This window comes from Oryza brachyantha, chromosome 6, assembly GCF_000231095.2.
Source record: "Oryza brachyantha chromosome 6, ObraRS2, whole genome shotgun sequence".
Taxonomy (NCBI): Eukaryota; Viridiplantae; Streptophyta; class Magnoliopsida; order Poales; family Poaceae; genus Oryza; species Oryza brachyantha.
Genome location: NC_023168.2, coordinates 17,778,753 through 17,842,297, shown reverse-complemented (window position 1 = coordinate 17,842,297; position 63,545 = coordinate 17,778,753). Strand labels below are relative to the sequence as shown.

The 63,545-nt window shown below is 40.9% G+C and overlaps 7 protein-coding genes across 10 annotated transcripts; 6 read left to right on the top strand and 1 right to left on the bottom strand.

The window, feature by feature from the left end:
• Positions 1-12,091: 12,091 nt before the first annotated feature.
• On the top strand, positions 12,092-14,992 carry LOC102707972 (triacylglycerol lipase 2-like). Of its 2 annotated transcripts, XM_006656217.3 has the most exons (9): positions 12,092-12,548; positions 12,626-12,742; positions 12,819-12,959; positions 13,038-13,148; positions 13,246-13,389; positions 13,474-13,514; positions 13,822-13,901; positions 14,001-14,096; positions 14,376-14,992. In XM_006656217.3, exons 1-9 carry the CDS (start codon positions 12,360-12,362, stop codon positions 14,696-14,698), a joined length of 1,242 nt encoding a protein of 413 aa, XP_006656280.2. In that variant the 5' UTR covers positions 12,092-12,359; the 3' UTR covers positions 14,699-14,992. The 2 variants fall into 2 exon arrangements, with proteins under 2 accessions (XP_006656280.2, XP_015694260.1); XM_015838774.2 differs by having other exon boundaries at positions 12,094-12,548; positions 12,819-13,148.
• A 6,563-nt stretch (positions 14,993-21,555) lies between these two features.
• On the top strand, positions 21,556-24,541 carry LOC102707685. Its single transcript, XM_006656216.3, has 3 exons — positions 21,556-22,761; positions 23,197-23,488; positions 23,981-24,541. Exons 1-3 carry the CDS (start codon positions 21,850-21,852, stop codon positions 24,115-24,117), a joined length of 1,341 nt encoding a protein of 446 aa, XP_006656279.1. The 5' UTR covers positions 21,556-21,849; the 3' UTR covers positions 24,118-24,541.
• Positions 24,542-25,334: 793 nt separating this feature from the next.
• LOC102705927 (plant UBX domain-containing protein 4-like) lies at positions 25,335-29,317 on the top strand. The gene is made up of 4 exons (XM_006657101.2): positions 25,335-25,982; positions 27,576-27,855; positions 28,524-28,619; positions 28,704-29,317. Exons 1-4 carry the CDS (start codon positions 25,414-25,416, stop codon positions 29,085-29,087), a joined length of 1,329 nt encoding a protein of 442 aa, XP_006657164.2. The 5' UTR covers positions 25,335-25,413; the 3' UTR covers positions 29,088-29,317.
• Positions 29,318-33,090: 3,773 nt separating this feature from the next.
• Positions 33,091-38,582, top strand: LOC102705643 (protein STRUBBELIG-RECEPTOR FAMILY 8-like). The gene is made up of 16 exons (XM_006657100.3): positions 33,091-33,575; positions 33,678-33,810; positions 34,564-34,635; positions 34,714-34,779; positions 34,856-34,927; positions 35,027-35,098; positions 35,209-35,280; positions 35,367-35,432; positions 35,519-35,584; positions 35,681-36,000; positions 36,541-36,800; positions 37,004-37,275; positions 37,368-37,503; positions 37,608-37,747; positions 38,017-38,173; positions 38,384-38,582. Exons 1-16 carry the CDS (start codon positions 33,494-33,496, stop codon positions 38,540-38,542), a joined length of 2,145 nt encoding a protein of 714 aa, XP_006657163.3. The 5' UTR covers positions 33,091-33,493; the 3' UTR covers positions 38,543-38,582.
• A 7,396-nt stretch (positions 38,583-45,978) lies between these two features.
• LOC102707407 (nudix hydrolase 2) lies at positions 45,979-50,467 on the top strand. 3 transcript variants are annotated; one of them, XM_040525596.1, is made up of 9 exons: positions 45,979-46,420; positions 47,156-47,376; positions 48,230-48,295; positions 48,624-48,761; positions 48,928-49,005; positions 49,104-49,154; positions 49,253-49,287; positions 49,777-49,885; positions 50,020-50,467. In XM_040525596.1, the coding sequence occupies exons 1-9, from the start codon at positions 46,267-46,269 to the stop codon at positions 50,236-50,238; spliced, it is 1,071 nt and encodes a 356-aa protein (XP_040381530.1). In that variant the 5' UTR covers positions 45,979-46,266; the 3' UTR covers positions 50,239-50,467. The 3 variants fall into 3 exon arrangements, with proteins under 3 accessions (XP_040381530.1, XP_040381529.1, XP_015694454.1); XM_040525595.1 differs by having other exon boundaries at positions 47,150-47,376; XM_015838968.2 differs by having other exon boundaries at positions 46,354-46,562; positions 47,150-47,376.
• A 918-nt stretch (positions 50,468-51,385) lies between these two features.
• LOC102707127 (nuclear intron maturase 4, mitochondrial) lies at positions 51,386-54,079 on the top strand. Its single transcript, XM_040525189.1, has 2 exons — positions 51,386-51,461; positions 51,560-54,079. Exons 1-2 carry the CDS (start codon positions 51,386-51,388, stop codon positions 53,926-53,928), a joined length of 2,445 nt encoding a protein of 814 aa, XP_040381123.1. The 3' UTR covers positions 53,929-54,079.
• A 1,535-nt stretch (positions 54,080-55,614) lies between these two features.
• LOC102706851 lies at positions 55,615-57,617 on the bottom strand. Its single transcript, XM_006656213.3, has 5 exons — positions 57,437-57,617; positions 57,296-57,342; positions 57,059-57,188; positions 56,486-56,535; positions 55,615-56,017 (listed from the first exon to the last, which is right to left on the bottom strand). Exons 1-5 carry the CDS (start codon positions 57,561-57,563, stop codon positions 55,748-55,750), a joined length of 624 nt encoding a protein of 207 aa, XP_006656276.1. The 5' UTR covers positions 57,564-57,617; the 3' UTR covers positions 55,615-55,747.
• Positions 57,618-63,545: the final 5,928 nt, after the last annotated feature.

Sequence of the window (63,545 nt, the reverse complement as noted above, 5' to 3'; positions counted from 1 at the left end):
ATATTTATAATAGCTAGCTAGAAATCAATATTGTGTGTGCAAGTATTTTGAAAAATTAATGTAATGGTATACCTTTTATAGTCTAAATATACTTTCGTGTTAACTGATATTGTTCAAAATCTTTCAAGTTTGATTTTCTGAAACCATAATATGCGCCCTATAAAAGTGAATATGGACAGAATACTAAATACGGAAGGACACATTATGATGCATTTTTAGCTCTCAGTTGAATTTTCTTGATGATCTCAAGAGCTAATAAACATAAATAATCAACATAATTCATAGCAACAAGATGTGTAAGTAACATAATGATATAGTTAACATATAAACCCAACATGATTGGTATAAGCTACACATTAATGCAACATGATGGATAAAAACACGATTAATTCGATCATGGTATGCAATATAATTAACTAGATAGATAAACCAAAGTCTAAATTATGACCAGAACACAACTTCAGTTTGCTTACCGATAGTTCTTTAATCATAAGAAAACCAGATAAATTAACTTGCTGGCTGGCTACATTACATGTCAACATAAGTAAACCGGCATCACTACAAGAGGCAATTAAAAGACAATTAATTTGAATTGAAAGATACTTATAGAAGATCAACATGATCTTGTATTGCAAAAAAAAAGCCAGTTAATTTAAATTGAAAGATACATAGAGCAGATCAATATGATCTTGCATTGCAAAGGGCCAGGAATTTCTGACACTTATTCTGATAAAAGCATTTTTCCCATACTTAAGTAGGTAACATGAGGTATCACTGTTTTTTATATAAAATTTAGTACCTTTTAGTATCTAAGATACTAAGAGATATCAAATTTTATATAGAAAATAGTGGTAACTATGATACCTTCTCGAGGATTGGTAAAAATGCTCTTATAATCTCGTCTCACAGCATCAGATCATCCAGCATCGTCCCCGATGCGCTGCAGCTTACTCATCGTCGTCGTCATCGAGTGCTGGTTCGTTGAGGTCGAAGTTGAGCAATGCCCTCACGTTGCTAGTACCCTGCGACGACGAGGAGGGGGCGGCGCCGGCACCCTGAGACGACGAGGGGACGACGTCGACATGCATCAGATCGTCTTCTTCAGTGATCACCTCCATGGATCGCTGAGGTCTGTCAGGCGAGGTGTGGACGCCGAGGAGCTCGGTCTTCTTGCGAAGGAGAAGGACGGGCTCGTCGTCGTCGTCGTCTTCGAGCTCGTCGTAGAAGGTGTCCGGGTCGAAGTCGGGAGCCTCGTGGACGGCGTAGTTTGTGATCACCCCGCCGGGAGGGATGACCGGCTGGTAGAAGGAATGGCTGGCCGCCGGCGCCGTCGGCGGCGGCGGTGGCGGCGGTGCTGCAAGTGAAGATTCTGGGCTGGAGGAGAAGCCACCATGTGCGTAGAGGGTGGAGAAGCGAGGATCATTGGCTGCGAGGCGCGGCTTTTTGCGTGAAGGTAGAACCACCGATGCGGTTGCGAGCATAGGGCCGGCAGGCCGCGGGAGGAGAGCTTCATGCGCCGCCGGTGCAGCGGCGGCGGCGGCGGGTGCGAGTGTGTGTGACACAAGCGAGATCCGAGCATTCGGCTCCAGCGACGGTGCAGGTGCCCGCACCACCGGAGAAGACGCAGGCGTTGGCGCCGGCGGAGACGGAGCGTTCTCGGTCACCGTCGTTGGAGTGCGTCCGCCTCCACGCCCACGCCCGCGACTGGCACCGCCACCGCCACCGCGACCGCGACCGCCGCCACCACTGCGTCCGCGTCCTGGTCCACGCCCGCCACCGCGTACGCGTCCCGGTGCACGTCCGCGACCTCCACCGCGTCCGCGTCCGCGTCCGCGCCCTCCACCTCCTTGTGGTTCAAATCCAGGTGGAGGCAGCAACAGCAGAGCCTCGGTAGCCAGGGCCGACGGCAACGCCGGCACCATGACTGCTGCAGGATCGGGAACTGCAGCAGGTATGAGGGCCAACGACGACGCAGACGGGGCGTTCTCGGTCCCCGTCGTTGGAGTGCGTCCGCCTCCACGCCCACGCCCACGCCCGCGACCGGCACCGCCACCGCGACCGCGACCGCGACCGCCACCACCACCACTGCGTCCGCGTCCTGGCCCACGTCCGCCACCGCCGCCGCGTAGGCTTCCCGGTGCACGTCCGCGACCTCCACCGCGTCCGCGTCCGCGTCCGCGCTCTCCACCTCCTTGTTGAAATGCAGCTCCCGCAACCAGCGCCGGCGCCGGTGGAGGCAGCAAGAGCAGAGGAGCCTCGGTAGCCACGGCCGACGGCAACGCCCGCGCCATCACCGGTGCTACATCAGATGTTAGTGCACGATCGGGAACTGCAGCAGGTACGAGTACGAGGGCCGACGACGACGCAGACGGATCATTTTCTGTCACCGTCTTTGGACTTGGAGTTCGTCCGCGCTGTCCACCTCGTTGTACCCGAACGCCTGGTTCAAGATCCGGCGGCGGCGGCGGCGGCGCCTCCAGCAACAACAGAGGAGACCCGTTAGCCGGGGCCTCGATCGCCCGGGCCGACGTCGACAAGGCTAGGCTGCATGGAACCTGTCCCCCCTCGCCGCGCTCGGAGCAAGCATTGGCGAAGAACTCCAGCATCGCCCTCATCTCCGGCGTCAGCCCCGGCGTGGGCGGGGCGTCGGAGAAGTTGGTCGTGGCCTTGCTCCCGCGAAGCACCCTCGCCGCCGTGTCGTACGCCCACGCGGCCTCCTCCCCCGAATCAAACGTCCCCAGCCACACCCGATCCGTCGCCGACAAGGGGTTGTTCGTCTCGGCAATAAACCTCGTCCCCGACTTGGACCACCGTACACCACGATAGCAGCTGCCATTGCCATCCTTCCTCCTCCGCCCCGACCCCGAACCCTCCACCGTCACCGCCGGCGCCACAAAGGCCTTCCCCTGCGTCAACGGCGCAAGCTCCAAAACCACCCCCTGCTCCCCTCCCAGCTCCACCACCCGCCTCTTCCCCGCCACCACCGGCACAACCACAACCTCGCCCGCCCCCGCCCCCTCCGCCGGCGCCACCCCTTTCCCTTTGTCGTCCGCCCTCTTCTCCACCCTCCACACGGCCAGCTCCGCCACCTGCTGAGCGTAATCCACGAGCACCTCCGTGAACTTCCTCACCGTCACCTCCCTCGGCTCCATCGCTAGGCTAGTCTAGTCTGCTACTCCTCCGACCTCGATCTCTTGCCGGATCTCACCAAGAAGACGATACGGAGGAAGATTGATGCTGAAATGGGGGAAGATTTAACGTGGTGTCACGCGGCGCGGCGCGGCTCAGGCAGGCTAGTGCAGTGATCACTTACCTTTCGTGGCCATGGGTGACCAAGATTCAAGAGCTTCCTCGTTTGCACGCGGCTGCGTCATCTTATCTCGGCGGGCGAGCGAGCGAGCGAGCTTGTACTCACGCGGGTGAGCCGGCCTGCCTCGTTTGACGCACGCAAGCACGCAGCGCGCGTCGGAGCGGCGCGCGCGGCGCGGCGCGTGACGACGGCTCGACGGTGGGACGCATGGCTGGCCTTGGCCTTGGCCTTGGACGGGGAGGCCGAGGCGGAGGGAGCCGCGTGTGCATGCGTTACCTAGCTAGCTCGCCAGTACGTCCGTCGGGCTGGCTCCTTTCGGAAGGAAACGCGAGTGTGTGTGTGACAGTACTGGACGGCGTGCGGTTCGTTCGATCGGAGTCGTCCGTGGAGAGAAGCGAACGGCGGAGTGGGCAGCAGCCAACGGTACGCGTGGTTTTTGCATGGTGGCGTGTCGTGTGGGCCCTGACCACCCTGACGGCTTTACTGCGTGCTCGGCTGTTTCGCCGTTTTCCGTTTTTTGTTTTTTCCCCCTCTTCTCCGGGCGGCGGAGGCCGCACATTGTGCTCGCCGGAAGCGAGCTCTTATAAAAGTTTGAATTTTCAATTTTGGTGTTTTAATTGTTAAGAATGCATATATAAAAATTTTATTTATAAATTATTTCTATGTGTTTTATACCTCGTTTGGTTTTTTTTACGATTACCCATTTATATGTGACGAACATCACCCTCATGCAAATCCCACTTGACGGATAGGAAACTATGAGCAAGATAATAAATATAGTGGAGGTGAAGATATCAGATATGAATATGTTGTTTTGATGTATATCGATCGTATCTATAGAAATGGATTAACCATCTGCCTAGATCAGCCAGGGTTGAAATTTGGATGGTGCACAATGGAGTTGGTTTTGATGGACCGGAGAAATGTGGGTTGGATTGGGAGTATGGACATATTTTGTTTTAGTTTTGTCATATGTTTTTTATTTTCAATTTCTTTTATTTTTCTATAAAAGACAGTAGAAACACAAGCTTCTTGCTCGCATGTAATAGAACTAATAAGTATACATACGCAACGTGAGACGAGAAATGTGTAGATCACTAATTAAGTCAATCTATGGTAATGGGAGTGTCATTATCGTGTTATAACTATGTGCTTACGTGGTCCAACGCTTTGCATTTTTTTTAGTTTAGCTCATGTGTTTAACACTATATATCAAATTATATCTGTATATGTTCTAAAAAAAATTATGTCGGTATACGATATGGACTCTATAAATACCGCTCTAGGCTCTAAACACATCATTCTACGTCCTTGCCCTTTGCTCCCATCTCAAAATCCTTCATTGCGCCCTCTTGTTCCTTACCACTATATATTCGCACATGATCCATTCAATTTTTTTCAGCACCATAATAATATCTTTATTGTTCATAGAGAAGCTAGCGGTGCATGGTTTATATATTGTCCATCTAGAGGCACTTGCAGGTGTAAAAAAATTGAAATGGATATGACAGGATGCAAAGAGGTCATGCAGGATAGCTCCCAATCGATGACGGCATGTGCACAGGATATATATATATATAGGATATATGGATCTACATAACCAGTAAGAAAATTTTCTATGATCTGCTCCGTCCGTCCTATAAAAGAATGAACTTTTGCAGATAAATTTGTGTAACTGAGTATTCAAGTCCATTAACTAGAAATTGTTTTTTCTCCTATGATATCAGTTTTTGCTAATCCCAATTCATGAGATAAAATGTTTTAAAAATAGTGTTCCAACTATGTTACACCAACCAACAAAATAGTAATGGAGCACACCACGGTATTTGGTATGGCCGGTACTGTTATTTATATTTATATATATATATATATATATATATATATATATATATATATATATATATATCTTATTATCTTGTAAATTAAGTGCGTTACCTTATCAAATAGATTCGATAGCAGTACAGTCTATCCTATGATTTTCTATATACTTATATTGCTATACTTATTTCAGACAAATGGTGATGACAGACAGCCTTGTCATGTATATCTATTTGGATTAACCCTTGATAGAAAGTATACACTACTAACAAACAAACAATAAATATTATCATGTTTCATATTGTAAGTCTGTGTAGGCATTGTCTAGAATATTCATCCATTAATGAATACATATAATTTATATATATATCTAGATTTATTAGTATTTATATAAATCTAGATAAGATTAGAAAGTCTTAATTTATGAAACAGAGGAAGTTGTATTTTTTTCTCACATACACGCACCAAACTATAGGTGCCAGCAGCAATGTATATAGCTGTTTTTCCCCCTCAGCAGCGAGCATTATATTGTTTTTTGTTTGTATCCTCCTCTTTTTTACATAACTCCTTTTACTAGTCCTTTTTGAATGGATTATCGTCCCTTTTTTGCTTAAATTAAGTACAAACAGCCGATAGTACCACACATTTAATTTTGATGTTTTGTGGGGAAGATTGGGCACATCAGATCAAGATGTGCACAAACCTTAGTATGTAACACGGGCAATAATGATTGTAACAGAAGGCATCTTATTGGTCATTAAAACACTAGGTAGCCAGTCATTTATATACATCACCTGTTATTTGATCACTAGTGCATATCCTTTCAATTATGACGGGTTATTCGTGATGGAGCCCGATATCTCTTTGACAAGTCATAACAAAGCCCGTTATGAATGGACTATATAGATATCTAGACATGAATTAATCAAGACACTTAGCTCGACGCATTTGCATGGACTTGTTAACTGAATCATTTTTAACCCGGGTTCTTAATTCATATATACGCGTGTAGAAAATTTGTTTTACTCTAAATGCATGCTTTATTGTAGTATCTGACAATGATATTATAGTTCACAATAGAAACTCCATGTATAATACTCTATTGTAATATGCATGTACATGGAATTGAATTCTATGCGAACCATCAATTTACATTATATTATTTGAAATAGTGCAAAAGAGGTCATGCAGATTTAGCTAGCTCCCAATTAATTAATTGATGATGGCATGTGCATAGTATATACAGATATAAATAACCGGTAAGAACGCATTTCTGTTTTGATTTACTTTTGTATAGGGAAATTATGGAAATCTATCATTGGCTTTTGTTTGGCTTCAATTTAATTTGTTCCTACTCACGAGATAAAATCTTTAGAAAAAATGTTCCAATTTTTTTGTCAGTATATCAATCTCCAGATTTTTAATGATTTTAATGATTTTTACCATCTAAATATGCTCCAAACTTTGTTTAATCACATCGTACTTATGCAACATGGAAAAATACGGCCATTAGTACTTATGTTAATTAGCTAGGTATGATGTTTCGTAACTTAAATAAAATGATTGGATACCTGCATTGATTCATGTCATCTTGACCAAAACAAGGTTGCATATACTAATTAATTTCACATACCAAGATATGACGACAAATCAATTTTAAAGGATACCACGCGTATCTGAATTATTTTAGTTTCATTATGAACATAAAAAATTGAAATAATATTGAGTTTTAAAAGTGAAATATTAGATTTGGTAATTAAGGAATGGATGGTTGATTTTAAATTAGTATATTGAAAAGTAAATTAAAATTTATCTCTTTAAATGGCCATTTAATACCATAGATGACTTACCGGTTACTGTATGAGGCATAAGTATAATGCATGCATGGCCAATTTTACCCCTAACCAATGAATGGCTCAGATTCAATTCTCATCTTACACCCTAAGTGGAAAGTGGAGCCCTGTAAAAGACTCTTATAATTCACAATAAAAGTTCTATGTATAACAATATTTAAAAGTAAATTTGATATTCTATAACATGCATCTACATGGAGTACAATTAAATGCAAACCATTAGTATCTCACTTATTTTATTGATCTTCATCACTAATTAACGTCCCCCAATGCCTGCCCTGACACCACGGTACTTCATTGCCTTAGTCACTACTATTACCTTCTCTTCCATGTACACCGGCATTGATTCTATTGTTGTCACCCTCTTGATCTTATGCTTGCACAGTTGTACCTTAGCAGAGCCCCCTCCCTTTAGCGTCATTATCCTCATTACATGTTTTGTTGACACGTCAATTCTTGGAGTAGTGTCCTTAATCCATTTTTTCTTCGTTTTACGTGCTTTGAGTAGACTAGCTGCTACTGCTAACTTTGAATGCGCCCTTAGAGTATAACAACATCAATAGTCATATATCTATCATGTTTTGTTGTCTAGGGAATAGAGATAGTAAGTGCTTCAAGTTAGCAGTGCAATTAAGTATTTCCAATGAGCAATGCAAGCACTAGTCATGGAGGCAGTGGCATAGGGGAAGGGACGAGTGTGAAGGTGGTGGGAGAGCTTGGTACCTAGTGACCAAGGCAATGGGGTGTCAATGGTGAAGATGAAAGAGAGGTGGCTAGAAAAGAAAGGAAGTACAATGGGCCAAAAGAAGGCATCATAAAAAGTACGTGCCAGGATTTCGGAATCGAGTGAAATTTGGAACAAAAATTAACAAAACTAGTGGTTAGGATATGAATAAATTCCATTGTACATGAAAAATCAAACCAAGAATAAAAATATTATGGGCAATTTATGAAGTCACATCATATTACCAATTATAATGATGACACATACCCAAATTTTGCACATATTGAAATTAATTAATACCACTAGAACAAGTAGTTATAAACTAGGTAGTGCGAAAAACATTGTGTTCACACATGAAATGATTCCAAGTGAGCTTACAATCATCACAGAACATGAATATTGTGTGCTCGTTCCGATCCATCTCATATTATCAAATGTTTTGAGTTTGTCCTAAATCAAACCTTTTCAAGTTTACCAAGTTTATTGAAACCTTACGCAACCTCTGTAGTGCCAAATTAATTCCATTGAATATAATTTTATACAATATTTATTTTATGTTCAAAATATTGTTATATTTTTTTCTATAAGGTTTGTCAAACTTTGGAAAGCCCGTATCGTCAAACAAGTAGACTAGATAATTTCTTCTGAAAAACTAAGTTCAAGTGCTCCAACATTTTTCATGGGATATTATTGCATGAGTAGAGTTTTGCAACACATACCAAGTTTACTATAGTCTAATTCTATGTCATTCAATTTACACATGGGCATTGATGATAGTCCTTCGGAGAGCACTTTCCACTTTCCTTTCACCGTAGTAAAATCCCTAGAGATTTCCCCTTCGATTCGAGCAATTCACCACTAGTGAGAACTAAAGGAGGGGTCCGGGAACCTCCCCTTACTTTAATATTTTAGCTAGGTTCTTCACCTTATGTTAGGCCCTCCTATAGTTTGAGTTATTTCTGCTTTTGCATCACCGGTGAAGCTTGATGATTGCCAAAGTAGTTTATGACAGTGGAGGTGGTTGGTAGTGGTGGAGACAAAGTTTTGTGGTGGAATCTATCAGTGGAGGCTTCTCTTTAAGGATGAGAATTATCCCTATGGTGGATGTGGTCCATCCCCTTAGCGGTCTAAGAGGCAGCGACAAACTAGGAGTAGTAGCTAGGGAGGAGGTTCAGACACTTGTCTGGCTGCCGTCGAGTTCATATGCTCATCTGGCTGCCATGGAGTCGGCATTCTTATGTGGGTTTGCACATGACCAGCGAACTCTTATTAACACACATTGCAATTTGGTTGTGTTGCATACCCGACCTTTAGCAGTGGTAGCGCCAGCAATATCGCTCTTTCGTTGGCAACGCTAGTCGTCTCTACTTCATTAGTAGAGGAGGTTGGCGATGGTGCCTAACCCTTAGCCTGTTCAAGGGTTAAGTCCTCCACATCAGTGGAGATGGCATCTCAATGAGTCAGATTGGATGATTTCAGTAGATGGGATCTTCCATTAGACAAATATCCACAATTTGTAGGCCTTTACTCTCCCAACCTTCCTAGTTGATATAAGAAGACAATAATTCTCTCCTATTTTTTGAGCTCATCAAAGCTTAACGTTGGTGGACTTGGGTAACTTCTTTTTTATCCTAATGGTAAGTAGGGTTTGTTGTTCAGATTGAGATTAAGCTCCCTAGATTGAATACAAAATTTTGTGGAAATCCATTCTATTCCAGTGAAGCAGACATCAAAATCTATGTCTCTACAACAAACCTCTAACTTTTGTTGTTCCCATAGAGGTGACCAAAGGAAATTACCCGTTCATCAAGCGGTATGCATGCCAAAGGAGGCTCATTGATGCAATCGTAGTGGCAACGCCATGACTCCCTATCAATTTGTTCATCTACTATCATTTGGTTTCATTATGTTTGTAGCATGTGTGTACGTGGATGGTTCTTTGCTTTCAAGTATTCTATTTGGCAATGTACTGGAGTTTATCACCTCGAACTCTATAGTTGAAATGGAAAATGGTCCATTTTCCTTCCTCATCGATGGTCTTGGTCTGATTTGATCCCTCAACTACAAAACCAGACACTAAGCCTCCATAACCAATTCATTGTCACAAATGTCAGCTATGGAGACCAAACCCTATCACTGCTCTTTTTTCCATCAAGACTTTGTCAAGTGCCTATCGTCGTGCCACCTTAGACTTTGTCTTCGCTGATGAAGGACACTACTCTCCCTCGCCGTCTATTTGTACACCAAGCTAGGGAGAGAAGATGGGTGGCAGGATACTAGAGTGAGAAGAGGGTCCCTAACATGTGGGTCCCATATAGGGCCCACTAATTTTTTAATTTTTTTGGTGATTGCAATGCGATGTATACATCACATCGAAGTGAAGACTAGGTTAATATGGCATGTAGGGCCACATAGGATAAAGTTACCGTACAAACCACTTAGGGAAGTAAAAAAATCTAGTTTTAATGTTAGAGAAAATCTCTATATTTGTTTTTGTGGTTAGAGAGATGCAAATCAGACTTGGTCATTCATGAAGGAGAAATGAAGTTTTTACATGTGAAATTTAACCCATAAACATAGAAAAAACTAGACCAGACTGAAATAGCAGTTGAATCAGAAAAACCTAAACCAGTGACCTTGGTGGTTTGGTTCTGCTCACGGACTGTCCCTGCAATCAAACAGGTAAAGCCGGTGAACCGGACCATTTTTTTAACCGACGAACATGTGTCACCTTTTAAAGAGGTTTTTAATTTGTGTTATGGCATCATGACATTATGAATTTATTATGCTACCACACTACTTTTATTTTATGTTATGACATTGTAATAATGGATATACTGGTTTATTTATGCATATTTTTATCAATTTATAATGGCATATATTAAAGAATATTAATAAATAAAAAGACGGTGTTACGACGGGTGATGAACCCATGGACTGGACTGGGCTGTACCGGGCTGTACCACTTTATTTGGGTCTAGGTAATTTTACATTTAGGTCCCTTTTCTTTCAATAGCTCCGAATGGTACTAGCGGTCATGATATTTTAATTTAAGACCCTTTTGTTTCTAGGATACTTCATTTAGGTCCTTTATTTCAGTCGATAGGATCGCTACATGTGATAGCGATCAGAAATATTTTTACTTAGGTCCCTATTTTGAATGCTCTCAGGAAATTTTCACCTGGGTCCCTATATTATTTTGAGTTTAACGATCCAAATTTTTTGCAGCGAGATCCTTCCGTCTCCGTCGTCGGCTCTCGCTCTTCCCCTTCTCCCGCAAGCCAACGCCGGCGGCCGGCCGCCGTCGAAGGCGGCGCTCGCCATGGATCGCTACCGGAACGGAGCATCCGCGTCGCGCCCCCACCTGCGAGAAGCGCGCGGAGCACGGGTAGCCTTGCAGCCCTTGCCCCCGCCCGCCACCTTCTAGTATCGGTCCGAGGAAGTCATCGCCGGGCCGGGCGCCAGCCATGGCCACCACCCCAGGCGCACAGCCACCATCCCGGCGGGCGGTCAGCAGCATCCCCGCGCCGCGCGCGGCCCGGCGCCGGTCCGACCCAACTCGATCCGGCTGAAGGCTCCTTAGTCCGCACTGCCGACGAGGTCAGGGTAATAAATTCTTCTCGCTGTCATGTCATCTCTGATCTCACAACAAATCTGAGTGACTATTTATCATAAAGTGTGCAAATCTGTAGAAGAAAACAATACGAGTTTGCAGAAACCAACAATTACTCCACCTCGATGGGAATATTTTCGCTTTATTTTGTTCATCCTGTGGCTTAATTCAACTGCCTATTTGTGCACAGTATCAAATGTATATCTTTGCGAAACATGAAGCCTATTATCATTGAATTTCCAGTTGCGCAACATATTTTAGCAGAATGATGGTGTGGTGGTGTGGTTAATTTGACTTCAGTAGGAGTTGAGCTCAAGCTGATCCAGACTTTGCTGGATAAATATCAAATAGGAAGAATGGCAGACCATGGCATTTGTCCATTTTCAGATATGTTTACCATTTGATAGAAAGTAAATATCATGGCATAGCATCCTATTATTTTTCCAGAATGAACTGATTAATGCAGAATGCCGCTGTGTTTGAATGACATAGTTGTGCAACTGACGCAAGCCAGGTGTTTCGCATCTTCTAAGCTTTTGTGCATTCTGCTAGTACATCAAAGAAGTTTGTGTTTCCCTCTCAAACATTGTTAGTGATCTAAAACAGACTTTGAGTTCACACAATAGGGATGAAGTGTTCATACAGGAGCATCATTTCAGATCATCAATATGGCATGATTCATTTTGCACAAGTCTCTTTCTTCCATTTTACTCGATTAGTTTTAGAAAGTACTAGTGCAGCATTTTATCCTGTTGCATGCTCTTGATTCTCTCAACAAAATAAAAAAGTGGCTGTAAGTAGTCGAGGAACTCCTGTACACATTACCTGCCTAACTGATTCACATGTAAATGCTATCCTAGAAGTTGGCTAAAGTGGATTTTGTCAGTCATGGGCCTCACTTTTTAAGCACTTCATGACAAGAGACCAGATGCCCCAAATAGGCATTGCCCGCTTTCTTTCTGTGCTCCTTGGATAGCTGTTCAATTCGTGGAAATCCTTAGGCTACCCCTCTACTAGTAATATAAAATCCTACATAATTTTATGGCTAGGATTCTTTATCTAATAAAGTTGGTGGTTCTTTTCCTTGGCTTTAATCTGCACAAAGCTCTCTCATGGAGGAACCAAAGTTCCATGTATGGTACTGATGATCGGTGTAATCCTTCACCCCATCCGCTTGGTATGTGCCAGTCACAAGCAGCAGCTTTTGGCTATCCATGTGAAGAATACAAGGTATGTTTACGAATAGTTCTGTATTTGCTTATGCAAGAAGGCATACCATTTTCTAAAGTATACGGACTGACTTGCAGGTCACAACGGAAGATGGCTACATTCTTAGCTTAAAGAGGATTCCCTATGGTCGTGCTGACTCCAACACCTCGACTGAGGCAAGACAACCAATACTGCTTTTCCATGGACTTATGGTGGTAAGGACTTTGTTTGTGCCAATCTTGTGCCATCTGAATTCTCACCATACCTGAATCGAGTGTGTGGTTTGGACAGGATGGTGTTAGTTGGGTCATGAGTACACCACAACAATCTCTTGGATTTATTTTGGCAGACAATGGGTTTGATGTTTGGATCGCCAATAGCCGTGGAACAAATTCCAGCCGTAACCATACCTCACTCTCGACAAAAGATCCGGTTGTCATCTCAGGCTTGATCAACAACAAATTTCCCATAGAATTGCACCGAAACCATGTTGATTACTCTTTTTTTCAGGCTTACTGGGATTGGTCATTCGACGAACTTGCTTCCTATGATCTTCCAGCAGTGGCACAGTTTGCCTATGATAAAACAGGCAAGAAACTCCACTATGTCGGTCACTCCCTGGTGAGCTCATATGCCCCCACTTGAAGATGTCAATCAGTAGACACTTCAGACTTTTGAGTGATGCTGTAAAAATGTTTTTTACTTGCATTTTTCCTAGGGAACACTGATGATTCTTGCAGCCTTCTCTGAGCACAAGTTACTAGATGTACTGCGATCAGCTGTTTTGCTCTGCCCAATTGCTTATCTGAGCAGGATGAAATCCAAACTCACTCTGCTTGCTGCTCGCATCTTCCTTGCTGAAGTAAAAGGCTGTAAATTTTCTTTTTCTATTTATTGATGACCGATCATGATCAACTTTATTCATCTCTTTGTTTGTCTTGTGCAGACGGTTTACTGGCTAGGTTTTCATGAGTTCAACCCTGTTGGGTAGGCATTTTCACAAAACTTCTAATGTACATTACATGTACTTCAGTGCCAAATTCTTGCTTGTAGTTGTTTCATATCACAGCAATCTATTAATTATGAGTATAGATGCCCATATTTAAATCATAAAATGGTTATCATGTCATGGAACTCGACATGTCACCAAAGTAGCTACATAGGGGTCGTTCTTTGTAAAATTTACCATTCATCTATTAGAAAACAAGAGATGTTTTGAGTAACTAGGCCCAAATGTGATTGTTCTTAATTAAAGCCGCAAGCATTGACTGCTATCAGTGTCCCCACTACACAGGCCAGTTGCACATACAGTTCTAAGCCAGATATGTGACAATCCTGAAATCAATTGCTATGATCTATTTTCGGCGGTAGCAGGTATATTCCTTTCCTCCAATTTACAATGCCCTAAACAAGATGTGATATTAATCTCATCCTACTAACACCAATTGCATGGATCTGATTTTGTGACTGAAGGACCAGATTGCTGCCTCAATACCTCTACGTTTTGTGCCTTTCTAGAGCACGCTCCACAGTCTACCTCCGTCAAAAACCTCGTTCACTTGTCACAGTGTAAGAAATCAGAGGAGATTTGCTCTGGTCCCACAAAAAGTACCTCGAGGTACTAGTACCTCGAGATACCAAATCGTTTTCCACCGTTAAATCTAGCTGAGTAGGATGTGCACTGTGAAGATCCAACGATCAGAAATAATTTGGTATCACGAGATACTGGTACCTTAAGATATTTTCTGTTGGACTAAAATAAATCTCAGAAACATTAACAATGTTGTCTGCTTCAAACTCTGCAGCATAACTCACTTTTTTTTTCTTCCTGACTCGCCTGCCAAACAGTGATCAGAAACGGAGGCGTCAGCAGGTACGACTACGGCAACACCAGGGATAACATGAAGCACTACAACCAGCCACGGCCACCGGTGTACAACCTCTCCTCCATTCCGAACCATGTCCCTATCTTCCTCACCCATGGCGGCGAGGACTTCCTCGGCGACGTCCCTGACACCAGGCACCTCCTGAGGACGCTGGTCAGGAAGCACGACAGCGACAACATCGAGGTGCTCTATGTGCCGGATTACGCGCACGCTGACTTCGTCATGGCCTACAATGCACCCCAGCTCATATATGGACCGATGGTCGAGTTCTTCGAGCGCCACTGAGGGCAGCTCCATCGGGCTTCTTTGCAGTTAGTTTGGCTGCAGCATTACTGCGGTAGCCAGTTCAGTTGTATGACAGGTTACAGCATCGGAGATTTGAGTTGCACTGGGTTTGCATCCATCAGGACATCTTGTCAGGTCCGGCTATATATTTCGTCAGTACCAGTATGCTAGACAACAAAAGAATAAAGGATCACTATTAAGTATTTGATCAATTCTCTGGTCTCATTGTAATCACATTGTTCTTGATGCATCGGTCTCCTGCAAAAATGAATACGTCCAGTCGTGTGCCATGAATTCTTAATTTTATTCTCGCTCTACATATTTGCTAGCAACACATTAGGTGAGGCCAAGCTGGGCCAAAAGTTTAACCTTAATATGCTAGTCTAGCTCAGTTCAGACAATCCAGTCGGAGATGTTCTGATGTTGAGAGTTTAGATGCTGCGGTCAAAAAGGAGATGAAGTATCTGAGGTGGTGTTTAGTTTGCAAAAAAAAAATTGCAAAAACATCACATTAAGTTTTCGAATACATATTTGAAGTATTAAACGTAGTCTAATTATAAAACAAATTTCAGATTTCGACTAGAGCCCGTTTGAAGAATTTTTTGAGCCTAATTAATCCGTCATTAGCACATGTTGGTTACTGTAGCACTTATGGCTAATCACTTTCTAATTAGGCTCAAAAGATTCGTCTCAAGATTTCTTCCGTAACTGTACAATTAGTTTTTTGATTTATCTATATTTAATGCTTTATTTATATGTCTAAATATTTGAAGTGATGTTTTTGGAAAAAAAAAATTTAAGAACTAAACGAGGCCTGAATTGGGCGCTACTGCCGCCAGAAGAACTTACAGGTCCCAGGTGTCCCAACTGCCAACTGTCGGTGGAATTTTTCTGCTACCAACTTCGGCCAGCCCTCTTGAGCTGAATACCTGAACTTTTTGTCAGAAAAATCACATGATTGATAAATGGTCATTGGATGGTTTTCCCCTTCATTTCTAGCCACTGAGCTGGAAGTAATTTGCTTGACTAACACGCGAGATATTTGGCAGTTTTTGAGATGCCCTGGCCTTCTGCTTAGCTATCTGCCGTTTCATACCTAAGGTTGTGTTCTTCCACGATGAAAGTTGATTATCTTTTATTTTGCTAGTTATTTAATGATATAGTTATTTAATGATATAAATGAGGAATTAGCTACTGTAAAATTAAAAATCTACTTTAAAGTGTAAGACGGTAAACTTATACATATAAACTTTTTGCAAAAAAAAAATTGTTTTGCAGTTTAAGAAGCACGAAGCTAAGAAAAAATAGGCAAAAGAACACGGAAAACATATTTACAATATTGCTACAAATAACAATCTATAACTTCAGCAAGGTAATGGTCACGGTAATGTATGGTAAATTATTTAGTAATTCCTAATAAAAAATCAAGATAAATTTATTAATAGTATAGCTGCATGTCCTGCAAATTATGTGCTACAAACAATTATTACACTATTAGTTGTTATTAAAAATTTAAGCTAAGCAATATATATATATATATATATATATATATATATATATATATATATATATATTTACTCTTATAAAGTACTACCTCCATTTCATAATGTGAGATGTTTGACTTTTTTAGTTGCAACGTTTGACTATTCGTCTTATTTAAAAATTTAGTACAAATATAAAAAATGACAAGTCGTGCTTAAAGTTCTTTTGATAATAAAATAATTCACAAGCAAAATAAATAATATTTTTCATATTTTTTAAATAAAAAATATTATAACAAAAAAGTAAAACATCTCACGTTATAAAGTGGAGGAAGTAGAGTAGAAATATATGTAATAGGAAGGAAGGTTATAGTCGTGCCAATGTGATATGCTAGTCTATCTAGATGAAAAGCCAACCCCAAAATAAGTCAAATGACAGAGGGGTGATCTGCGTAAGCAATCAAACTTCAACCATCAGATACAGAAAAAGAGAAAATAAAGATGAAGAATCATATTTAAGAGAAAATAGCTTTCCACGTGGAAACGAGAGAGAAACAAGTCCGTGAAACTTGTGGCTGTTTATTTGATTTTTCCTCTTCTGATGCATGATAAAGCTCTCACCGCTTCTTTAAAAACAAAAATAAAACAGAGCAACACAAATTAATTGAACTTTTCTTAATCCTCTAAAAAAAGATGACAACTTTGTTCTCAGGTTTAATTAGTAATCATTTCATGTCCTCCTTTTCTGTTTGCCAAGGGGTGCCAAAAGAACTTGGTGGCAAACTGAGCCAGATATTCATGTGGCTCTCCCTATTTGCCTCCGGGGAAATTATGTGTGATACCTGGCAGCAAAGAATGGGCCAGGTTAAGGTGTTGATAGTTGTTTGGCATTGGCATTATTATCTTTTGCAATAATGCTCTAGTCAAATAATTTTAGACTGATTAATTTGGATATGTTATATCAATTGTTGAGAAGAACCCCAGCCTCATGCACCTGTTGAGAGTCTCTTCCCTTGAAAAGAGCCATCCTGACATTTTCTCCTCGATTAGTACAGTACCCTCTCTCACTTAGCTGTGCAAAAATAGTCACGTTTTTTCGTCTATCTTATAAGCCGAAATTTAAATTTTTAACTTAATTCTAAAGTTGATTTTTATGTTTTTTTTAATTTTTTTATCATACTTGTTTTTAAATCGCTAAGTACACGTATATACATATTTTACCTATAAATTATTTTTAAAGTTACTAATTATAGATAAATATAAGTATAAATGAAACGGTACGAGCACGATGAATCATATTGAATGGTTCTTATCTGATAAGCAGACACGGGCTCTAGTCATGTTACTTGCATAACCTATAGGAGAACCAAGGGTCCAAACAAAACAAAACAAAAACAAAACAGAAAGGTCAAGTGATCAAGGTGACTTGGCTTCCATGTCTCATCATCGATCAAGCAGCACAAAAGCAAAGGAAAAGAACTTGCCAATTCTTTACTTTTGGACCATGTGTGACTCAGCATCTGTTCTTGTCCCTTCAGGAACCAAAGAACTACAGTATGTCCTAGCCCTACTATCACTGGAAACTTGGAATGAGAGCAACAGTTCTCTGAGTTTAATTAGGATTACTTAATCACAATGATGAATGATTAAAGAATATTTTCTCTAAGCAAACTTGATTAATTAAAGAATCTGGAGTCGCACGACTACCTGGATCAACCGCGGTTTCTGACGACACGTCGGGCCGGATCCAGAACCTTGTACCTGTGGTTGTGCTGATGCAGTAGTTGGAAGCAGCAAGCTAGAAAAAGCTGTTCATTTTTAATTAGTTGTCTTATTCATAAATACTGTATAATTTTTATATCGAGAGATATCAGGTATCAAATTTTATACTAAAATTTTGGTACCTTGGTATATTCTCGAGAACTGTAAAATTGTTCTTATATAATAGTATAATATATAAACCATATTTAAAATAAGTTTAATTAAAACAGCTCATAACAAATAAAATAATACTTACATGACCTTTTAGCAAGACAAATAATCAAAATATATATCAAAAATCAATGACTTTATTTATTAAAAGTTACGTGGGAGTGTTGTCAGGTCGCTTTCTGATTATCTAGCTAGATTATATCACAGGCAGGAGGGGATGGCTGGGTAATGGCCAGCTAGCCAAGCAGCAGAGTGTGATTATGTGAGAGGAGTCAGGCTGGATCACATGGATGATTGGTCGTAATCACGGTGATTATCTGCTAATCTATCACTGGCTGGTCGGCCCGCGTTCTTCGCCGCACCGTCTGCTGATCACTTTGGTTTTGCTTGCAAATCATTTGCATCTGGAGATTATAAAAATTTATAACTCATCACCTCGTCAAGCTTCTTGTCTGGAACTTGTTGGAACAGTCATGTACTAGGCATTTAACTTTTTCCACTGTTACGAATATTCATAACAGATTTGTCACTGGATCCATGTGTCATAGACTTATAAGAACTTACGTGTCATAGACAGTGGATGAAAAATTTATTTTGACCACTCCTAATAGTCGCAAAAGTTAAATTTCCCTCTTGGCTTGCCCATCACTGTAACAACCAGTTTCTGATATATCTTCTCTGTATCTTTGAGGATATTAAATCACAATATATATACCTGGTGATCGATGATTACCGCGCATACATGCTAGTTCAAAAGAAAAACCCAATTTGCACATTTGTGATTACCTCAAATGTTTTGACAGATTCTTTGAACATTTCTGAAAACGAAAGGAACTGTATAATTGCTCCAAGTTATCATCACCATCTGGAGTTCTGGCCGGACTAATACAACCTACAGCTATCATTCCACTTCTTTGTGCTAATGTCCTCACAAAACATCGATATTTGGGGAATGTCCATATTGAAAATAGGAAAAACGCAGAAATATGATCAGCACAAGAAATAAATCCATGTTAGAACGTGGCATCGAAATTGTTTATGCTTATAAGCCAAGATTTAAATTTTAACCTTAAATTTAGAGTTGTTTTATTTTTGTGTTTTCATCAAATTTTATTTTTCAGCCTTTATTTTTATATTGCAAAAAATATGTGTATAATTTTTTGTTAATAAATTATTTTTTGTTTGTAAATATGCCATTTGAAAAAAAAAAGCCAAAGGCATGTCTGTTTAGAAGTCAGTCACTTTTGACCGTTTGCCAATTGCAGATGTTGCTGCAGTTTTGGCCGCCAGAAAGATCAAAATTCAAAGGGATGCCGACGAACTTAATGCGGCCGCTGTCGTAGTAGGTCCGGCGGCGGATGGGCGCCGGCGCCGGCGAACCACTTGCTGGGTTGCATTGCCCTCCGCCCTCTCCGGGATGCCGTTGATGAGGTGACGCTCTTTGGTTGCCCTTGCCCCTTGTGTTGGGCACAATAATTCCCCGGGTGAAAGCGATTTTCCCATGCTTGGTTCACCTTCACTTTCACCCCCTTGCCTTCTAAACAAAAAAACCTTTCACCCCCTATTTCGAGATTAGTATTTTTTTTCGCACACGCCATTTTTCCATTACATGAAAAACACTGCATAAGCACGCATCTCATAAGTGTAGCTACGAAAGGTCACCTAGCATTATAGCCTAGTAGTTGTAGGTCAATTTTTTATTAGATTATTTGAACGGCCAAATCCTTATAACATGCTAAGTTCCTAATTAAAAAGGCCATGTATATCTGGTTAGAACAGAGACCGGGTAAAAAAATATCGTAATATCATAAGTGTAGCTATTTTTAAGACACATTTAATGGATGAAGGTCATATTACCTAGGGCGTAGGTCGGGTAAAAGTTATATTTCTTTAAAAAATAATCCCATAAGTGTATAGGTCGGGTAAAAATATCTTTCTACAAAAATTAATCCCATACACGCATAGGTCAGGTAATTATCTTTCTCCAAAAAAATAATCTGATAAGTGTAGCTTTAACACACATTTAATAGATGAAGGACATATTACCCAGGGCATGTAAAAAACGTTTATTAGCTGATTCTCCCTCCTTATGCAAACAAGTATGATGACATGGGTAAGATATAGGAGAGCAAGGAGAAAATCTGTTGTGCCGCATGATAACAACTTAGATTCGACTTTTAGCATTTATGGAAGAAAATTTTATTACATGCGATAAATAAAAAGAAAATGAGAGTTATAAAATATTATTACAGAAAGTCTACTGAACGTATTCTTGTTGAATGGGATTGGCTATGAAGCAGTAACTGTTATCCTCCGGTTCCTTCCCTTCTGTCCACTGTTGCTCCGCTTGCTTCTTGTGTTCCAGGGTGTTGCTTCTCAAGTGATACCATTTTAGATTTGACTTTGTAGCGTTACGTATATTTATATAAATGATAATATATATAGATTATTTTATTAATTTACACGATGCTAGAAAATCTTGTCATCTAAAGCAGAGAGAGTAAATAATATCACTTTGTTTCGCAAGATTTTATAGCATTGCCTAGATTCATATGTATACTAATGAATCTAAACATATAACTTATATACCTTAATCAATAAATGAATTTAGATAAGATTAGAAAGTCTTATAATATGAAACGGAGGCATTACATAGATGTATGGATCGATCGACCTTTTCCGGTTTTCACAGGATAAATAGACTCGATATCACCCATATAATTAAATTCTAGCTTTCCAAACATCAACTTAATTCTACAGTACTGATTAAAAAAGATCTCCCCTCTGGTCCAATACATCGGCAGAAAACGAGGTATGACATAAAACATATGGCGACTGTACAAGGTAACGTCAAATTCCTCCTAGCAACTGCTAAATCAAATTAAAACATGTCACTTTCGCGCCATGCTAATCCCTATCAACCGGTAAGAAATTGCAATTTGCCCCTCCTTATAATGGTATTTCATGATAATCATGATAATCGGTCACACTGACAGAGCACGATATCGATAAAAAACGGTTTGATTCGGTAAATATTATGAGAATTCAAAAATTTTGAAAAAATGGAAAGAAAAACTAAAAAATTATCGTGTGATAATTTGTGATAACCGTGACATATATTGCGACTTATTGTATAGTTTAAAAAAAAAACATGATTATCGTATGATGAAAACCGCCATAATTATCGGCCTAGATACCACGATTATCGTTTCTACTAAAATCGTGACGGCCTACCATATGATTTGACGTCAAAACCACAGCGATTTTATTCAAAATAATTTGGATTCAAATTCCTATAACATTTGCATAATTATTATTTATCGATAATCGTGATATCACTGGTGTGCAATTTTATCGTGCGAGACAAATAAGTAAAAGCTCACTCCATCTCTTCCGGTTCTTCCGCGGTTCACACTCCCACCCCATGGAATGGATGGAAGTATCCGAATCATATTACACTCCCGTTGCCGGCTCCCCCCCACCACACACCTGTGCACGCACGCCACCACACCCAGATACCCTGATCCCAGGCACACGCAATCCCATTCCGATCCCACCCCCGGATTCCCCCCATTCCCATTCCCACCTCCTTTATTTATAAATAAGCAAACCCTTTTTGGCTTTCTCTCTCCTCCACCTGGACGGCCGGACTCACACCGCCACCACGCACCGGCACCGGCGACGGCGAGAGCGAGCTAGCTGTTCGATCGGTTGGTTGATTCGATCGGATTGGATCCGATGGGGAGGCGGTCGAGCGGGTCGGCGGGGGCGGAGCCGCTGCTGCCGGCGGCGCTGAAGGGGGGAGCGGGAGCGGGAGCGGGGAGGAGGGCGGCGATGATGCAGCGGTGCGTGTCGCGGGAGGACGACGAGCTGCAGTGGTTCAGGTCGTGCCTGCGGTGGGTGTGCATGGACCACTCGGGCCCCGGCGGCGCCGCGCTGTCGTGGCTGCTCTTCCTCCTCCTCGCCGTGGCCGTGCCGGCGGCGGCGCACTTGCTCCTCACGTTCCGCGCGTCCAGGAGGCCCTTCTCCGCCGTCGTCCAGGTGTCGCTCTCGGCGGCCTCCGCGGCGGGGTTCCTCTGCCTCTCCTCCTGCTTCCGCCGCATCGGCCTCCGCCGCCTGCTCTACCTCGACAAGCTCCGCGGCAAGAGCGACCGCGTCAGGCTCAACTACACCGCGCGCCTCTCCTTCTCCTTCCGCCTCCTCGCCTCCCTCGTCGCGCCGTGCTTCGCCGCCGAGGCCGCCTACAAGGTGTGGTGGTACGCCACCTCCGGCGACCGCGTCCCCTTCTTCGGCAACGACGTGCTCAGCAACGTGCTCGCCTGCTCCGTCGAGATGGCCTCCTGGATGTACCGCAGCGCCATCTACCTCCTCACCTGCGTCCTCTTCCGCCTCATCTGCCACCTCCAGGGCCTCCGCCTCGAGGACTTCGCCGGCACGCTGCTCGTCGAGGTGGAGGAGGGGAGGGCCGGCGTCGAGCGCGTGCTCCGCGAGCACCTCGACATCCGCAAGCAGCTCAAGGTCATCAGCCACCGCTTCCGCAAGTTCATCGTCGCCTCGCTCCTCATCGCCACCGCCAGCCAGTTCGCCTCCCTGCTCCTCACCACGCGCCACGACTCCGTCGACGATTTCCTCAACACCAGCGAGCTCGCGGTAGGTTCCAATTCGCTTCATTTTGCTCAACCCTATTGCCCAAATCATTCATCTGATCTGCTGCACCCAATTTTTCATCCTAAATTCGGTTCCTGGTAATCATAGACAGAGACTTGTAGACGTCTTGTCTTGATTTACACGGAACCAACCATTCTCGATGATTAAATTAAGCGCAATTGGGCTGTAAACCCCCCTTGTTTAGCCTCTACCTTATTAAGGCATAAGCGAAAATTTTAAACTTTGAAGCTAAATTTCAAACTTTATTTAAGGGGTTTTTTAACGTGTACATAAAAATTATACATTTACGTTTTCGCAGAGTGAGTTTACAATTCTTATGACTGGGTTTACAGCATTCTGCCATTCGTTGCAGAGCTCACCACCATTCCCAAATCCAGCTCTAATTCTTCTTCCTCCTCTTCTTGTTCAATTCTGCAGCTATGTTCGGTCGTGCTCATGTCAGGGCTGATCATAATCCTGAGCAGCGCCGCCAAGATCACTCACCAGGCTCAGGCGCTGACAGGGCAGACCACCAAGTGGCACGCCTGCTGCACCATCGAGCCGGTGGAGGAGGAGGCGGAGCTCGGGTCGAACCAGAGCTCCATGGTCGAGGCCGACCCCGTCAGCGACAGCGAGTGCGAGGAGACCGGCGACGAGGACCTGCTCGAGAACACCAAGATCCTGCTGCCCCAGGCCACCGTCATCTCCTTCCAGAAAAGACAGGCACTAGGTACGGTAATAATACTCCTACAGTACAACCCCCACAGTAACATTTCTTCACCATCCATCCATCAACCATTTCCTTCCAAAATGATTTGTTAAGTAGTGACTTTTTTAAATGGCATACTTCTATTTACAAACAAACGAAAGATAATTTGTAAATAAAAGTTTTATTTACGTGTTCTAGCGATCTAAATAAGACTAAAAAATAAACTACGATAAAACACCACAAAATCAACTTCAAATTTAATGTTTTTATTAGAAAAAACCGAAGCCCTGCTTTTCATTAAAGCAAGTTCAGGAAACAAAAGGAATATACCGGGGTTTCCGGTTTTACAAAACAAATTTCAAATTTAAAGTTGAAAATTTAAATTTTAGCATATAAGTATAAAGAATGAATTGTTCATCGTTGCATCAGCTCAAAGTCTCAAACTGTTACGTGAACTGGACGGTGCATGCAACTCGGTAATAACAACATATGATGTTCTTCTATCTGGTGCAGTGACCTACCTGGAGAACAACAGAGCGGGCATCACGGTGTTCGGGTTCACGCTGGACAGGTCGTACCTGCACACGATATTCATGCTCGAGTGGACGCTCTTCCTGTGGCTGCTGGGCAAGACGATCGGTTTCTCGTGAAGCCCTGGAAGCGTTTTCTTGCTTGGTTGGTTGCAATTTTGCGGATGCGTTTGGCTGTGCAGGTGAAATGTTGAACAAATCGAGTCATTTTTGCAAGTTTGCACCTCTGTATGTATGAATGTATGTACCAATGTTTTGTATTCGATGTGTAGAATATGTATGTATAGATTATTTTGAGTTGATTGCGTCGTGGCAATCCCAACCTTGTACATGAGCGATGTCGAGTTTTTGTATTTTGTTGCCTCGGTTTGCAGTTGCACGCCTGCGGCTTTAGTGCAGGCTTTTGTATATCATCCGGTTTTGTAATTTGTAAGCCGATGAAAGTTGCAGAAAGTTTTACATTTCCCTTGTTTCTGGAGAAGACTTATGTCGTTTTGTACTATTTTTTCCTTTGATATTTCTTCTTGAAACCGGGATGCCTGAATCTGGCAGATGTTTATAGGTACAAAATGCAATTCATATTTACTTTTATCTGAGTGAACCCAGGTTTAAAAACAAAGGAAATGTCTTTTATATGTTTTTTTTTCTCTTTGAAATTTGGGCTTATATGCGGTTTCAATTTTCAACCCTTTCAAGGCCATGGTCGGATGCCCCAGATTCGACACATCAAATTAAGGCCCTATTTAGTTCCTAAAAACTTTTTTAAAAACATCACATTGAATCTTTGGACATCTAAATAAAATATTAAATATACATGAACATTAAAACTAATTATATAGTTATAGAGAAAATCGCGAGACGAATCTTTTGAACCTAATTAATACATGATTAGCCATAAATGCTATGGTAACCAGCATGTGCTAATGAAGGATTAATTAGACTCAAAAGATTCGTCTCGCAGTTTTCAAGCGAAATCTAAAATTTGTTTTATAATTAGGCTACGCTTAATACTTCAAATGGCGTTGATGTGGCCCCCCCCCCCTAAAAATTTCTAGGAACTGAACGGGCCCTAAATGGGCTGGTAGTTTACCCCAAAAATCTTCCACATCGAGCCCATATTTAAAACGGGCCGAATTATTCCACATGGGCTGCATTCCGACCCATTACATTTCATACACCCGAAATGTGGCCCATGTAAGACAAGGCCCATAGAGTACGGGCCTGCAAATCACTGGGCCAAATATTCTCGAGTAAAAGCCGAAACATCTCAAGTCTCGGCCCAAATCCTCTTCTTCTTCTCCACATATCTGACGTCACGGCCCAAACGCCGAGGCGGTGGTGAAGTCCAGTGACAAGGGGGAGAGGAGGGATCCAAACCCCAAACCCCCCCGATCCCTCGACGCGCGGCCGCCGGAGATGGCCGCCGGAGACGCCGGGAGGGCGCCGCCGGCCGCGGAGGCGCAGGCGCTGGTGGACTCCTTCCGCGCCGTCACCTCCGCGACCGCCGACGAGGCCGCCTTCTTCCTCGAGAGCCACAACTGGGCCCTCGACTCCGCCGTCCGCTCCTTCTACGACTCCGCGGACGGCGACGCCGGCGCCGGCGCGCCCGATCCGGCGCCCCGCCTGCCTCCGCGGCCTCCCTCACCCGCTGACGACGGCGCCGACTCCGTGGGCGAGGACGAGGACGAGGACTACGTCGTCGGTGGCGGCGACGAGGATCAGGACGACGACGACTACGAGGGGGAGGATGATGACGACGACGAGGACGCCGACCTCGCCGCGGAGACCGCGTCGGCGGACGAGAGGAGGAGGCCGGTGAAGAGGCTGAAGAAGGGTCACAACGCGCGGGGTGGGGGAGGCAGCGGGAGCGGGAATGTGAGGACGCTCTCCGATCTCGGCGGTGGCAGGGGCGTCGCGGGGTCCGAGGATTCCGAGGACGACGAGTGGGCGCCGCCGCCCGACTTATACACCGGAGGCGAAAAGAGGTGAGCTCTACTTGGATGCTAGGGTTCTGCGGTGTTCATCTCTCATTTCGAGCAGATTCTTCTTTCGGATGAACGCATTTGTAGGGTTTTAGGTGGTTCTGTTTAGGGTTTGGCTAGATTTTGTAAGACACTATTTTGCTTGCATCCTGAACGAGATCAGGGTTGCTGAAATGGATGCAACAATTATCAAATGTGGTCGAAATGATGGGAGTTTTCATTCTTCGGAGTACTAGTTACTATGGACCATGCTAAGCCCACATTATATGCCTAGATGTTGGTCCTTAAGAGTACCTGATTTTTCCCTCTTAGTAATAGTAGCCACAGATTGTTGATCATGTTGCAATCCTTGTGACAATGATATGATGTCCTTGTGTACACCAGAATTTATGATGTTGTGTTACAAGTTATGCTTGGCAAGTTGGCATTTCTTGAGATACATGAGTTCGTCGTGAAGTTTAACCATGTGTAGGGTTCTGCGATGTTCATTTCATTTATAGCTAGATTATTTTGGGTGAACAAATTTGTGGGGGTTTACGTTGTTTTGGTTAGGCGTTGGTAAGTATTGTAAGATAGTAGGCTTGCTGCTTGCACGCTGAAGGAACACAGGGGTGCTGGATTGGATGCAACAATTATCAAATGTGTTAAAAATGATTGAAGCTTTCACTATGGACAGTGTTAAGCCTGCATTAGATGCCTAGATGTTTACCCTTATCGTGCCTGATTTTCCCCTTAATTGTAGTAGCCACAATTGTTGATCCATGTTGCAATCCTTGCGATAATGATATGGTGTACAAACCCGGACAAGTTATACTTTTCAAGTTGGCATTTCTGGACACATGAGTTAAGTAGTTAACTGTGATCCATGAGAAAAGTGGTATGTATCTTCGTTTGTAGTTTGTCTCACAGTATGTTAAAATTTTTTAGACCAATTCAATGCAGCAGCATCAAAATGCAATGTTTCACCTTATCTACAAATATAAGATATTTACGTATCAAAGGATTAGTCAAGCCTGATGGCATCCAACTTAAATGTGACAATTGCAGTTTTTCTGGTTCCTCGTTGTAGTTCCAAATCAATTCATGTCTTCTCCCGTTACTCTTTCCGTTTAAAATGTTTCCCTGTTTCATTGAGTACATTGTTTGACAAAAAAATTGCATGTAGAGGGAACCAAAATTATTGTAACTATAATGTTTTCACATGTAGAAGAGTCAGTAGTTGAACAGTATCAATAACTTAGGTATGGTTCCTCATATTGGTATGTGCACATGTTTGAACTAACATGTTTTGCAAAATAGATAGAGAATTGTCGAAAACTAATGCCATAGAATTTTCATGTGAAACACATATAGACAAGGAGCAATGTTTGTAGTAAGGAAAATATCTCCTGGAGAGTTTGAAAGTCTTGCCTTGTCAATGCCATGATCACGACCTGATATCTTGAAATTGTTAGGGTGACTATTACCTGCTAGTCACTGTTGTTAGATAGCAAAACACATGAGCCCTTGTTTGGTAAACTTTTGGTTAGCTAGCTGTTTGTTTGAGATATGGACGAGCCTTCAAACTATATTTACAATTTTTATTTTTGTGTGCAGTGGAATGGTTGTTAGAGATCGACCTAAGCGTAAAAACCGTGTGGATGAGATCTTTAAGGAAGCTAAGAGGAAGGGAGCAAAGCAAGGTCCATTTGAGGCTCGCCGGAAATCAAGGAGCTTTGCTGGGACAGGCAGACGAACAGGTGAATCCTCAGAGCCTGATGCGCCTCAGCCACCAGAAAATATTGTCCACAACATCTATTTCTGGACCAATGGGTTCACAGTAAATGATGGTCCACTCAGAAGTTTTGATGATCCAGCAAATGCATCTTTTTTAAAGGTAAATACTTTGTTTGGTGCAATGTGTACCTGTTTTATCTGCTTATTATGTTTGTCTCATGTGCTGTTATGTACTCATCATTTGTTCGTTTTGGAATATCTTAATTCACATTCGTGTTTCCAACCTAAACCTAGAGCGGTAGCTGTTGCAAAAAAATTTTCATCATGATGCACAATGCTGTGCTTAACGTAATGGCTAGTTGAAATAAATTCCTCATGATGAAACAGATCACTGGAATGATCTTTCTTTCATTGACAATAAGTATTGATGTCCTTCAGCTGGCTTCCATCATAGTGTCTCACAGCCTTGTCTCTTTTTGGTCTGGTCTCATCAATTGATGTAGAGCAAGATCTGTTTTTGGTAGGAAGCGCCCCCCCCCCCCCCCCCAACCAAAAAATTTTGCCATTGGAAAATATAAATCTTTCTGAAAATTTATTGACCAACTAAAAAGAGTCGGATTTCACATTTCACTGGCAGCTTGTTCAGTACCTAATCCCAACATAAAAAAATGCACTGACCTTTTCATTTATTTGGTACACTTCAGTTTATTGTTACAATTTATGTTGACCTCATTCTTAGCACATTCTGTCCAAGTCTTCTGTAACTTGCTATACATGCCATTTGTTTCTTGTGTAATCATTTTCTTTTTCGGTTTTCATTTTCACTAGAGCATCAAGAATTCTGATTGTCCATCTGAGCTTGAGCCAGTTGATAAAAGGTCCAAAGTGAATGTGAATCTTATTCGGAAAGAGGAAAATTGTCCTGTAAGTTTTGTTAGCCTTGCTGTACTGATTCAATTGTTTTAGAGGGACCTGGCTTTGACAATGTCCATTGCTCCACTGACATAGAAACCTGCCAAGCCCGTAGCTCCATTCCAGGGAGGGGGAAAAACTCTGGGGAAGCCTTCTGATAACTCCACACCTCCGGATGCTACTTCTGCAGCCGCTGCTTCCAGTACAGAGAATGTCTCGAAGACTGTGACGCTCACAGTGGATGATTCTTTGCCATCAACCTCTCTACAGATCAGATTTGTGGATGGAAGCCGCATGGTTGCGCGTTTCAACACAAGCCACACAATTGCTGATGTGCGGGCGTTCATCGACACAACAAGGCCAGGAGAAGCCAGCGATTACACACTGCAGGCCGGGTTCCCCCCTAAGCCACTCGATGACATGACCAAGACTATCGAGGAAGCTGGTGTTGCCAACTCGGTAATCATTCAGAAAGTGTAGCTCAACAGAAACAATTCTTGACCCTCTTCAACAAGCACACTGTTCCATCTGAAGCGTGCAAATTTCCCCCCTATCTTTTCTTCCCAAGTTTTTCATTGAATCTACCTTTTCTGCCTTCCATGGCTTCGACCAATAGCTGCCAGCCTGCTCCAGATATGAATCGTGTAAAACAGTGAGATCTGGGTCTCTCCTCCTTATTCATCTATAGTGAATACTTTTGCTTGCATGCCTACTTCCTGTCCACATCACGTTTGGTGCGTTAAACTGTTTCCATTTGTTCTTATATCTAACGCCCTCTTTGTTCTTATATCTAATGCCTGCTTCCTCTTGGTACTTATGGGCAAAGTTAGTTGCAACTGATGCTCATTGTTGCATGCAAATTAACAAGCGATTAACATTCAACAAGGTGAGTTGTTTCGAGCATTCTTGTTTGGACAAAGGTTCACTTTTTTTAGGCAATCTTTTCCAGCTTTTCATGATGCATTTACAGTGCTAAAAAGCCTAAAGTTCTGCTAGCGGATCAGCCATAGACGTCAAGAATGTCTTTAGTTGGTAGATAAAACAAAAACTTCATGTACTGGACTGGGTTTCTGTCCACGGTTGATGTGCCCACCGTCACAGGGTGCGTGTGTACAGTGTGCTGTATGCAGTGACAAATCCTAACTTGGTGTCAGAAAAACGACACGGTTTCGGCTCTGCGCCAAGCAGTACGAGGACAAGAGGACGTTTCCTTTCTGTAGCTACGTGTTGCTTTCCAAGATGAATGCCGAGTGCGGCGTCTGGTTGGAAATGTTTCGTCGTCGTCGTCATCATCATCACCACGGCCTCCTCATTCCTCGCTTCTTGTCTTTCTCTTCTCTAGAGAGAGAGAGAGAGAGCGAGGCTGTTGCAAGCCTAAACAAATGGATCTCGTCTCCTTGCTCACTTAATTGTGTTTTTTTACAGACGTAAGATAGATGAGTGATGACAGGTTAGGCTGGCAACACGATATGTGAATCACCTCTCCGATGCTGGTCGACCCATCCACATCCAACCAACCAGCATCTGCGACAGGTAGGTGAGACCGATCAGAGAAGAAGAAGAAAGAAGAAAACCCAAAAACCCAATGATTTTGGTCGTCCTCACCACCACCACCTGTGCTCTGGACCGTGGTGGTCTCACGCACTTTACTCACGGTCCATCCGCCTCACGCCACGAGGAAGACGCAGGAGCCGTGGGGAGGGCTGGCTAGGTGACAAAACTTTATCATTTTGTTTCTGGTTATAAGCTAAATTTTAAATTTTAAATCTTAATTTTTTAAAAATTTTTATCCTAATTTATTTTTTAGCATTGATTTTTATATCGCTAAATATATATATATATAAGTAAATATATTATTTGGCTTTTTTTTTCTACTAACAAGCTAACACAGTCACCCCATGGCTAGCGGACGCACGGTTTGGAGCTGTGAAAGGACACGCGATATGACGCCAAAAAGAGGGATCCCCGGACCCGGTGGCGCGACGCCGACGCGGGGCGGATGCGTGCGCTGCTGTTTGCGTTGGCGTTTTGGCGATCTGAAGCTGATCGTCATGGTCATGGCCTACTTGGCCACGACCACGAGCGCTGCCTCTCTGAGTCACAGGTCACGGGGTGCTGCGGCTTGCGACCACGTACCATTCCTATTTTCCTAATTTCCTATTGGCGTCTCGGTGAGATCGATCGGTGATATATGCCGTGTGGCCTGGTGGGATTGGTTTAGGCGCCGGATCGATCTGCAGTGAGTGAGTGAGCATCAGAGTGGGAGCTTCCAACTTGGTTGTTGTTTAAGAAAGCATGGGTACCGTGCAACCGGTTTCAACGCTTGCTCAGCTTCGACAACAGGAAACAGTTTTTTACCACATGGGCTGTGGATGTTCACCCGTTGCCTGTATATCATCTAAATAGTCATTAAAAAATATAAAAATGTTTTAACAGATAGATAAATATGAGTTATATCACTTTACAAATTCAACTTTTACCAGTTATAGTAAAAATAACAAAAACAATTATGAATATGTGTATATTTAGTCTCAGTTTTGTGTTTCTTTACACGGTTTTGTCCTCAGGTTTTACGTGCGCTTATCGAAGTGTTAAACGGTGTATATTTTTGTAAAAAGAATTTATGTAGCAAAAAGAACATAACATTGTGTGGCTTATGTGATCGTCTGGAAAACAAAATTCTAAGTTACATGAAAAACACACTTAAAATATCGAAGGCCACAACAAGTTTCTAATCTTGATGGATTTCTATTAAAACACACCTGCATGTACGTTGTATCTGCGGTTATAAACATTTATTGGAAACTTATTTATTCATATACATGGTTAAGTTCACCTGAAAAAAAGTCTAAGTTGTTCCATTTGTTTCATATTATAAGTCGCTTTCAAGTTTACCCCAATTCAAACCTCTTTTAATTTAACTAAATTTATAGAAAAACGTAGCAATATTTTTTTTAAAAAAAATAAATATGATACATAGAATATAATCAATGGTGAATTTAATGAGTACCGTAAATGTTAGTATTTTTTTTAAAACTTGGTCGAACTTAAATATATTGAACTTAGGACAGAAAAAATAACTTATAATATAAATTGAAGGGGCTAGCCAAGAATGAACGATAATTCATTAACACTCTGACAAAGACTATTAAAATCATCATTCGAGTGCTTCTGCCAACTAGCTATTGTTTATTGAGTGGGAATGGGACCTTCCATGTGTACTGGTTTCCACCTAATGATTTGTTATGTCTCTTGGTTTTGATTTAATGATGTGTTGTTTATTCCATTGTCATAAGTATATGTACTTGTTATAAGAAAAACCTTTGGCTCCGGCTTAATTCAATAAATGCTGTAGGGTATTGAAATACAAATATTAATTTCTCTATCTGTATCCCCAGTGAGTTATCTTCTCCTGCCAATGCAATGCAACATTCTGATTAGCAAGGCTGATTAGTGGCCTGTCAAACACATGTAGCCATCCATGATCCACCAAACGGCTCCCCTGTCCTCTCTGCTGTTTAATCAGCTAACAAAACAGTACTCAAGTTTGGTCACACGTCACAAAAATTCAGGCTGTGGTAGATCTGATATGTTTGACAAATGGTTCCCCAATGGCTAATTGCTGCTAACTAATCAGCTACCTACATTTTGCTGCCGTAATCCTATTAAAAACCAACATCTAACTTGTACAGTTGTACCAAGATGTGAAAACTACAATATGTTCTTTGTTTACAAACCATTGATTCACACTACCGGATTTCGATTTCTCTTGTGATTTGTTTAATTGAAGCCAAGTTTGTCACTAGTAGAAGATCATGCCAAGTTGCCACTGACTGTGATAAATATGGACAATGTACGTACTGACCACCTTAAGATAACGTGAATGTGAAGTACAAAACTACATCCATATCTCAACCGCAGTGAGAGATGTGCGTAGGTCGGCCTAATGCCAATTTGTGACCGGCTCTAGTTTAATTGAATAAAACAAAAATTATTTTAAACATTAAATAAGTGTATTTAAATTGAATTAGAGTTGTCCCAAAATTATTAAGTTGCCAGCCAAAAATTACCTTTAGGTCCATCCATGCCCATATCCAAATTCAGTTCAAAATGGTCCTTTCCCCCTTCATCTCTAGGGTGCCTTCTGATGGATAACTCTCTAATGTATTTTACTTGTAGTATTATACTACCAGTATAAAAGAATACTTTTATACTTTATTAATTACTTAATTAGCATTATTTGTAATTTTGTTTTTTTATAATAAAGATCATGATAAAAATGACGATATTACTTTTTCAAATTTCTGCTACACCTAATAATAGTATAATTTAATCAATTATCAGATAAAAATAAATCAATAGTATGGAAAATGCACCGAGTCGGTAGTGTCCAGCGATTAAAATTAAGGGACACAGTGAAGTGAAGTTTAGCGCAATGAGTGAGAGACACACACACTCGGTGTTGATCAATGAAGCCATCTGCGTCTTCCAACAGTCGCTCGCTCCACATTTATCAAGCCAAAAAGCACACTGGCACTGCCGCGGCGGCACACCCCACTGCGGACCATCGCCACCGGCGCGCGCGCGCGAGAGAGAGAGAGAGGGAGGGAGAGTGATAGAGTGGGGAGAAGAAAGAATTAATCTTTGCCGACACCACACTGCATCTCCTTCCTCAAGCAAGCATGGCAGATTGGCAGCACCATCGAGCACCTTGTTCTGAGCCATGAGAGGAGCATATATTAGCTGTCACTCCGTGGTGGTCGATCGCCATGGTCATGTGATGTTCTAGAGGAAGGAGCCAAGATAATAAGCAAGGAGATAGCAAAAAGGACGGATTTTTTTGTTTCTTCCCAGAGGGGGGTGTGTGAGAGAGAAAGGGGAAGGGAATGGCGGCGCTGGCCGCCGCTTTGGTCGGCGTCCTCCTCTCCCTCGCGGCGGTGGCGGAAGCCGGCACCGACGGCGGCGATGGTAATGCCACATTCCCCCAGCTCCCCAGTTCTTGGTTTCTTGGGATGCATCGATTGCATTCGATGCTTGTACTTTATGATCAGTGTGCTTCGATTCTTGCAGTTGCGGCGTTGGGGAATCTGTACACCTCCTGGAATAACCCGGCTCAGCTCACCGGCTGGTCAGCCGACGGCGGCGACCCTTGCGGCGCCGCGTGGATGGGCGTCTCCTGCGCAGGCTCTGCCGTCACCTCAATGTAGAGATCGTCTGATTAAAACCCCCCAAAAATGTTTGAGTGATGAAAACAGGAAAACATTTTTTTGCCACGTTCTGTGTTGATGCCTTGCATGCTTATGGAAAGAAAAAAAATTGCTTTACTGCATTTCATGAAAAAAAATGGCTTGTCTTGCTTTGGGCATTGAAAGCTGCTGATGAAATACTGAAATGTTTGATTTTCACGTTCTCTGTCACAGCGATATTTCTGATGGATACTCGGAAACTCGCATCGTTTACATCAGTTGATTTCTGCTATCATGAACTAAATTTGGACTTTGGACATTGAAAAGTTTACGAAACGTTGTTCTTGCCTGAAATGTTGAGAGATGCTAAAAAGTTATTCCTTTTCCCTGCATGCTGTCAAGTGGTGCTAAAAAGCTATTCTGCATCGATTAATTTGACAGTTCAGGCTTCAGGAAACTGGATCCAAGCAAATTCTGGTTCTCCGTTGGTTTTCGTTTCCATTTTCAGTCGTGGGGAAAAGGGCCAGTTTTGTATGCATAAATTGTTTTGATGTTTTTCCGTTCAAAAATTGTTGTCTCAGTAACACGCTACAAACATCTATTCTGGCCACAAAATATAAATATGGATTATACAAAAGTGGCTGGAGAGACAATCTTATCCCTAACACCATACCTTTATCCTGTTATTTTCCTGTTTGCTTTGCATATGTAATTGCCTCAAATGGAGATGCTCAATGCTGAACCATTCTGTTTGTTCCCGTGTCCTGCAGCAAGCTTTCTGGTATGGGGCTGAATGGCAATCTTGGCTACCAACTATCCAATCTGCTAGCATTGAAGACACTGTATGAGCTAATACTTCAGTACACGTATTTATTGTCTTGTTTGTTCCTAATTTATGTCGTCCATTTCTTTACTTACAGGGACTTGAGTAACAACAACTTGCATGATTCAATTCCTTATCAGTTGCCACCGAATCTCGCATATCTGTAATTCTTCCTGGCTTGCACAAGTTGATTCATGTATTTATCGATGCCTGCATCTTCAGTAATAGTTACCGTGCAGGAATTTGGCGAGCAATAACTTCTCTGGTAACCTTCCATTCTCGATAGCCAACATGGTTTCGCTCAACTATCTGTAAGTTGCTTCCTATTGCAAAGGTGCAATTCATTAGGTGGAGATTATTTTTTTGGTTGAGATAGTCTAACTGTCAAAAATCACCACATCTACATGCAGCAATCTCAGCCACAACTTACTATTTCAGGAAATGGGTGAAATGTTTGGAAATCTCAGTTCACTTTCTGAACTGTAAGGCCTACATGACCTTTCTTGTTTGCAAGGCTTGTTATATTGATTTGTTGAATCTCTTGGTTTCATGAGTTCATGACTAGATTTTGTGCAATTTAAAATCTTTTCAGAGATGTATCTTTTAACAGCCTGACAGGCAATTTGCCTATTTCTCTTAGCTCTCTGTCAAATATTTCTAGCATGTAAGTTTTCACTAGTCCTCAGTTCAAAATTCAAAATTTAGTATTTAATTTCATGGTTTTGATAGTTCTTCTAACTTATTATGTAGTTACATGCAAAATAACCAACTATCGGGCTCAGTCAATGTCCTCGGCAACCTAAGCCTTACTACACTGTAAGTGGTTTTATATAGGTCTGACGCCTATATTCTTCCTTCCCTGATTTTTACCTAATGATGTGAGCTATTGTGCCTTTAAACAGAAACATAGCAAACAACAATTTCAGTGGTTCGATACCACAACAACTCAGTTCAATTCCAAATTTGATGTATGTACCAACAACCCAACATATTTTAATGCTCTTTTATATAGAAATCATCAATTTTTGCTTACTGATGGGATAATGCAATTGGAATCATCATAGACTTGGAGGAAATTCATTTCTCAATGTTCCTTCATCTCCGCCATCTATTATCACTCCAACACCTCAGGGTCAACCAGACTTTCCTCAAGGACCAACAACTGCTCCAAATATCCCTGAGATTCCTATTGATCAAGGGAGTGACAAGAAGCAACGTCTGCAAACTGGTCTGCTTATAGGGATAGTTGTTGGCTCAATGGCTGCTGCCTGCGTTGTACTTTTCTCATTGGTAGTGTGCCTTCACAACTTCCGGAAAAGTAAGGATGGTGGTATCAGTGAATCAAAAGATATTTCAGGTTCTTTTGCAGTCAACATTGATAGAGGTATGCTCCTATACATTTGTGCACAATATTTTGATTTCATTGTACCAGAATGTTTATGTTGTGGTTCAGATCTTTTCCATATAGGTCGTAATTATTCTCTTAATGTTGGCTGGTGGTAATCATTAAATTTAGACTACTGTCTGGTATCTGACTAAGACCAGATGACATGAGTAGGCATTAGGGGGAAAAACATGTGGGTGAGATACTAATATCAGTTCTCCAAATCTGATAAAATATTAATAAAAGTAACAAAGATTTGTTTGAAGTAAACATCTTATTCAGCAAGATATCGCAAACATGAAGTTTGCTTTTCTTGATGACTAGCATTTTAGCATTCTTCCTCCTTTGTTGCTGTGCTCTTTTCGCCTGCATCATAGCTACTGAACTTAAAGTGTTTGGTACCAGGGAGATGGGAATAAACTTTGTACCTTAGTCTTAGTGCCGTTTCTGCTTGTTTGATTGGCAGTGCTCCTGCCTCCATTTTGACAAAATGTGAAGTGTAACATCATTTGACAACCTCTTGGTGCTTTTCATTTGCAGCTTCTAACAGGGAAATCTGGGATCACACCCGTCAAGATGCACCTGTGGCAAGTTCTGTGCTACCACCCACTGGAAAAATGACTCCTGAGAGAGTACATGGTACAAATGGTTCTATAGCAAAGAAGATAAAAGTCCCTGTCACAGCAAATCCATATACAGTTGCTTCTCTGCAAGTTGCTACAAACAGCTTCTGCCAAGATTCGCTCTTAGGTGAGGGTTCGCTTGGGCGTGTTTACAAGGCTGACTTCCCCAATGGAAAGGTAAAACATCATTTGCAGTTATATGTTTTTGGTCACACCTCTGTACCAGATCTGCCGTGCAAGAAATTTTATACACAGTCACTTAAATACCCTCAGTGCAGAAATTTACTTTGACTTAGTATGGCATTACCATAAATGTTTAACAAAGGTTATTTTTTGCATAGCTATGATTTACTGGAACTGAATTTTGTTCTCGATCACAGGTACTTGCAGTGAAGAAGATAGACAGTGCCTCACTTTCCTTGTATGAAGAAGATAATTTCCTTGAGGTTGTATCTAGCATTTCACGACTTAGGCACCCAAACATTGTGCCACTTACAGGCTATTGTGTTGAACATGGACAAAGGCTTCTTGTGTATGAGCACATTGGAAATGGTACATTGCATGATATATTGCATTTTTCTGATGAAATGAGCAAGAACCTTACATGGAACACCCGTATGAGGATAGCGCTAGGCACTGCTCGAGCTTTAGAGTATGTTATTGAGCACTCTACCGTTTTTCACTCCATGAAAAGGTTATGTTAATCAAGTATAATGCTACAATTCAACGCCAATCTTTCTTCAGGTACCTGCATGAGGTGTGCTTGCCCCCTGTTGTACATAGAAACTTAAAGTCAGCAAATATCCTGCTTGATAAAGAGTACAGTCCTCATCTGTCTGACTGTGGCCTTGCTGCACTGACACCAAATCCTGAGAGAGAGGTAAGTAATGTGGTAGCACATCTATATAAAATGGTAGTTATTTCCAACCTTTCATCTTTATCTCATGTAGAATCTTTGGGCTAAATCATGTATTTTGATCCCAGGTTTCAACTGAAGTGTTTGGATCTTTTGGATATAGTGCCCCAGAGTTTGCCATGTCAGGCATATATACTGTAAAAAGTGATGTGTATAGTTTTGGAGTAGTGATGTTAGAACTATTGACAGCACGCAAACCGTTAGACAGGTACATTTCATTATTATTTCATGGTCAGTAAGTACTATCTCCGTTTCAAAATATAAAAATTTTTAGCATTGTCTAGATTTATATAGATGCTAATATATTTAGATTTACATGCAAACCATATACATTGATCAATAAATAAATTTAGACAAGACTAAAAAGTCTTACAATATAAAATGGAGGAAACAGAAGTAAATAAGTAATTTATTGCTGTAGTTCCTTCAAGATCACCATTCATTCTTGCATTCTGATGTGAACCAATTTGTCTGCAGCTCTAGAGAGAAATCCGAACAGTCTCTTGTCACATGGGCTACTCCACAGCTTCATGACATCGATGCTCTTGCGAAGATGGTTGATCCAGCAATGGATGGGATGTACCCTGCAAAATCTCTCTCCCGTTTCGCCGATATAATTGCGTTGTGTGTCCAGGTATTATCCATCATCTTCTCGCACATTTCTTCAACCCGCATTTGACCATCCACTTCTTGTTTGCCAAAAAATCTGTTTCAATCATAAATTTGGTTTTGGTTGTGATATGAGCTAATAATATCATCTAAAAAAAGAACTAATAAAACATAACAAGATCTTCTCATCATCATCATCATCTGTTTGTGCATAATATTGTGAATGTTTTTGTAGCCTGAACCGGAGTTCCGGCCACCGATGTCCGAGGTTGTCCAGCAACTGGTGCGCCTGGTGCAGAGGGCAGGCATGGTGAGGCGTCAGTCAGGAGAGGACGTAGGGCTTTCATACAGGGGCCCTGACCGCGAGGGAGGCACAGCAGACGTCTTCTTCTGAGACCAAAAATTCCTCTCAGCGATACAAAGTTCAGTACAAACAGACAGTTGGAAGATGAAGCAAACTGGGACTGACTGGGCCAACACCACTTGTTGAGTTCTGCATCCATCTTCACCATGGTTCTCTTCTCTTCTCTGTGATAATCTGTCCAGCTTGTATACTTGTATTATGTTGATTTTGTTTGGGCCTCTGCTGGGACTTTGTGAATGGCATGTACAGCACTCAGTTGGCTCAGCTGGTACTATGGTATTTATAGTAGATAGGAAAAAAAAAGGTAGATAATTTGTACATTTGTGAACTTTGGACTGCTTTTCTTGAGGCTTTCGAGTTTCAACGGATGAACATTCCACTCTCGAGTCTCGATGGCGACCTATTAATAGTCTACATGCTTAGCGTTATGTTGTTCATATTCGATCTGATTGTTTGTATATTGGCTTATTGGCCATAACCAAAATTTAAATTTTAAAAGTCAATTTAGAGCTGAATTTGGGTTATTTTTATCGTAGTTTGATCTCAAACTGACTTTTAAACCACGAATGATATAGATATAAAAGTTTCATTTATAATTTTTTTTTGGCTGCTTTCTTTTCTTCACAGATGATGATGAGAAGCCTTAATTTTTAGCTAGTACTTATTCTTTTCATCATGTGCATCCATGATCGTCCTCCTTGTCTTAAAAGAACTCCTGAAAATTTCTCAGGGTGGACAGTGACCTTTGTTGGTGAGGCAAGCCTGAGTGATTTTCAGCCAAGCAGATGCGGACGTCTACAGCATGTCGGCCGCCTGCAAATTGCGATGCGATTATGCAAATGCTGCAAACTCACATGGCAATTATTTCAGTAATAACAGGAGGCTGAGGCTCTGTGCTCTGTTCACATGTCGTCTCGTCCTCTTTTGCGTGCTAATGTCAAATCAAACCGCGAGATGGCGACGCTGTTGACGATGGAGGCTATAGGGGTATCTTTTGGGTTTTTTCTTTGAAAAAACATTCGATATATTTGCATACGGAAAATAATTTATAAATAAAATTTTTATATATGTGTTTATAGTAATTTAAAATTCTAAGGCTTAAAAAACTATGATGAAAAAAATTTAAAATCAACTTTAAATTTAATGTTAAAAATTTAAATTTTCGCTTATAATATAAGTAGGAGCAAAAAGCTAAAAGATTAGGGGGTACGATCTCTTCCTTGATTCTTGCTTTCTTATCTTCTTCAGTCAGCTGCTCTAGTAGTGTCCATTGAACCGTAAAATTGATCTGTTTAGATGGTGTGCTACTGATATATTTTTAGTGATGAAATTTATTTTGATCTTTGTTTTAAATAAGTAATAGTCAATTATTACAAAAGTTGCAGAACAAATGATTTTAAATTAAAAAAGTCATAACTTGATTAAAAGCAGGAAAACTATTTAGGAAACCATTTTAAAGACTGAGATAAACCTCTGTCTATAGTTGGTGAGAAACTGCTAACAATTCATCGGTGGCTTACAAGTTAAATGCAATCTTTGTTTTTTTCTCAAACAAAAAAAGGAGAATATTATGCTACTGATGAATGGGATATTGTTTCTTCTTTGAAGTTAAAAGTGAGTAGATCAAATTGGTTTGACTTTTCGTCTTATTTGAAATTTTTTTATGATTAATATTTTTATTGATACTGGATGATAAAACATAAATAGTATTTTATGCGTGACTAATTCTTTTAAGTTTTTACAGATTTTTCAAATAAAACGAATAGTCGAACTTGAAACATTTAAACATAGAAATTGAAAAATAAAGTTATTATGCGACGGAGGTTATAGCAGTAGTAATTAGCTGGAGAAGTGACTTTCAGATGGTGGTCACGTCAACGGGTCAGGTTTAGTTGGACGTTCTAATCACGTGAAATCAGGCGATCACACTCCACACGCCAACCGATCGAAGGCATTATGCTCTGTCCTAAAACAAATCAGTTTTTAGATATTATGTTTGACTCTTCGTTTTATTAAAAAAATTATGATTAATAATTTTATTTTTATTAGATAATAAAATATGAATAATATTTTCTATATAACTATTTTTAAAAAAATTCTTAAAAATTTTTCAAATAAGACAGCTCGATATAAAAACCCTTTTGGTTTTTTTAGACGCAGTAATCAGTCAGGAGCACTGGAGTAGCTGCATTATTCGTATTAATAATGCAATTATGGAGGTAGTGCAGAATTTACATTTTTCTTTTAAACTCATTCTTAAACAATCTTGTAAGGGACAAATGATGGCACATCTTTACAACTCCCTCCGTTAAAAAAAAAACTTCATTTTTAATATACGTACATATATCAATAAAAAATATAAATATAAGAAAATCTCTTTCATTTTCAAATCCCAATTCACATGCTCACTATTTTTTAAATTCCAATAGATTTGTTCCGTACTTTATCAAACACCACTATAATAATTATTTAGAAATATTTTTTTAAAACAAAGAAACGAGTTAAAAGTGAAGTCTTCGTGGTACTGAGGTTACTTAAAAGCACATTTATCCTACTCTCTCCACTCCCATATCACATGCACGCCGCCACGCCACGCTCCCGCCTCCACCGCCTCTGCGCTCCGATGTGTCTCGCGTCATCGCGTGTAGTTAGTACCGGATGATACCACTGGTATGATACTAGATGACACTAACTGGTATCATGTCACTAGCATATCATATCACGTAGATTTGCTTATTTTTCGCGCGCACATTTCTTAAACCGTTAAACAATGTGTGTTTTTTAAATTTATATAGAAAAGTTACTTAAAAAATTATATTAATCTATTTTATAATTTTTATAAAAACAATTAATTAATTATATATTAATCTATAACTATAATTTTTTGCCCAATAATTAACCTCCCGCCAAACGCAGCTGTATACATATAACCACGAGTAAAAAAACACATACTCTCTTATTTTTTTTACGCTATTGATTTTTTATTTACGTTTGATACTTTGTCTTATTCAAATAATTTATATAGTTATTGACTATTTTATTATGATTTGATTTAGTATAAAAAACTTTACGTATGATTTATTGTAACATACCCAAGCCTGTAAACCCGAGAACTAAATTTAACTTAAATGCATCACGTGGTTAGGAGTGATTTTAATTGTTTTTGGATCTTAATCATCTCATCATCACATGCAATAATAGACCTAGAGTCACAAAAATAATTAATTTGGTATTTATGTGCATCCAAAAATTCTACAAAAATTCTGAAAAATACCTTGATATGTCAGAAACCAACCCACAAATTTTCATAATTTTTAATTAAGGTTTGATAACTCTTTGATTTATTTTAATCTCTCCAGAAACCTGAAAAACTGTTAGTAGATTCAAACTTGCTCTCTTCGAAAAATTTATTTAAAAACCTCTTTTAAAAGTTTTGTTTCAGCCAAAGTCTTCTACTAACTTTCTTCTAACACCAAGAGTAGTGGCACACCATGGATCACTCTTTAACCCTTTCTTCTCTCCCTTCAAAAATCGAATCAGCTACTAACTGCACCGTCAACGGCTGCTAATCATGGTGTCAACCCATGTTCATCCCTTTATTAAGCCTAAACCAAAAACTTCTAACCAAAACCACTTCAGGCCTTTCACTCTCCACATCACCCCCGACCAAGAGGATCACTAGTACACGCTTGTTGCTGCACAAAATCTCCCTTCAATCCCCTCCAAAGATGCTTGGCAGACAACCTTCCATGACAGCCTCCAATCGAGATTTCAAATTTCTTTCACTTGCAAGTGGGCTCCACACTCCTAGGACCCACATGGCAGCCTCCCAATCTCTCCTCACAGCCTCCACCGCCCTCCATGCCCAATGGGAGCCCAAGAAACCCCATGATTTCACTAGCCACCCCTCTCTCTCACTCCACCCACTTCATTTTTGCTTATTTCTCAAGCCAGCGCGCCAGTAGTAAGGGCATCCTCCCCCCATCACGTTCCAAGCCCGAGCAAAAGCATCCCATGCCCAGGTTACTCGGAGCTTCGCCGTCTTTCCCGGCACCGGCAACTTAGGCGTTGTCGTTCTCCATCCCTGGTGAGTCCCTCTCACTTTCTTTCTATGGAACGTGATCTACGTATCACGCCGAGCTCATCCGTGCCTCTTTTGCCCAAGAAGCAATCTATCGAACACGTGGTGGGCGTCACCGACCTCGCCGCCGGCCAACGTCTTCACCGCTCACGTGGACATCGTTTCATCCGTTTCTTCGCTTGTTGAGCACCCTAGTACCTTGAGACATCTCTGGCACTAACTATTTTGCACTAACCGAGCCCTTGCATGCACTAACCAAGCCATTACAAGCACATGCATGGCCATACCAAGACATATCACTGTTGTTGCTCGTGTTCCATGGGCTACGGACCACCATTTCCCTCACCACCACCACTCACGGATGCGCAAGGACCCCCTCTACATTTTCTCTTTTGCGCTCGAATCGATTCAGGCCACCGATCGTCGCCGGCGAGCTGAAAATCCAACTCACCCATGGCTACCCCTTGTTTGAGCCGACGAGGGACCTCCTTCGGAGAATTCGACTAAAGCTAGGGTCCTATCCAAAAACTGCCTAGACACATATTACTGTAGCAAGGGAGTGCGGGTTGATTTCCTATCTTACGAGGGCCTTTCTGCAAAACGCCCCTCACTTCAGAAAACGCCATTCACTGACATGTGGGCCCGGCTGAAATTAAATTTTGAAAACTGATTTCTATTTTTTAAGCTGAGAATGAGTAGAACTTCAAAATTTTGTAGAAAATTCATTTTAACTCCGAAAATTGTGAAACCAGTTTTGTTAGATCCGTGGAACTGTCAACTATTTTAGAAAAATATAAAACTTGGTACTTTTTGTACAAACTTTTCCTTTATTTTTGTTTTTCCCTAAATGTCTCCTAGAGCTTGTTAAATCCATAACAAATTGAAAATAGCTCTAAAAATTGTGAAACCACTTCTGTTAATTTTCTAAAATCATGCTCTGTAACTTTGTAAAAGTAATTTTCTTCACTTCTGTACAAAAATGTTGCTTAATAAAACTTAGCCCTTTTTAAACCTTTTTAATTATTAAATGCATATCTCTGTAAAACAAAGTGATAAAATAAAAATTCCTTCACTAGAGGCCACCTGAGACCAGCACACACTCACTGCATAAGTCTCATGCATTTTTGGTTTTTATGCATTTTTGTATTTATCGTATACGCGTATTTTGAATAGAGGAAGAATACGTCGAAGAAGAAGAGGGTGAGTTTGTTGAAGACCAGGTTCAGGTGTTTGCGGACGAAGGCAAGTCAACCCCTCCTTTGACCACTTTGATCCTATGTTTGATTGGGCTAAATGATTCTATTGCAAACATGCATACGTTAGCTAGTATTAATTTTAGTAAAAGAAATTATATAAATATGTGAATGGTAGATATGACCTAATTGCTGCAAAACCCACCTTGAAATATTGAATCCTTGTTGGTTGTAACCATAGGGTTCTCTTGGATACAATTATTGTATTATTTGGGGTTATGCTATGCTTATATTGCCGCTATATGCTTATATATTCGGTTACCGCCTTACAAATTACTCAATTTGATAAATGTTATATGTGAAAAAGGTTATTTTGATGTTACTGGACAGAATTTTAAATGTGTGAGTATTGTGAAAAGAAAATGGAGAAAACTTGTTTTTAGACTTGGGCGGCAAGTGGTGTACATATGGTAGTAGATGTGCACCGATAGGGGAGCGTTCGCCCGGGTCAATTAAGCACCTCACTCTATGTCACCAATTAATGAAAACAGTACAAGCCACATGTGCTAAGTATGGGCTGGCCTTAACCTATTAAGTTGTGTAGAGTTTACCCTTGCATCTTGGTAAGCCGAAGAGTATGAGTTACCGGGTTTTTGTACCTTATCGGAACTTCCTATGGATTGTGATTTGTTGAAATTGATTAACGACATGTGGTATGTGATGATTTGAGCGGGCAGTCTGTCCAATACAACGGTGTCGTGCCTCGTGAGGGATTCCGGGTAGGGTTCCTTACGACGCTAGGTTAAAGCGTGGGCCCGCTACCTAGTGGCGCTACTTTGCTAGTAGCGTGGGTAAAACACATATCGTGCTGGTGCAAGGCTAGACAATAAACAATGTAACGGTTTTGTTATGACCTCTAGATCACACTCAATGTGTAGAATGTGGTGATACCGACGGGTATCGGACAAACTAGAGCGAACCATATCATGTGGGCTTAAAAGTTGTACAAACTCTGCAGAGTCTAAAACTAATCGATTAGCCGTGCTCACGGTCATGAGCGGCATGGTGAAGTGTCATGAGTATAGTTTGTGATTTTGATAAACTCTTGTGAACTTGGAAAATGGTTGGAATGTTTTATTGGTGAACTTGGGTAAAGTTCGGTGAATGGTGATGATATGATGGTAAGTGGTGATGATCTACCTTGAGGGGTAGACGCGTGTTATTTATTCATTTACATTACAAGTTTTACTAACTCTATACTATTGTTAAAAAAAATTCCGTTGAGAAAGTGTTGTGAACTAAAACTGACATTTATGCAAATTAACATATACACAGCTTATCCTTGAATATGGCCAACATGTAGCATGCTAGGATTGTCACCGACTTGCCAGTACATTAATTTGATTAATGTACTGATTTCTTGCTTTCTTTTACTTGTTTTTGGCTCAGACCCTGCTGCAAGTATTGACTGTTTGGATGAAGAGTTTGATGCAGCTTGTGATTTCCAGGATGGTTCTAACTAGGGATTTACCCTAGCCGGTTTGCCTATGGGCTTTTGGGTAGCACGCTTACCGCATGAACCAATATGTATGGCTTGTCGCCAAGTACTACTTAGAACTTATTAAGACTATTATGCTTTATGCTTAGAACCACTTATGATTCGGATATCGTGCTTGAGATGAGTTATGTGAGACTATGTTGCATTCCCGGGCAACTAGTCCCACATGAGGATGGGTTTGAAATGGTTGAGATAACCAGGGAATATACCTTTGTTGAGATCGAGTCTCTGGGGTACGCTTTTGGTTGCCACCATCGAGTGGTTGACGGGCGTATGACGTAGATGACTGGCGTGGCTATTCCAATGGTTATGTCTTCTATTTCATATCCGATGGCTTAGAGCCTTTGCAGTGCCCTCTTCAAGACATGTCGGGGTCTGCGATGAGGTTGGATGGTTACCGTAATTATTTGGGTTTAATTTGAGACCCCATCCATCCAGATATTTCGCGCTGATATGTCTCGGAGCATTGTACCACCTAGACTTTGGGACGTCCTCACATTTATAATTTTGTATATTTGAATAAAATTTTAAATAAAAGGAAGAATCAAACATAAATAAAAATAAAAAGTTAACGGCACCGGAGGGATTATTACCAGTGGACAAAATCACAAAATCGTCATCACTGCTGTACCCGTCGTCTTCGCCCCCGACCACTCCCACCCACCCACGCGGTGAGCCGCTGATCGATCGGGAGCCCAAAGCCGACGGCGACGGACGGTGCCCTTCGGCCCGTGCCGTGCGTGCACCGCCGACAACCACGCAAACCGCTCGTCCGGCGAGCGCCGTACGCGCTCGCTGGGCGCTGCCTAATACAGAAGACGACAGATGGCGTGGCGTGGCGGCGCGCTGGTTTTGCGGCGGGCGGGCGGGGGGTGGGGTAAAATAATCTAATAAATCGCGGGGGTGGGATGCGCTGAGCCAGATGGCCGCCGCCGCCGCCGCCGCGCACTCGCTCTCCCTCCCACGCGCAGCGCCGCTCCTGCTCCGCCTCCTCTCCTCCCCGCGCCGCCACCCCGCTGCCGCCCGCCGATTCCGCTGCTCCTCCGCGCCGGCTCAGCCCCACCGACCCGGAGGAGGTGCGTGCTCCACTCTTCATTATCCTTCCGTCCATCGAGCTAGCTTGCTAGCTCGCTCGCTCGCTCGCTCTAGTCTACGACCCCCCTCCGGTGCCCGTCTGTCGCGTGCTCGGTGACGGCTTCGGAAGCGAGGCCTCCCAAGGTAGCCCTCCCTCCCTCTTCGTGTGGCTTCAGCCGACAGCGCGATTCGAGGAGGATGATCTCGATCGCCCACGACGTTGTGGTTGATTGCAAATTATAATGAGATGATATCTTTGTGCTTTATTTTTTTATTTTTTTTTCATTTGATTCTGCTTGCGCTCTGCCTTGTAATGCAAATTGAATTGAAATCGCTTAAACTATTCATGCAACTTTTCGAAAATTATGACAAGGAAAAAGGTGAGGTGGGGATTGGATAGACGTGGAGCGCCGGGCTCCCATATGTTGGGATTACGAGATGTAGACTGGGAGAAAGAAACAAACATGGATGCAAGGATGAAAAAGGTAGTCATGGACTCATGGTGATAAAGAAAGAAAGGGAATGGAGACAATCGTGGTGGGCACTGGGTCGCCTTCAGTACGCCGTTCCCATTTACATCTTGACTATCTGGGCATGGGATAGAAAAATTACCATACTGTTCGCACATATTCACTGCAAGTTTGCTTATGCTAGGTTCTGTGTAATGAACATGTCATTCAGGTGTAATGAAAGGCCGTGACTCCGTGAGTTTACTTGCTGAAATGTGGCAGGTGCAGATAGAAGACTGAGAGGTGAACTGCGCAGCAGAGCCATGTCGAATTCCACGAAGTCAACAGCGTTGGCAGAGTCGGTAGTGGCTGGGAGTGAAGGGGATGTTGAGCTTCTACCCTTTGTGAATGACAAACATGGTGGTGTGATCGTTGAGATGATGACCCCGATGGATCCCCAATTGTTCTCAGCTTCCTTGAAAGCATCATTGTTAAAATGGAGGGAGCAGGTAATTTCCTGGACCATGGGTATGATACCCTATAGTGCATATAGTGCATATGGGGTTCCATCGTTTCGCAGTTACAACTGCTTATAAGCCAAAATTTGAATTTTAGAACTTAATTTAGAACTTGATTTTGTGGCTTTTTTATTATGGTTTGTTTTACGAATTTCGCTTTTGAGTCGCTATGGATACGTATATAAAAATTTTACCTGCAAATTATTTTTCGTTTGCAAAAACACGTTTTCACTTATTCCTCCAAAAAGCGTAACTATGGAAGCCATGATCTTCTTTGGGCAATAGCATATGTCCTGGATGAGTTGTTAGAAATGTAGTTATCCTTTAATATTCATTTCTATATATGCAACTTAAATATACTAGCAGTTAGAGTATGAACAGCGTCCAATTTCGCAATATTCACAGTGCCATCTATGCACTGTATGTATGTAAGTTAATACTCAATACACTCAAGGTTTACATGGAACTCACTTGTGTGAGAAAACCCTGTATATAGATTGACATTTAGTATGGATCATTTAAATGCACACCATGCAATGTTCTATGTACAAATGTGGCTGCAATGGCCCGAAGATGGTTTCTGTGCTATGTGTAATTGCTGAAATGGCAACCAGGGAGAATTAACTGAGAGTTGTGGAAACAGAAGTGATACCTAATGCATGCCATAGATCAGCAAAGCCTACTTATGTTCATACCAAAGTGGACTTTTCATGGCTACCTCAAAGAGATAATGTTATAATGAATAGCCTTCCTCAGTTTGTTAATTAAATATAATTTCCTGTGTGATATTCCCATTGATATCTCTATAACTGTCTATCATTTTCTTTGGCTGCCCTCGTTTCAGGGAATAAGAGGTGTCTGGATAAAATTGCCCATCAATCTTGCCAACCTTATTCAATTTGCAGTAGAGGTAACTAAACTCACATATTTTGCATCTATTTAGTAGTAAAATTAGTTCCATCGTCTCATTCTTGATTTAACTTGTCATGGTGATATCACCATCCAAATTGAAATACTTTAGAAGAATAATGTATTTTATGTTGGAAATAACAATTATTCTAGTTTGTTTTATAGTAGTTAGTATGCTCATTGTCATATAAATCTGTTTGGAGTTCGGCATTTTTTTTTTTTGGAAGAGGCAGTAAGAGAGTATCTTACATTCTTACTGTATGAATGAAATAAGAGACGGTGTACAGGAAGCTGTTTGATCTTGATCTCTGAACTTCATCTTGATGTAGGAAGGGTTTTGGTACCACCATGCAGAGGAAACTTACTTAATGCTTACATACTGGCTTCCAGCTACAACACATACATTACCTGTGAATGCTACTCACCGTGTGGGCGTTGGAGCTTTTGTAATGAATGACAAAAGAGAGGTACCAAACTTGAATACAAAATCACTATTTGAGGGATTAGAATAGTCGTGGTTCTATCTCTTTCTATACTCAAAATCATAGCATATATATGGATATTTCAATACACATAACATCTTTCAAAGTATGCTGCTTACCCTTTATCACTTAAATATAAATATGTTTGCAGGTATTGGCTGTCCAAGAAAAGAGCGGTGTACTTCGAGGCCTAGGTGTATGGAAATTTCCAACTGGAGTTGTTGAACCAGTAAACATTTCTTCTCTGGACATATAGAGATGTTATCTGTGAATTTCTTTTCCTCGCCACCTCGACACCTTATAACTACAAGATCTTGATTCACACAGGGAGAAGATATAAACATAGGAGCTGTAAGGGAAGTAAAAGAAGAGACAGGGGTAATTGTTAGCATATTGAGTAACATAAACTTATGCTTTCAAAATGCTGCTTTAGTTACTCATACTCCTTTTGTTTTTCTTCCTTGATCATGTCTCAGATTGATACAGAATTTGTCGAAGTTCTTGCCTTCAGGTAACCGCTGGACTTCCTTTCCTATTTTTATTTTATTTTATCCATGTCCAAACTTCATAGATCTAAAGGAACTAGTAAAAGTTGGTGTAATGCCATTTATTATTATGTTTTTATGTGGCACCTACCCTTTTTTTTTTTGTCTCATTTTCCCATTATACCATCTATCCAAATAGCAGTAATGTTATTGGGACCTGCTAATTCATAATATACTGTTAGAGAGATTACTTTAAGTAAAAGAATGGAAATGGAATAGGAATTGGTAATATCCATCAATCTCATCTTGCCTGCCTTGGTCCTCACCTGTAATGGTGTTCCACTCCTTTTTGCATATGGTTTCAGCTTTCCCGGCCCATTATTTCACATTGTGATTCACTATGCCATTTTACATTATTCCTTAGTTCTTATAATTCATTATAACTATTTGAGCTGTTTTACCTGTTTAGTTTGAACTAAATCTCTCTCTCATGTGGGTTAATTACCAATTTGCAGGCAGAGCCACAAAGCCTTTTTTGAGAAATCAGATCTGTTTTTTGTTTGCATACTGCGGCCACTTTCCTTTGATATTACTAAGCAAGAATCAGAAATTGAGGCAGCTCAGGTATTTGGAGCCTTCATTTTAGCACCAATTTTATTTTAAACCCCTATGAGAAAAGGGACATTCGTTGGCAATTTTTGACCAATCTTTGAACTATTTTCTAATGGATGTCTTGTTGATATACATCTCAAATGTAGTGGATGCCAGTGGAGGAATTTGCGGCACAACCATTTGTCAAGAAACATGAGCTCGTGAAGTATATTCTTGAGGTCGGTTTGGCTAAGGTTGACAAGGACTATGCAGGATTTTCACCAATCCTCATAAAATCGGCGTTCACAGACAAAAGATCGTTCTTTTATATGAACAGGAGGGACCTGGACAAGGCCTCAGAATCCAGTAGTACGCAAAATGACTGAAATTTCTTTGTCCGTGGAAACACTGAAGTTTTCTCACTCATCGTTTTTGTTCGTCAGGCCGGTTTATACACAACAGATTTTGACCGAATGCTGCCTGATTACACCATTCCTGTGATTCAGAAAAAGGGACAGTAAAGCAGAAGTGCAGCTGAAGTTGTTGTACTTGTGAATTTGTATTGAATATTTGATAGGCTTACAATACAAATAATGAGAAAAGTTGGTTGGACAATTTACTAACCCGAGACTTATTTTGGGTATTCCTGTCTTTGCTTTGAGCGTGCTTTTCATCTGCGTCTTCTCATATATAGTTTACCTTACCTCTCCTACATTCCATACCATCTCATTCTTGCAAGTAGATTGATTGATGTTTATGAATTTTTGTGTTAAATAACAAAAGTGAAGGGAATATGAGTCTAAATTTATTAGCATTTACTCCCTCCGTTTCATAATGTAAAATGTTTAACATTTTTGCTTGCAATGTTTGATCATTTATCTTATTTAAAAAATAATAGAAATATTATTTATTTTTCTTGTGACTTACTTTATTATTTATTATCAAAGAAATTTAAGTATGATTTGTCATATTTTATATTTGTACTAAATTTTTAAATAAGACGAATGACATTGTAATTAAAAAAGTCAAACATCTTATATTATAAAATAGAGGTAATCTTATATTATAAAATAGAGGTAGTAGATGATTAAGAACGGTACGAAATCTTACATCGTTTAGAATGGTACGAAATCTTATACCGTGAAATGGAGAGAGAAACATTTTCAAAAAGATTAAACAGTCTCAGGTCTCAACCGTTTATTCCCAACCGAGATCGACGGCTGATATGCATTTGGCTATACGGTCTCGCTGGCTCACGTTTTGAGCCGCCTTCTCCTCCCGCTCTCCGTCCGTCGATCGGGGCGCGCCAACGAGTTTCCCCTCCGGCTTCAAAAACCCTCGCCGCGGCGAGCCGGCGACGGCGCGAGCAACTCCTCGTCCCCTGAGAATCCCGGGCAGCGCGCGCTACCACCTTTTTTTGCGTCGGCTCATCTCCGTGAAGCGAAGGCCAGCGCTCGCCGCCACTCCCCTCGGCGTCCGGCGCACGCCACCTGTTCGGCCCAATGCCCCGCTAGACCGGGGGCCCGCGACCCCATGTCCTTCCTCGCATCCGGCCGCGGCCGCCTCCTCCGGGTGCTCCCCGCAAGGCGACACCGTCCGCCGCCGCGAGGTGCGTCACCTTCTCACCCTTCCTCAAGCCGGTTTCCGTGTCGGTGGGTAAGAGTGCCGCTAACGATGGTGTTCTGTTGTTGCCGTTCCTGGAGCCAGGAGGGTACGCGGCGTGCTTCCGGCGGTGCAAGGCGCACTTCTTGCTCGATGGAGTCGAGGATGCGGCTGAGAGCCCCGCCGAGCTGGAGCGGCCACCACCGGTGTCTCTGGCGAAAAGCCTGGCCTCCCTCGCCGAGGAGTCGGCCGTCGTCACTCAGAAGCAGAGGAAGCCCCTGTCGCGGATGGAGCAGAAGAGGCTGGCCGAGCTCCGGATCAAGAAAAGGGTCAAGGGGCAGTATCTGAACGGCAAGTTTCATGATGTCATGGCTAACGTGGTGGCCACCACTGATACTCTGGAGGATGCTTATGAAATTGTGCGGCTCAATTCAAATGTCGACCTAGCTTCTGCGAGAGACGACGTTTGCTTTGCTGCATTGGCGGAGCAGCTCAGGGCTGGTGAGTTTGATGTCAGAGTGAACGTTTATTCAGTGGTTTCAAAGAGCCGAGAAGGAGGGCGGCTTGTTCTACCACGGTTGAACTTGAGAGTTATTCAGGAAGCAGTAAGGGTGGTGCTTGAGGTTGTTTACAGGCCCCATTTCTCAAAGATATCACATGGATGTCGGAGTGGCAGAGGGCATCAGTCAGCTCTGAGGTTCATATCCAATGAAATTGGGGTTCCAGATTGGTGCTTTACTATCCCCATGTACAAAGAAGTAGATGTCAATGTTTTCTCTAAGATTATCTGTCTAATACAGGAAAAGATCGATGACTATCAGTTAGTTACATTCATGCAAAATATGTTTGATGCAGAGGTGATCAACTTGATATTTGGAGGGTTTCCTAAAGGGCATGGACTTCCTCAAGAAGGAGTACTTGCACCTATCCTAATGAACATATACCTTGGCAGTTTTGACTGTGAGGTGTTTAGGATTTGCATGAGGCATGAAGGCCTTGGTTCGGAGGCAGAAGGTGTTTCAAACAACCAGGAGTCTAATTTGCGCCACTGGTTTCGAAGTCAAATTTCAGGCATGAAGGACAGGGAGGAAAACAGTGATGCTCAAACAGATCGTCCACTAAAAACAAAACTTTATGCTTGTAGATACATGGATGAGGTCTTTGTTGCAATTGTTGGATCCAGAGATACTGCAGAAGATATAAAATCAGAAATGGTTGCTTATTTAAGAAATATACTATCCCTGGAAGTTGATGACAGGTTGTATCTTATGCCGGTCAGAAGGAATTCCCTGGGGTTACAGTTTGCTGGTACTATGGTAAGATTTACAAGAAAGGAAAATGATGCACTGAAAGCTGTGCATAAGCTGAAGGAGAAGGTTCGTTTGTTTGCTTCTCAGAAGCAAGAGATATGGGATGCTATGAATCTTAGGTTAGGAAAGAAGTGGTTGGCATATGGTTTAAGAAGAGTAAAGGAGTCTGAAATCAAGTCACTTGGTCTTAGTACGCCATTGATGGATCACATTGTACAGTTCAGAAAAGAGGGTATGAAGACCGATCATTGGTTCAAAACTTTACTGAAGGTATGGATGCAGGATATCAATGCTAAAAGTGAAGCTGATGAGAGTATGCTCCTGTCAAAATACATTGCTGAACCAGCACTTCCACAAGACCTCAAAGATGCATTCAACAACTTTCAGAAGCAAGCCAAAGATTATATCTCATCAGAAACTGCTGCTACTGAAGCATTGTTGTCCAACTTAAAGGATAAAGAATTAGCTATTACCTGCACTGCTGATGTTGTCATTAAGATCCATGCTCCTCTTAGATATATCCAAAAGTGCCTTAATCGCTATGGTCTAATAAATCTTGAAGGTTTCCCTAAGCATGTTTCAACCCTTGTTTTGCAAGACGATGAGCTAATCATAAGTTGGTTTGCAGGAATAATTCAACGTTGGATGAGATGGTTCTCTGAGGTTGACAATTTTAAAGAACTTAAGCTTATGTTGGTTGAATGTGTCAGGAAATCTTGCATTAGGACATTATCGGCAAAATACCGAATGTATGAGAAAATAACAGAAAAGCGATTTGAACTTGATGATTATGGTATTCCAATGGTCGAGGACTTTGAGGCAATAATGGCACCTTTAGAATCTAATTCGTTGGTTTGTGCTGATGAAGCTCTGATGTATGGCATTTCTAGTAGTGGGTTATTTGTGCTCACCCTCTCAAGAGTTAGAGTTCCTTCTCAGCAATTTAACTGCTTTGTCATGGGATGCCAATCTGCTTCACCGAGTATGTATGTTCTTCATGTGAAGGAAAGACAGCGGTTTCCAGGATGGAGGACAGGTTTCTCATCATCGATTCATGGCAGTTTGGATGGTAGACGTGTTGGATTGTGCACTCAACATGTTAAAGATTTATATCTAGGAAACATCTCCCTTCAATCAGTTGACTTTGGTGTGCTGATTAGATGACTCTTTAGAAAATACCTGAAGTTTTTGTAGCTTTTGTACGAAAGCTTTGTACAGATCTGCATAATAGCATATTTAATGTTTGCAAGAGCTAGTATTTATGATCTAATGGTAATGCTTCAGAAATTTTGCAGATTTATCTACATAGTGTGGGTGTGCACAAGCATGACTAGATTTAAATGATAATACTGTTCATACAGGTATTGCCTTCTAAGTTGAAATTGATGGTGATAACACTCCTCTCTTGATCTCGTTTACCAGTTATGCCTTGTATACAGTGCACTGTTATTATCTTGGTACATTGTTTATTTGTTTTGTACATACAGACAACTGACATGTTGTGGATTCAGTCATTAATGTGATCTCTATGTTAACCATGGTCCATTGTTCCTGTTATCTGTGTTTACAACATCTTTGGTAGGTCTGTATTATTCTCATTCTCCAGTACTTAACATGTGACAGTGCACTCTAATCTATGTTTTCTCAATATAATTGTGTTGGTACCAGCAATGCATGAATTCAATGGATATCATCTAATTGTACAAAATAGGTATGAGTAAATTTTAACCATCTCAGTTCCACACTATTTACCTTAGAAAAACCAAAATAATCCCATGAACATAAATAATAAGAGTGATGAAATGATGAAACCCATGACATCAAGTTTTATTATCTTCTAGTTCTCTGCATTTATATAGGATCATCATAGCTGCTGAAATTCACCTGCTTTAGATGGGCTGTTATAATGCAATTGTACAAAGTGCTACATCAACTCATTGATTATTGGCAAGTGTGGTCATTGATCCTACAGAGACTTGGCATCCCCTCTACTGTGCTGAAACATGACACTGGTTATTTCTCCAGTTGGTGGGCAAAGGCAGTAAAGGTGTTGTGCAAGGAGAAAAGGAAAGGGCTCAATTCTTTGATTATTTTCGGTTGCCTGGAAAATTTTGAAACATAGGAACAACATTGCTTTCAATGGTGCTACCTCTAGAGTGGGCGAAGTGCTTCAAGTGGTGGCTAGAGAAGACATGCTTTGGTGTGTTGCAGGAGCCGCAGAAATCCAGGATCTTTTGGCTTGTGCAGTAGCTGTTGCGCCTTGAGTTGGTGTGGGCATGGTTCCGTTTTCTTTTTCTTTGGTTGTGGGTGCGTTTGTTGTATGTGTTCTGGGGGGAGGGTGTTGGTTTTAAGCCACACTCTCTACCTCTTTCTCCTCTTGCTTAATGAAATGGTACGCAAATCTCCTGCTTGTTCGAAAAAAAGAGCTCATTGATTATCTGTTGACTACTCATATATAGCAGGAGGGAATAATAGCTGTTTGATAAGCTCCTAGCTGGATATAGACAAATTGCTGATTGTGCATGTCCCTATGTAGGTGAGAGCTGGTCTTATCCACCAAGAAATTTCACACAAGGACAGAAGACGTTTTTCTCATGTTCACATGAGGCAATACCAGGCAACCGATGAACTTTGGCAAGGTTAGGCTTTCTACGATATGAACCATTGTTTCCAGCTTGCATATTTCTCTACTCGACTCTCACCTAAACCACTGATGGTCTTCTCTTTAAACTCATGTCATATTTGATCTCGTGATAAGATGGTTATATGATGGGGCTGACTATTCGACTTCATTTCTGATGCCTATGATTCAAGCTTTGAACTACTATAAATAATCTGCGAGGCACCAAGTTAAGTAGCCCAATTTTTATTCCTTATGATACATTACAAAGTAAAACATCATAGAGTTATAGTGAGACATCACACAAGCAGAGCATTTGTTTAGGCCACAAAACATGACTCAGGCACTCATGCCTTGCCGTTCTTAGTTGTGAACTGGTGGCCTCTTATGGGGATTAGCATGGTAATCTTTGTTAAGCAATCTGAGAACTTCATCTCTGGACTCCAGCATTTTCTTCTTCAAGTCATCATTAGTTCTATATGAGTTGCTGTAAACAGTTGAATCTTTTTGTTCCTTTTTGGAGCCCAAACTCAAAGATCTGTAATAAGGCTTGAGTGGTAGGATTCTGATGTGTTGAGGATTTGGAATGTTGGCCATGTATGGTCCTGTCTTCATCCTAGATCCGCTACTGCCCTGAAAGATTTTGCTAGGAAACCATTAGCTTATAGTTCTATAGTCCATTATCTACTCAATTGGGATAAGAAGCATAGGCAATGTGAAATTTCGGTGGGCATGGTGTCTTTCTTAGGCATGTTTTTCATTGGAAAGCATTGTTCAACATAGAGTACTGGGTTTGCACGTGTGTGCCTATGTTCTTGAATTTATAAGTTTGAGAGTAGGTTTTAGCACCAAGTACATTTCGCACTGTATTGTTTGACAGTTTAGTGTATAATATTGACCTACCTACCACCTAGATATTTTTCTTTTCATCTTGCATGTTCATGTTCATATATTGCTGGTAGAAATAGCACTCTCATACCAGCAAATTTAAATGTAGGAATTTTCACTTCTGTCTCTAGTCTCACTATGATAAATTATAAATATACCAGCCTTTGACCAAGATAAAGCATGGAGGGTATCCAGGAAGGAAGAAGGTATCACCTTTAGGGTTGAAGGCACACGTGAATTAGATGAGTAGTTCCTAATCTCTCCTGCATCAACATCAAGAGTATATTCAATTCGAACATAATCTGTTATCATGCTAAACAGTAAATTTGGTTAGTACCTTTTCTCTTTATGGAGATTTTGTAATAACTACCAAAGTATGAATGCAGGAGTATATACTGAATACACGTGGAGCATAAGAATTATTCTTTTTGAAATAACATTAACGTTACTATTATGACACAGGGAAAACAGAACAGACTACTGTTATATCATTATTAAACACCTATATCTAACAATAGGGAAGGCCATAATTGACAAATACAATGGCCAGTCAAAACAGAAAACAAAAAGCTAAGTGAAACAGGCTGGTTCTAGATACTTGGTTGTACCCTATATACTTCTAGTTGTTCTTGGGCGGGTGGTGCCGGGGTGTACGGTAATCAGCTGTGAAGGGTATGTGGCCATCAAAATTAACCCCTGGAGGAAGTTTTCTACTTCTAAAATAACAGTTCATACTCAAATCCTTTCTTCCTCCATGCCCACATTTTCCAACAGAATGTTTTGCACCTGAGCTTGGTTTGCTTCTAGCATCCTTTGGGTGGTCCTCCATGACTGGAACTCCAAGAGCCATCTTCCGTCCTGCAAACACATTTATTCTGATTTCCTTATCTGTTCTGGTTTCATCTACACTGCGATCCTACAGTCAGAGTATTGGTAGTTAGAAATGAGCCCTGGACACAGAGTTTCATTGAGTAAAAAAGTGGAATTTGCATAAGCAATTTTTTGAGTAATTCTAGCTCCTACCAGCTTATTTTCTGGGCCTTTGTCACTGTTAGTTACCATCATCAGTTCTGAAAACAGGTAATATGTCAGTGTGTCAGTTGTCACATACTATTTGCACCGAGGAAATAAGCTTGAAAGAAAAGGAAATGAGTCAGCATGTACCTCTATGTGCAATGGTGATGAAGGGTCCAAATGTGGCCGATAGGATGGCCAGCCCAAGCAAGAAGATTACACAGTTTAACGGCTGCATAACTAACTGTCTGACCCTTCTTTTAGGTATGTCTGTCATGCACTAACAGAAAGAGAAGGAGAAAGCAGGAGAAAGAAAGAAGGGGCAAATTTATAGGGGTATAGGAGCACAGTTACTCTGCCACTCCATTGGTCAAAGTTGAGTTGCAATATATCTCCTGTTTATAGAATGCTACACCTGTACTTTTAATCCATACAATAATCTGAACCTCACCATTTTTTTTATTGGCTTTAGTGTATTCATGTACTTGGAAGTACTCAAAGTTTGTCCCTTGTCATTTGCCAAGCAGTACTTTCCAAAGATCCCATATATTGTATAAGTGCACCAAGGATCTACCATTGCTTGGGATAGAAGATTTTGAGTATCTTGGACATTTAGCATTCTGCCCTACGTCGCTGCCCATGCATGGAACGAGGGATAAGAGGCAAAGCCTAGTGGCCAACTAGAAAGCTTTCCGGTGTCCAATGCCAGAACCTTGGGTTTCACCTCCCTTTGATCTAAAGTATGCTCTTGGTACCCCCCACATGTACCTTAAACCATATTGATGCATCAGACTCCCAGGTGATAAACTAAAAATTACCTGTGGTGGTGGGGGGTGAATCAGACGCCATTGGCACACAAGAGCATACCCGTGTAAACCACGTTCTACCGCTGTTGTCAGTGGCATTGAACTGGGGGAGTCTTAAGGGTTGTTTAGATGGGACTAAACTTTTTAGCCTCATGTCACATCGGATGTTTAGGCACTAATTTAAAGTATTAAACATAAACTAATAAAAAAACTAATTTCATAGATGAGTGGTAATCCACGAGGCGAATTTTTTAAGCCTAATTAATCCATAATTAGAGCATATTTACTGTAGCATCACATAGGCTAATCATGGATTAATTAGGCTCGATAGATTCGTCTCGCGAATTAGCCTAAGATTATAGATGGATTTTTATTAATATTCTACGTTTACTATTTATAATAAGTGTCCAAACATTTGATGGGACAAGGGGCTAAAGTTTAGCCCCTTGTCCCAATCAGCCCCTTAGGATTTGATGCACAGCCTATGCGTTTCCAGTTGGTTGAATTTGATCAGCTTTCAGAGTTTGGAACACATGATTCAAGCATAGACTCACTTGACGGTTCCTCTTTTCAGGTGTTGATCACGGCAAGTGACTCGAAAAGCATGGACAGGATGCCAGCTTGTGCTTTGGTGCTGCTGCTGGAGAGCATGGCCCTAGGACCCTGCTCCGGTGTGCAGATTCTTGCTGTACCTGGAATGTACTATCTCAGACAGTTAGCTCGGTCTTCCGGATTCAAGCTGTACCAGCTGCGTATTGTTGCCTTCGCTGTTCTCATTGCATAAGGTTTGGAAATCTGAACTGTGTTTCTCATGTGTCTGTTCACTGAAGTCTATTAGTTCATATGCACTGGTCAAATTGTTAGCTGTTTTCAAAACTCAAGATCACGAGGTCGATTGAAAACATAAGCAGATTTGAACTTCCCACTAATAGAAGTTTGACTCATTACAGTGCAGTCTGCGTGTTGGTCTTCGACACTGGATGATGTGTTTATGTAGAACAAGCAAGTTGGCAATTTTCATCTTCAACAGGCAGTCTGCCACTTGATGTTATTTTGGCGCAAACATTTGCGGACTGTTTCGCACACCCCATTCATGCCACACAGTACAAACGCAGGTATGTGCCCAATACAATCGAATTTTGTCGGTGGATTATAATTTTCTAATGGTAAGTACAATAGTACAAAACATTTGTTGTCTATAATTTTTCACATCGTATTTATACAATGTTGTAGACTTGTGTGCTATCTCCGTCCTAAAATATAAGTATTTTTAAGTTGTTTAGTAGGGACTAAAGTTAATAAACTAAAAATGCCCCGTAATAAATAAGTAATGAATTGGGATGGGAGGGTTGGTGAAGATAAAATAGGAATAATTTTGAATGAGAAATGATTGATGGGATAAGTAGTACTTTGAGTAGTGTTAAAAATATTTATATTTGGATACAAGATTTAAATCTCAGAAATGATTAAGTTTTGGAATGGAGTAAAAATAGAAATTTTGGTTCATAGCAGAGGTGGGATTTTGAATTTTAAAATACCATAAAACTTTGGAATTGCTACAAAACTTTTGAAATATTTTTGAGGGGGGAATCTATTGATTTTTGGGCATCCAATGTGCCCGTAGACCCTAAAATGTGTGCTATGCTGGAGGAAATATTTTTGCGCTCGGCGCTTCCTCATTGAGCTATGATGGACTTTGTGTTTTTACATACCTTTGAAACCATTGTTATATGTTACTTCCTATGTTACTTTCTTTGTTTTTTTAGTTTGAGCCATTGTCTTTCATATATACGTATGATCATGTGTCTTATTCAATTTTTTAAAAAAAACACAAAAATATCATTAGTGCTTAAAATTCTTTTAGTGATAAAACAAATCACAACAAAATAAAATGGACGAATGGTCAAACATAGATCTAAACATGTATATATAAAAGACAAATAGTCAAACACATATCTAAAAATTAATAACATAAAATATAAAAATTATAGATTACATTGTACACTATAATTCTATGTTTGGAGGGATTCTTTTTTTTTTAATCAAATGTTAGGTTGTCCCTAAAAGCTTCCCCGCTTTGCTGGATAACACGGGACATGCATGGCAAGTTCTCCGGAAATATATACCAGTACCGTCACAACTCAATAAACCGTAGTTTATTGGAATAAACATATCTCGTAGTTGTTTGGTGGTAGTTTATTGGCATAAAACATATCTCGTAGTTGTTTGGTGGTGTGTAACACCCTACCTTCAAAATTCGCATTAGTCCGTCCTACACATTAAGTGCACCCTGGTTCGTATAGTATCACGCTTATATTTTCATCATCGCATAGTAAACAGTGAGCTTTCGAGGTGTCGGCCCTTCAGAAGGGTGAATGTAACACCTCCATGAGAATGAGAACAAAAGCGTAAGCAAAATACTATGTGAATGTGGTCCGTTTAATGTGTAGAGCGTATTAATGCAGATTTTAAAGGTAGGATGTTACATGGTGTCTTTGACTATTGTACAGTGGGGGATGATTGTTTGACTTTTTTTATAAAAATTGGCAAACAACGTATTTACAAATGAAAAATAATTTATAAATAAAGCTTTTATATATGTATTTTTTGGATCTAAAAGTCAGGCTGAGAAATAAACTTCAGTAAAAAAACCCTAAATTTAATATTGAAAAATTAAAATTTGGTTTATAACCATAATATGGGTACTGACGCGTTCCCTTCTTGTCCACGCTGCGTTCAGAAAACTTGACTGTTTATGCCTACAAAGGTTTAATAATATAATAGAGTATCTAGTTCTAGATACAAACCTTCAGTGTGTGTACTCCAAAAAGAAAGCGGTGCACCGTGCCGCTGAAAAATCAGAAGGAAAAAAAAAAGAGTGAGAGCGGCCTGTACGTGCGTGCTCTTTTTGGACTCGCGGCAGTTGAGGTTGAGGACCACGCGAACGCGATGCACGGTGGAGTCGGTCGCGTGCCGAGGCCGTCCCGCCGCGCAGGTCCCGATCCCCCCTCGCGTGCGCGCGCCCGGCCTCGCCTCGCCTCGGGCTCCGGCGACCGCATCATTTGCGGAGGGGAGCACGAGGGCCCGGCGTGCGCTCCCACCGCCGGCGACACATTTTCTCCCCCTGCACCACCTTCCAAAACTTGCTCTAGTCGACATAGTTTCGTCGTTGATACCGTTCATCGATTCATCGGGGTATGGATGATTAATCGAGAATATATACACCCTCGTCATCTTTTTCTTCTTCTACTTATACTTACTGGCTAAAATTTAAATTTTCAACATTAAATTTAAAGTCGATTTTAAGTTTTTTTATTGTAATTTATTTTTCAACCTTGACTGACTTTTAGATAGTTAAGAACATATGTATAAAAATTTTATTTATAAATTATTTTTTATTTGTAAATATACCATTTGACTTTTTTCTAAAATACCAAACAATGGCCCCCATAAAAATTTGGCTTTTGCAAATGCGATGTACATATTTTATAATATTGTGCCCATAATTAAAAGATTTAAATGAACGGAACTATATACAACTACATCTTTAGGCTTATATTAAGCATAATCGAAACGATTTACTGATGATTAAAAAATAATTTATGGTTACAACATTTAGCAATCTAAAACCAAAGGCTAGGAAATATAAGCTTTAAAATTTAAATTTTGGCTTATAAGTATAAATATAACTAAAAATATGTGGCCGATAGTAAGGCCGCGTTTGTTGCCCCCTCTAAGTTTTTCGCTCGTACACTTTCCGAATTGCTATACGGTCTATTTTTTAATCTATTTTATATTTTTAATAATTAATAATTAATTAATCATGTACTAATCTATTACTATATTTTCTATTTTCTGTGATGGGATAAATTAGGTTACCCCTCTCAAATGAACACGGCCTAAGGCCGCGTTCGGCAACCCCCGTTAGTTAACTTACCTCTGTATGCACACTTCCCGAACTGCCAATCGGGGTATTTTTTACAAAAATTTTCTATAGGAAAGTTGTTTTAAAAATTCATATTAATCTATTTAATATTTTTTTAATAATTAGTAATTAATCATGTACTAATCTATTACTACGTTTTTCACGTTTTTAGTACTAGGGCATAGGTTAACTTACACCCTACCACCGAACGCGGCCTAAGTCAAATGTTCACACTAACTTTTATTTCAATCACTATAACTTATAGACATTTTATTCAAAATATAACTTCCAATACAAACAGTTGTACATCAAACAACAATAACATGATTTGATTTATAGTGGGTATATAAAACTAAAAATAATATAACAAGCTCTATAACAAAACACCTACAAAGCTAGCTAAATATGATTGTAAAAGATAAATCATTTACTTTAAATGACCAGCAAGAACAAATACCGACGATTATTCGCTATTAAGCAAAGCACTGCTCCACACAGCGTCAGCACGGGGATGGGCCCTAGGAAGCTGGGATACCAGTACCGGAACTGGCCGTCATGAAATGAGAGGCCTCTGTGTTCAGCCCTGGGCTATCAGCCTACTACTATCAATCACATTCATCTTTGCCATTTCCTAGCTTCTTTCCTGGCCTGCTCAGGCTGGAAAGGCTAGGCCAAAATAACAACAGTTAGGGAAAATGAAGGTATTGAACTGTTTTCTCTGAAAATCCTGTAAAATTCCTGTGATCCGAGAAAATTGTACATTTAGGACTTCTTCAGATCACAGGAATTTTAGAGAAAATAGTTCAATTCCTCCATTTTTTCCCTGAAAATCCTTCAAACCGAAGAGGCCCTTTAACAACACTACCACTGTATGAATATTTACCTGATTACCGTCCCTAGAACACCAAAATGGAACATCGGTGCTAATGGTTAATCGGTTTCAATTAATAATGAGTAAATTTCAGAGAACTGCAACTATTTTGTCAAAATAATCAGTTTCTATAACTATAGCTAGACATTTTAGAATACTGCAGCAATAATGTATGATGCTATCAGAAAGCTACAACTTTATTTTTTTTTTGAAAAGTTTTGGGCCTATATATCATACACATGTGCTGGTGTAAGTTGAGGTCTCATGTCATACACACAAAGGGAGTAAAGTTACAGTTTTATGATAAAAATCGTTTGCTAGAAGTTTTGTGAAAAGCAATAATAAAGAAAATAATTAACCTTTTGCCACTCTTAGAAATGGCACTAACATATTTGTTACTGGGCCCATATGTCATAGACACATGAAATCCCACGTGTCATAGACAGCGGGTGGTAAATATGTTACGTGTCATTTCTAAAAGTGGCAAAAAGTTAAATGCTCCCATATAAAGTTATAACAAAATGATAGTTTTGACAAAATAATTGCAGTTTTCTAAAATTTACTCATCAATAATACATGTTCACCACTTGCAAGCGTTACAAAACACGTGTATCTATGGAATTACATGATGAGACCGTGCAAAAACCACATTTATTT

Coding starts and splice junctions, on each gene's coding strand:
- LOC102707972 (XM_015838774.2), top strand. CDS start 12,360: ATGGCTAGGATTCTTTATCTAATAAAGTTGGTGGTTCTTTTCCTTGGC. Junction 13,149..13,245: donor ACTATGTCGGTCACTCCCTG/GTGAGCTCATAT, acceptor CATTTTTCCTAG/GGAACACTGATGATTCTTGC. Junction 13,902..14,000: donor TCTATTTTCGGCGGTAGCAG/GTATATTCCTTT, acceptor TTGTGACTGAAG/GACCAGATTGCTGCCTCAAT.
- LOC102707685 (XM_006656216.3), top strand. CDS start 21,850: ATGGGGAGGCGGTCGAGCGGGTCGGCGGGGGCGGAGCCGCTGCTGCCG. Junction 22,762..23,196: donor TCAACACCAGCGAGCTCGCG/GTAGGTTCCAAT, acceptor TCAATTCTGCAG/CTATGTTCGGTCGTGCTCAT. Junction 23,489..23,980: donor CCAGAAAAGACAGGCACTAG/GTACGGTAATAA, acceptor TATCTGGTGCAG/TGACCTACCTGGAGAACAAC.
- LOC102705927 (XM_006657101.2), top strand. CDS start 25,414: ATGGCCGCCGGAGACGCCGGGAGGGCGCCGCCGGCCGCGGAGGCGCAG. Junction 27,856..28,523: donor CAAATGCATCTTTTTTAAAG/GTAAATACTTTG, acceptor CATTTTCACTAG/AGCATCAAGAATTCTGATTG. Junction 28,620..28,703: donor GGAAAGAGGAAAATTGTCCT/GTAAGTTTTGTT, acceptor CCACTGACATAG/AAACCTGCCAAGCCCGTAGC.
- LOC102705643 (XM_006657100.3), top strand. CDS start 33,494: ATGGCGGCGCTGGCCGCCGCTTTGGTCGGCGTCCTCCTCTCCCTCGCG. Junction 34,928..35,026: donor ATGGTTTCGCTCAACTATCT/GTAAGTTGCTTC, acceptor ATCTACATGCAG/CAATCTCAGCCACAACTTAC. Junction 35,433..35,518: donor AACCTAAGCCTTACTACACT/GTAAGTGGTTTT, acceptor GCCTTTAAACAG/AAACATAGCAAACAACAATT.
- LOC102707407 (XM_040525595.1), top strand. CDS start 46,267: ATGGCCGCCGCCGCCGCCGCCGCGCACTCGCTCTCCCTCCCACGCGCA. Junction 46,421..47,149: donor GCCCCACCGACCCGGAGGAG/GTGCGTGCTCCA, acceptor GAAATGTGGCAG/GTGCAGATAGAAGACTGAGA. Junction 49,886..50,019: donor CAGAAATTGAGGCAGCTCAG/GTATTTGGAGCC, acceptor TCTCAAATGTAG/TGGATGCCAGTGGAGGAATT.
- LOC102707127 (XM_040525189.1), top strand. CDS start 51,386: ATGTCCTTCCTCGCATCCGGCCGCGGCCGCCTCCTCCGGGTGCTCCCC. Junction 51,462..51,559: donor ACACCGTCCGCCGCCGCGAG/GTGCGTCACCTT, acceptor TCCTGGAGCCAG/GAGGGTACGCGGCGTGCTTC.
- LOC102706851 (XM_006656213.3), bottom strand. CDS start 57,563: ATGACAGACATACCTAAAAGAAGGGTCAGACAGTTAGTTATGCAGCCG. Junction 57,343..57,436: donor CATCACCATTGCACATAGAG/GTACATGCTGAC, acceptor ACCTGTTTTCAG/AACTGATGATGGTAACTAAC. Junction 56,018..56,485: donor GTGTGCCTTCAACCCTAAAG/GTGATACCTTCT, acceptor AAAATCTTTCAG/GGCAGTAGCGGATCTAGGAT.